Source organism: Mytilus californianus, unplaced genomic scaffold (assembly GCF_021869535.1).
Source record: "Mytilus californianus isolate M0D057914Y unplaced genomic scaffold, xbMytCali1.0.p SCAF_2, whole genome shotgun sequence".
NCBI lineage: Eukaryota > Metazoa > Mollusca > Bivalvia > Mytilida > Mytilidae > Mytilus > Mytilus californianus.
Genome location: NW_026262668.1, coordinates 4,409,659 through 4,481,747, shown reverse-complemented (window position 1 = coordinate 4,481,747; position 72,089 = coordinate 4,409,659). Strand labels below are relative to the sequence as shown.

Sequence of the window (72,089 nt, the reverse complement as noted above, 5' to 3'; positions counted from 1 at the left end):
ACATATCAGGAGACAGAAACATTCTTTAATTTTCAATCATTTACAAAATTGTATAACAGCAAATTTAGATAAAAGAAATCCGTATTGTCATGTTGCTATTTAGATACTGGCCATTTGGATAGTAATACCCTCGGAGACTAAGAGTACACCAGCCGAGATGTCAAACCAATAGAAGTAATAATATTCACGGTACTAATTCACTGAACCAGATGAGCATTTCAACAAAAAATGCCTCTTAAGTGATGCTCGAGGCCTAAATATTCGATAAGTCAAAATTTACCAATACGTTGCAGACCTGATCAAACCTAAAAGAACCTAAAGTAAAGCCAAATCCGTACAAGGATTCAGAGCGTTGCATGAATGCATATGTTCATTTATTGTAGATGGTTCCAAAATCTTATAACAGCAAATTTGAATACTTGGCTTCTAGGCAGGTGATACCCTCGGGGACTAGCAGTCCACCAGCAGAGGTATCAACCAAATGGTAGTTATAACATAAACGGTACAAATTTTACTACACCATATGAGAATTTCAACAATAAATGTCTCTTCAGTAAAGGTCGACATCAGATTCCAAAAATTCAATCCGTGATAACGAATTATTATTGGCGATAACGAGACATATAATTCATAATAACGATATTAATCCGTGACCACGATTTCTTAAATTTGTGATCTCAAATTCAAAATAGACTTTATGAGGTCTTAATTAGGCTGCCATCGATCTGCTTCCTAACTAAAAAATGTTTTAAACAATAATTGGTGCTTTGATTTATAATTATATGTGGAATACCTATTTCCGTTGGTTTCGTTGGTATATGTGAGTTATAAATTTTCTAAAGGAGTATATGCAGACTTTGGAAAACCCACGAAATTAAATATCCACGAAAATAAATTATTCCATAGCATTGTGTAAATATGTTTTCATGGAGAATAAGGTTCAAAGTAATTTGTTTATGAATGTCGAGTTCAGACATATGAGGCTTTAAGCTGTTGGTACTTTTCAAATAAAGAATCAAATGGTATGTGTTGACATGGCTGAATCATCTTTGCTAGCAAACAATTAACTCTTGCCATTTAAAACATCAATAGGGTTTGGAAAATAGAGAGAGAAAGAATAGTTGGATGTCCAGGTAGAGTTCATAAGTGGGACTCTGTAAGTAATAAATGGAATTATAGTTGGAATTATTCTGATTTGTGGAAAGTATCAATGGTTCTAACAGGAGCCGCATTTTTTCACAAGGTAAGTAAAGTCTTTCGTAGAGCAATGCATAATATCATGCTGTTTTTCATTTGTTTTTTAAATTTAAATGTTTTTAATCATGAGTACACGGCAAGCAAAAACGAGGTAGATTAACGTGATTTTTTTTATTAATTACAGACGTTAATATCGATATTCAGTCTCTCTTAATCGATACTAGCAAATATTGTCCCTAATTTCGTAGACATATTAATGCATTTCATTTCTTCGAATTGCAGGTAAACTAGATTTATTGAAAACAATAAATTACAAAGTTTTGAGGAATTGATACTTGTATCAAATAGTTATATGAATTTATGAAGTACAAATGGAAATTGAACTATTGAGTAGTTAAGTTGAAATACTTCGTAAATGTTATAAAGATATTTATTTGATTTTATGCAACAATCTAGATTTTAATGAATCATATGATAACTAACTAGAAGTTGGGTATGTGACTAAGAAACCCCTTTAATAGCAGATTTATTGCTGTATTGCTATGAATCTCAGTTTATGACCAAACTCAGGAAAGACAAGTCATTGTTCCATTTGGTTGACACATTCAACAATACCTACCGTTATCTTGAAGATAATTTTTCTTTAGATAATCAAAGTACTCAAAATATACTACCGAAATTTACTTTAAATACATCTAACATAAAAAGCAGTAGTTGTCCTTTTCTAGATTTAAACATTTCTATTTCTAAAGGGAAACTCCATACTAGAATTTACGACAAAAGAGACAATTTTTCATTCCCTATTGTTAATTTTCCTTTTTTAGACGGCGAAGTTCCTTTGGCTCCATCATTCGTGTTTATATACCCCAACTCGTTCGTTATACCCGTGTGTGTAGTGATGTCATAGATTTTAACGAACGTAATCAATGCATCACTGGTAAATTATTAAGTCAGAGATTTCGTTCCCATAAATTACTTAAAACATTTACTAAATTTCTTTCAAAGATACAAAGATTTGATTAGTTCATTTGGCTGTACCTGTAGAAAACTTGTTAAAAACAGTATTTCACATTCTAAATTTTACATCACGAATTGGTTGATCTATACGATGTGTCTGTGTCTAAACCAACTAATGACATTTTTACCACGTCTTAGATTGTGGTTTAACATCAATGTCGTCTGTCCGCTAAGTACCGAACGTGACCTATTCCAGAATAAGACTGTTATACCGAGCAGGGATAGAGTCGATTACTTTAAAAAGTAATTAATTAAAATTACAATCATTTTGCTAATTTAATGTAATTGATTACATTACTTTAATTTAATTGATTACATTACTTTAATTTAATTGATTACATTACAATTACACTTAAATTCAAATGTAATCGATTACATTAGATTACTTTTCTTTAAAATAATCATGATTACCTAAGATTACTAATGATTACATTGAGAAAAACGATAAAGAATAGAGAATAATGGGGTGCAAAGGAATAAAGAATAACTGTGATTGTTAAAGAATTAGGTAATGAAAATCTGATTACAGAAATGAATCATGTACAAAATAATGAAATCATGTAATAACAAATTAATTTAATAATAAAATGATTTTCATTGGAATTTTACAGAATAAGCGTTATTTTTAAAGATAAAGAAAAATTACCCCAAATGTTAAAGAATACAGAAGTGAAGGACCCTATCCAGACCCTCTTACATAAAAAAGCTAATCTAATTGAAGAATTGAGTTTTTAATATTTTTAATAGAAACATGTTGTTTATATAAATGAGGAGTGTAATATTTGTATTGTGTTGAGGACATAACTTTATTTGACAGAATAACTTGAATGTAAATGTTTCTGTGCTTTCTGTGTTAAAGAATTAACATTGTTTTTTATATATTTGTTACTCAAAACATATTTTTAATTAGAAGTAAAAGAGATTAACAAAAAGTGACTATTTAATGATCTAGTAGCCTTTTGTCCGTAGGGACATAATTGACACTTGTGTGTGTTTTTACAGGTGTTAATCACTACTTCAAAATTGATTTGTTTTGATTGGAATAATCAATAATCAATAGATTTGTATGCAGTTTTTTTTTTTTATTATATAGTCATGATTATAAAATTTATGTTTCTATACAAAAATATTAAAAAACACATGATAAAAAAATTTTGGATTTTTTTTTTAAATTGTAAAACAAATGTTGGTTATAAATTCTATTATCATTTCCAGTCGAAAATCAAAGTCAATATAAAGAACAATATTTGCATTTAACCTTAACAGCTACCCAAGGGAACAACAAAGTATTTAAAAGCAGACATCTTATATCACAAAGACTAAATCTTAAAACTTTTGGAAAGGTAAATTCATGTAGTTAACTGTTAAAAAAGCCATACATTAACACTCTACATCCCCTTAAGCTAGAGTATACTGAAACTCAAAATTATTAAATAGAAAATAGGACCAATCATATTGAACCATGATCAATCATAGTGAACAATAGTTAGATGATTTATAAAATGTATGCTTGTATATAAAAAACATTTTTTATATATAAAATTTGTAATCAGCAAGTAATCATATGAATGTAATCGAAAAGTAATCAAAAAGTAATCGTGATTACAGCTGTTTTTTTGCATTGTAATCAATTATATTACGATTACTTGTAATCAGAACATGTATGATTACTGATTACATGTGATAACTCTGCAAAATGTAATCGATTACAGCTGATTACAATTACTGATTACGATTACCCCATGTCATGTAAACTCATCGAACCTTTAAACAAACTTATTAGTAAAGATTATCATGTTAATGTTGTAATAAGATCTTTAAATATTGTTTACATTAACACAAATATCGATTTTGGCATCAAATTTAAACATAACTTAATTTGTATTCTTTTCGAATGATTTTTTGGATGTATAAATACACATCCACGTTTATTTTCTATATAGAGATTGCTTTATCTATAAATAACATGAGACATATTTATCCTAACTATCCTACTGCCTGTCGATACTTTTATTTTGGCATTGCACAAATCATGTCTTCTTTGACTGTCCATGGCATTAAAACACTAAATCCCTGGGATATGTTTAACTGATTTTAGTCTCCGATGCATGATTTTTTATTATTAATTGTTTTTGGCTTTTAACTATCTTTCAGTAACTGCGAGTACTCTCAAATCGTACTTTCGTGTTTATTTGATCTGTTGACACAATTTGTAATGCATTTTGGTTATTCAATTTTTACTTTTTTTGTGTTATATCTCGTCTCATTATTTTTAATATGTACCACCTTTGTATTTAGCATGACGATAAATTTTCACTTCTGTACTCGTACTATGAACAACAAATGTATTTGTAAAAAATGTTTCCGAACTCCTAAAAACAAAACTATTATATCTAAATTTACCTGTGTACGTTATTTTATTTAACGCCATTTTGTCCCAGGTTATAGTTGTCTTTTTGACATTGTTTAACTTCCCCCTTTTTTTATTAATATTATATTTATATTGTGTCATAGATCAAATGTATTCGTTCAGTGTATGTTTACTTGTTTTTGTTAATATGTCTTTTTGATCGAGTTATGCCATTTGAATTGATATTTTATAGTGTGTCTTTCTATGTTATGATGTTACACTACTGTTTCAGGTTAGGGTGAAGGTTGGCGCCTGTTAAAACTTTTAACCCCACCTTATTCTATAGGTGCCTGTCCCAAGTCAGGAGCCTGTAATTGAGTGGTTGTCTTTGTTGCTGTTTCTCATATTTGTTTTTCGTTTATTGTGTTGCATAGTTTGTGCTTATGTTTTATCGTTACATCACTGTCCTAGGTTAGGGGGAGGCTTTGGCGCCAAAAAAAACTAGTTCAAACCCGCTGTTTTTTTTGCACCTGTCCTAAGTCAGGAACCTGTCGTTCAGTGGTTGATGTGGTTCATAAGTGTTTCTCGTTTTTTATATAGATTAGACCGTTGGTTTTCCTGTTTGAATTGTTTTACACTAGTCATGTTGGGACCCTTTATAGCTTGTTGTTCGGTGTGAGCCAAGGCTACGTGTTGAAGGCCGTACTTTGACCTATAATTGTTAACTTTTTACACATTGCGACTTGGGTGGAGTGTTGTCTCATTGGCACTCATACCACATCTTCTTATTTCTTTGATAAAGATTAAACTTGTTAATAAAAACAAATACTTAGATGCAGAGGGAGTAAACTGTTATTTTTCGAAATTGGCTTTCGTGATCTCTTTGTTATGTGTTTATTAAGATTCTCCATAAAAAGAATCATATTTGAGTTGCAATCGGTATTTTTCAATATATCTTTGTATATTACTAACTCTTAAATGTTGTATAATGGAAAATTAATTAGTTCATTCTCCAGTTTTGACGATGACGCGAATTGCTCAAATGCAAATTTGATTATACCCAAATAGGGAATTATTTTAACGACTTTGAAGTAAAAATCATCCCAGTGGGGTCCGGGTTTATTATGAGAACAAAACTTATGTAATTTGATCTAAAATTCATTAAAATACTAGGCTATATATTATATTTTGATATACAGTTGAAAGGTTCATAAAGGTTAAGACTGTTTAAGGAATATTAACAAAATATTCTGACGTACCCAAACTAATGATACGCTACGAATATTTTCTCAATACTTCCTGTATAGGTTTTTGTAATATTTTGTACCAAAAAATATTCTTATATATTACTTATTAACCTTGTATGTGTTCCTTTTGAACATATTACCTTTTTAAATGACGCTTCTTTAATAACCCGTTACTCGACTTAAGTCAAAGTAGGGTTTAGTGTTGACCAAATTTATTAAACTCCCGTTATTTCCCCCTAACGGTGGATGACGAAGTGATATCTTCATACAGAAGAACAGTCTCTAACCGAATTAAAGCTTGCCTTATTACTTAAAAATAATCCTACGAATAGACTCGAACGGTGAAGTAAACTCAATGTCCTTAATGTAATTGTTGGTATATCTGAATAATTTGGAAAACACAAGGATGTAGTATACGTTTCTTAAATTCCTCAAATAATTTTTGTTATTGTTGGAATTAAATATGGACAGGTCATTGTACCACCTAATTATTTAGTATGGGTCGTCTACAGTTATATGAAGGTGATTATGTTGATCTATTAAGTCTGCCACATATCAGTATCGTGACTTACATCTAGGCACTACCCATTTTCTGCCCCTTCTTCTGTGATTGTGACATCACCAATTGTGACTTGAGCATCATGACATGTGCGACAAGAGGAGCAGGATCTCGTTACCTTTTCCGGAACATCTTGTATCACCCCAGTTTTTCGCTGTGGATTGTATTGGGGCCGTGCAGATTTGCGTACCTTCGCTGGGGATCTTATTCGGACGGCGTATATTTGCGTACATTCGTCGGATATCGTACAAATGCCGTGTGTATTTGAGTTCTGAGAAATTAGAACCTGATAATTAGAAAGTTGAAATCATCACGCCTGTAATAGATTCTTGTTTGACGTCGTCCATCTGTGTCAATATCGAGGAAAAGGTCAAGATATAAAGCAGACCTTCTATTTTATAGTAGTATCATTAATCTAAATATCAAAATTAGATGTCGTATGATTTCCTTTGAGACAACTATCCACTGGATTTCAAATGAAATAGCTTTAAGCAATTGAAGGCCACCGTCCGGTTTACAACAATGAGAAAAACCCATACCGTATAGTCGGCTATAAAAGGCCACAATATGAAAAATGTGAAACAAATCAAACGAGAAAACTAACGGCCTAATTGATGCAAAAACAAATATGACAGACATGAAACAACAACAACCACTGAATTGTAGGCTCCTGGCTTGGGACATCTATATATGTGGGTTATTGAGTGACAGGAATATATTCAAAAGTGAAATTAAGGAACTAAGCAAGATGTTTTCTTTTTTTGTCTGCGAGAATGTTTTGAAAGAATTCTGCTTCATAAGAGTACAAAAACAGATCGACCTGTAGGGATGTACAATAAGTAGATATTGGAATACCGACTGCCTGTTAAAATATCTATCCACCAAACTCAACAAATATGTTGTCGATAAAAAAATCCAGCATTTTGAGTATATCGTCCTCAGACACCGTTATGAAAAAAATCGACCTAAGCAAATGAAAATGAAGATATGTAAATTTCGTTCTACTTTAACATATTAAATAACTAATAATAAACAGCTGCGCCATGAGCGCATGATACGCCCGTCGTCTTGTGTGTGAATTTTTATGCAATAAGCATAAATAGTTTCTGACATACGGCGTGACATGCGAAAACCCCCTTTTTTTTTTTACAAAAAACTCAATATCTCTAAAATAAAATTTTGAATCAAAACCAAAAAGTATACAGATCTTCAGATTAATATAACTAAGAAGTGTGTAAAATTTTAAGCAATAATCATAAATCGTTTTTGAGATACGGCGCGACATGTTAAAACCCCCCTTTAAAAAAAAAAATCAATATCTCAAAAATAAAATTTTGAATCAAAACCAAAAAGTATACAGATCTTAAGATTAATATAACTAAGAAGTGTGTAAAATTTTAAGCAATAATCATAAATCGTTTTTGAGATACGGCGCGACATGTGAAAAACCCCTCCCCCTTTTTTTTACAAAATACTCAATAACTCAAAAATAAAATTTTGAATCATCACCAAAAAGTATACAGATCTTAAGGTTAATATAACTAAGAAGTGTGTAAAGTTTTAAGCAATAATCATAAATTGTTTTTGAGATACGGCGCGACATGTGAAAAAAACACACACCTGTTTTAGTTACTAAGTCCCGTAACTCAAAAAGTTTTAATCTTATTTTCACCAAAAAGTATACAGATCGTTTGACCATCATAAGAAACAACTATGTTAAGTTTCATAAAATTTGGATAAGTCATTCTCAAGTTACGGTGCGACATGTTTACGCCGGACAGACAGACGGACAGACAGACAGACGGACAGACAGATTGACGGACAGACAGACGGACAGACAGACAGACGGACGGACGCCGGACATTTGTATACCATAATACGTCCCGTCAAAAATTTGACGGGCGTATAAAAATCAATAGGTAAACTTTATGCATTTCTAAATGACACCTACAGTTTTTTTCACTCTCTCCCTTTTCAGTATTTGATTGTGGCTGTTAATTAGCTGTATTTCTTTGGAAAACAAAACATCTTTTCTGATGACTGAAGATGTAACTGTTAATTTTTATGCATTACAGTTTTATGCCTATGTGTACAGTTATGTGATGCAATCAGCTATTCGTGAATTGGTGGATAAAAATTTCAACTGCGAAGATATTGCAATGAATTTTCTCGTTTCACATATCACACAGAAACCTCCTATTCAGGTGAGATGTGTTCGTGTGTGTGTTAGTGATTGTGTGTTTGTGTGTGTGTTAGTGATTGTGTGTTTGTGTGTGTGTGTGTGTGTTGCAACAATACAGCAAAAATAAAACAGGTAAAGAACATACTTCATTTGAATAAGAAGGAGTATCTAAAACAAACATTTTCTTCTCATTAATCTTTGGTTGATTGTTATGACTCATACGTACACTGTGAGAGATGTTGTAAAATGATGCAAGGCTATGCTATATATATATCTCATTAATGTCGGAAGTAATTCTAATCTCCAATACTTAAACGTTATTGAATTATATAATAGAATTAATTAAAGGAAAAAAACAACCAGTTTTGAACATATAAACACGTTCCTTGCTATATATGATCGAAACAAGCTTAGGTCTAAAAAGAAGAGCATCCAAAACATGGACGGTCGATCTTTTTGGAGTTATATCCGGTACATGGTAATAATGATGTTAACAGTTTTATTGCTTAATAATAAATTGATTGTTACGACTCATACGTACACTGTGAGAGATGTTGTAAAATGATGCATCTCATTAATTCCGAAATGGTAGTACATTTAGTAAACTTTGATTTCAGTACACCAGATTCCAGGTTTATATATATTCGACATCCTCGTTAATATATAACTATAACTCACTGTAAAATTGTATCTATTGTACTTTTAAAAACGATGTAATAAACAATGACCACCACGCATATATCATGAAAGAATTAGCGGGAAGAATAGTTTGAGTGATGTTCAATTGTCGTATAAATCCACCAAGAATATACAAATCACAATAAAAAATCAGATGAATGAATTTCCAGCTTGTTATGGATCGACTTCAGTCGTTCATCATTATTAAAAACCGTGCTAAAGTGTGAAAAGAATTAATGCAAAACGTTTTTCAATTTCTTATCTATGATAATTCTAGTTCAGGATGGTTATATATTTTAAGCAATGTTTATTATTCAATGGAAACAATACATCTTTTACATCTTAATAATCTTTGGTCTACACAAAACTCCATATAAAGAACGATACATAGCTGGGTCATCAAAATGTTCGACTAAACATCTTTCTAAAGAACTGACTACTATTATTTCTACAGTTAAAGATGGGCTTCAAAAATATTGTTATGAGATATATTCTACCAGTGCTGTTAACCAGATGTGGATTCTCAAAAATTCGAAAGATCTACTGCTTAATCTTCGATCACAATCTTTGCAATTTTGCAGCAACATAAAGACTTTTGATTTTTCTACGCTTTACACTACTATTCCCCATGCTCAGTTGAAAGATCGACTTCACCATCTCATTAAACAGAGCTTTTTCTATAAAGATGGGAATCGTAGATACAAATTTCTTGTTTTGGGTTACAATAATTCATATTTTGTGAAAAACCACACTGAATCTACCAGAGAATATACTGAAGATGATATTATCAAAATGCTGGACTTTTTGATCGACAATATATTTGTTGAGTTTGGAGGATTTAAATTTCAACAGACAGTCGGTATTCCAATGGGAACTAATAGTGCACCCCTACTGGCCGATTTGTTTTTGTACTCGTATGAAGCAGAATTTATTCAGAACCTTCTAAAAGACAAAAAGAATAAGCACCTTGCAAAATTCTTTAATTTTACTTTCCGATATATTGATGATGTTCTATCATTGAATAACCCATATTTCAGCCAATACTTACATCTCATATATCCCAGTGAACTTGAAATTAAGGATACTACTGAAACTAGAAGGACTGCTTCATACCTTGACCTTTTCCTCAATATTGACACAGATGGACGACTTCAAACGAAAATCTATGATAAACGGGACGATTTCAACTTCCTAATTATCAATTTCCCATTTCTCAGCAGTAACATACCCTCTGCCCCTTCGTATGTTGTTTACATATCTCAATTGATACGTTATTGTAGTGCTTGTTTACACTATACGGACGTCATATACAGGAGTGTGCTCCTTACGCAGAAACTGCTCCAACAAAGTTATGAGGAGGACAGATTAAAAATGACACTCCGTAAATTTTACGGACACCATCACGAATTGGTTGATCCATACGATGTGTCTTTGTCCAAACTAACTAAGGACATTTTTACCACGTGTTAGATTGTGGTTTGTCATTACGTCGTCTGATCTTTTAATTACCGAACGTGACTTATTCCCGATTGTGACTGTTTTGCTGCGTGTGAAACCGCATTGCAATAAGACGTGTCACGGTACCTTTCTATCCCAAATTCATGTATTTAATTTTGATGTTATATTTGTTATTCTCGTCGGATTCTGTCAAATGTCTTAACTTCTTTTTTGTTATATTCGTGTGTTATGGTAAAGATAATTAATCACCCCCTTCATTTATTAGATTTTAGTTTGGTTCAACGAAATTTATACGATAGATTTGGTTTACAGTTTGATTCAGAAGAAACACCGACAAAGCTAGATAATACCATTATTTATCTAATTACTACCACAATTTGATATTAATAAGTATTGTAATTTTCATTGTTATTATTAAATATAATGTCAGTATTACAAATCTAATCTTGAATCAATCCTAATCTTATCTTATTTTTTGGAAATATTTTTACAAATTCAAATGTGACGTCACTTTGTGTGGTTTTTTTTTTAGAATTTCAAATGTGACGTCACTTTGTGCGTTGAGGCTTTGGCTAACTCGGCTGTGTATTTGTATGTGTTGGATTAAGTTGTTTCATGTAATGTATCCGTTTTTATTCTGCAGTTAGTCCCCACTTCGGTTTTATCATGTATATCTATTATATAGTCATTTTATAAAATTTACTGTTTGCAAAATTATAAATTATTCTAAATAATAAGGATTTTCTTGTCCCAGGCAGAAAACCCTGGCCGTATTAGGCGCAACTTTTTGGAAGTTTTGGTCCTCGGTGCTCTTCAGCTTTGTACTTGTTTTGGCTTTCAAACTTTTTTCATCTGAGCGTCACTGGTTGGTCTTGTGTGGACGAGACGCACGTCTGGTGTATTGAATTTTAAGCCTAGTACCTTTTGTTAGCTATTATTCGTGTGTTTCTTTGTCCTATATGTTCTCCCATTTATTTGTATTGTGGTCCTGTCATGTGATGTTGTAGTTTTGGTGTTGAGTTTGACGTTGCCATAAAAGCGGGAGGTTTGGCATGCCACAAAACCAGGATATAATACGATGATACACTGCCCTCAAATATAATGTATCAATTTTAATGTCATATTTATTTTACATTATATTATTCACATCATTTAAGAAACTAAAACAATGCTTTTTCTTCTTTTTAGGTGCAATGTGAAATGAAGCCTTGTCACAGCTGCAAAAAACATAAATCATTATCAATCGGTCGAAATCACCAGGAAAAAAGACATCAATGTTTGAACAATTTTTTCAAAGTGTATGGTTATATGCCTTTAATTGATACCCAATACTCGGTGAAAATACTCCAATAAATATTTAACTGGACTAGTAATGTACATTTCTTGTGCAAGTTTAAGAATACTTCAATAATATATCTCTTACCATATAAGTGGAAAACTAAAAACACACACGGACAAAGTAATTCCTTGAAGTTCTAAGTGCTGTATTTGTGATGCCAAATTGTGGAGATTGACTGGAGAGTGATGAGTCAACGCTGTTACTTTTAGTAATTTACAGATGGACAATCTTATATGGAGAAAAATCCATATTTTTATAAGCGTTGTTCGTTTTCTTTATTTCAAAAAAGTAATTTAAGAAATATACATTTAAATGCTTCGGGTCATGAAACTCAATACTGTGGTAAAAGAAGTATGCTATATATGTAACAGTAAATTCTGTCCGGTAGTAAAATTTGTGCGCCGGACTTTTTTCCCTAGGTAATCAAGTCTGTGACCATAATTTTACTAGGAATGCAAGTCCCTGGATAAATTTTCCATAATTAGTCCATAGGTAGTAAAATATGTCTGGCAATTATTTTCCTAAGAAAATTTTTATATATCCGTATTCTCATTTTTTCTAAAAGGCCCTTTAAAATTGTATTTCTTTAGACACTTTTTTAATTGATCAATATTAAAATTAATAAAGGAATATTTGTAATTATGTACATCATAAACGTCTTTGATATCTGTTTTCTCATGGAAAAAAGTATGTTTAATTATTAAAAAAAACACCCATATTTTATTGAAATAGTGAAATATTACTGTACAACTAAAACATTTAACAATTAAAAATTCCATCGTTTACATTTAAATGATTTCTTTTGTTACACATTTGCCTGGTAAAATAAAGGACACGGACGTTTTTACCTAGGAATATTGATGACATACACATAAATTCCTAGAAAAACTAGGCTGGGGACATAAATTACTGACATAGGACTAAATATACTAGTAAATTCTGTAACCATTCACTTTCATTTAAGACCACATGTAGAAAATATACCATCTTAAATACAAGATACAACACGCTATCTTAAGAAGATGGAATCCTTGAACCCTCTCCCACCTGAAAAAATCCTTGTCTAGCTTGACGTTACCTGTCTCTATACTAACATCCCCCCATGAAGATGGTATTGAAGCCTGTAGGGAAGTCTGGAACCCTTGCAGCACCTTACAACTACCAACTGCATGTTAAGTCCAACTTCTAACTTTGGTATTGAAATGCAATAACTTCACTTTCAATGGTGAGCACTATCTCAATGTTGATGGAACAGCAATGAGAACAAAGATGGTTCCGTCTTATGCTAATATTTTTTATGGGCAAATTAGAACAGCAAAGTCTCAATTATTCTCTTTATCAAACTCTCTCTTGGTTTTGATTCATCGCCGATATTGACATGAAGTGGGATAATACTGAACAATAATTCAATGTGTTCATTCAACATGCCAACGACGCCCATACCTGACATGAATTCACTTATGAAATCTGTGACTCTGTGATAACATTTCTTGACACTGATACGAAAGTGAAGGATTAAACCATATTTACAGATCTGTATTGCAAGCCCACAGACAAACATCAATATCTTCCTCTCCTGAGTTGTCATTCTAAACATTGCACCAAGAGCATTCCCTACAGCCAGGCCATCCGAATAAAGCTGATTTGCTCCACCAATTATACTGCAAAAAGGCGATTTAATACAAGAACTTTGCGGTATCCTAAAAAATCGGGGCTACAGAAGAAAAGACATTGATAGATGTTTCTCTCATGCTGACAACATAGCCGAGATAAACTTTTACAATATAAAGAAAAAAGGGCCAACAAAGGAGTAACGTTTGTGCTGACTCATCATCTTAGATTTGACAAGTTATCACACCTTATTCTGTCCGCGAAAATCGGAAAAAATCGAAAACATCCTAACCTATCCAAGATCTTCCCTGAGCCACCTATACTGGCTTTCCGTAGGCCCAAAAGCCTTTTAAACTTGCTGGTGAGAGCTGATTTATCCTGTCAATCAGGTTCTTCGACAGTGTGCCCTGTAAGTGTTGTGGGAACAAACGATGCCTGACTTGCAAACAAATACTGAATACCCAGACTTTTAGCAGTCACTTCACTGGTACGGAATACACCATATTTTGCAATGTTAATTGCAAGAGTACAAATGATGTGTATCTTCTAAACCATGCCACAGAAATTTTGTTTTACTATGCAAATTAACAACATTATCTTGAAAACCGCTACAGAAAGAGAAAATCTGACAAGGACAGAAATGTTTAGATTTGATTTTGATTTGATTTTTGGTGTTTTAACGCCACTTTTAAGCACCGCTTTTGGGCTATTTCGTGGCGGCCAGTTTTTATTGGTGGAGGAAGCCGGAGTGCCCGGAGAAAACCACTGACCTTCGATAGGAAAACTGACAATCCTAGTCAATTAAGATTGGAGTGGAGTGTACCCGCACGAGCGGGGTTCGAACTCACAACTTCAGTGTTGACTGGCAAGTGATTACAGTAGTAACTACTTAGACCACTCGGCCACCGAGGCCCCGAAATGTTTAGAGTAATGAGATCTACCTTCTGTTGATTTATACCAAAACTGTTAGTCTCCTGCTTATATGAGTTATTGCCCTGAAAGGACGGTTTTAACATTTTTTCACTAATGCCTAATATTCTGAAAGCTATAACAGATAGAGAGAAACTTCAAATTGATAAAAAGATCAGCAAGGCAAGATTCGAAAGAGAGACAACTTGGAAGTCGAAGTTAAACAAACAGAGAAACGATTTTATGATTACATGTGGATCTTGGTTTTGGATAATCATAACCGGAATCAAAACAATAGCCATGAAAGCTAGACACAGAAGGAAATATCAGAAATAAAGTCATCAATACATATTATAAGTCGAGAACGTCGAAACTTAATCCAGTGCGTTTCTCTAAGACAATTACTGCTGGTTCGTTCCAATATGCATGCATGTTCTCGCAATAGAAACTATACACCAACTTCCTTCCCCGTGTTGACATCCTCCACATACTAAGCGAGAAACTAGCTATTAACAATTTCCTTAACCTCCACCAGAACAGCTAATACTGACTGGACACTACTATACCATATATATATACGCGGATATGATTTTTGACATCTTCCTGGAACTTTTACTTAAGCCAACAGTGTAACTCATTAGATGTTTTCGTTTTTATTATTATTAACATCCTAATTCTTAGATTAAGATGATGATGTAATATGGATGCTTAATGTCCAGCGGAAAATTAATATGCATATTCAGGACGAAAACATGTTAATGTAATATAAATATTAACCCTGCTTTGTACTAAACCGACACGCTGACCCGGATGTTTAACGTGCTAGTTCACAAGGTGAAGATGATGTCACCTTACCCGGACAGATTATTCTGACTCCGAGCCGACCAGTCTTTGCTCTTACTCCTAAATGCCTCGTGCTTAGCGACCTCCCGCACTCGAGGCAAACACGCTACCACGAGACCACCGAGGCAGTCTCTTGGATTAAGAATACATATAATAATCAGAACGACTGAGAAATCATTTGTATTTTGGCATTACAGTAGCAAAATATTAAGTTGATGATAACGTTTAAACTTTAACATATAAATAAACTTAATGATTTTTTTTGGATATATTACAAACTCGCCTCATATGGAGCAAATATGTCCCAATTGACACGATATTCCAGAGCTTGCACTTCATATCATGATTTCCTTGATAGAGGCTTGCTACTTACACTGATGAGTCTTCTGTAGACGAAACGCGCGTCTGGCGTATTAAATTATAATCCTGGACCTCAGTGTATATATCATGTATATGGACATGTATATATATTGCACATTGCTAGTATGAATACAAATCTGTGTGCCAATGTGCCTATATATATATATATAGGTGCCAAACTTAATAATTTAATACAAATGGACAGGAAATAGGAAAAGCAATTACAAGGACTTAAAAATATTATACCTGCTAACAGAGTCCCTGTGCATTTGCACCATTTGACATCTTCTGAAATGGTTGAATATAAATTGAGTAATGTTCAATATTATTTTGATTTAATTTCGAACATCTATTAATTGTTCTTTGCACATTCTGCTAGTGGTCTTGCTGACTTGCTGTACTATGAGTCACACAGATACTATTTCAGTACAATCGACCTGTTTATTACATTGTAATTATTTAAAGATATATGGTCACTTTCTATTCGATTGTTAAAAATAGATACTAGTATCTGGGGAAAATCCATATTTTAATTTTATAAATAGAAATATTCCAATTCATGATTTATAAATAGAAATATTGGATTTCATTTACTTTTGGTTCGATGGCAGACATTTTTATGTGTATGAATTAATCGATTAGTTTTAATGGCATTTGGTGCGGTGAGTATTGTTTCAAAGAATATGAAGTTGTACAATCTTTAAAAAAAAAAAGACAATTATGTGGCCACAACATATTCCCTGTGTCATGATATATCTCAAGTTTATTATTGTGGTCCGAACGTGTATCCCTCATACCATATGCTTGTTGTTAAATCTGTATAAATCAAGAGTCGAAATAAAAGAACGACCTACGATTAAATGATATCGTAAGTAATTAAAATAACACTCTTTGACTCGATGAAAAGTTTAACTTTCTGTAAAGACAACTGAGAACTCGCACTTACAAGTTAATTATGCATTGTAGAGAGTGTGTATGAGGGTCTGGATGGGGTTTACAGAATAGAGAATATTGGGTAAAAAGTGCAGAATAAAGGACAAAAAAAAAAGAAAAGAAAAATAGGACTAACAGATAGGGAATAGAGAACAATGGGGTGCTTAAATATTAAGAATAGAAAAATAATAGAGCAGAACATTCGTTCATTCATTCATTAGTGTTTAACGCCACTTTCAACACTATTGTGCTATTTCGGGGCGGTCAGGTTTTTATTGGTGGAAGAAGCCGGAGTGCCCGGAAAGAACCACCGACCTTCTGATGGGAAACTGACAACCCTAGTCAATTAAGATTTTTTTAAGATAAGATGAGATATTTTATTGGTTTAAAATCCAAATTTACAGGATTATTACCAAAGACAATAAATATTTGCTATACATAAACATACAAACACCTATCTGTCCACATTAATAAACATTGTATACTATATACATATGTATATCTATTGTTAAAAAAGTATTGTTACATTAATAATATATATCAATTTATATTTCCGCTGAAGAGGTGGTACTGTAAAAAGTTATTTATTACTCAATAAAGCATTTCTAGAATTGTACATGTCACTAATGAATTTTACTATAATTCTAATTATATCATTCTCACCACACGTATACAAAAATTAAATTTAAATCTTGTTTCATTAGTCATATTTAAAAAAGAGGGAACTATTTCATCAATTTTAGAAAATAATTTTTCTCTAATTAGGTCTTTCCACTTTTCTGTGGAAAGACCTATTGTTTTTGTTCTGATTATTATTATTTTCTTCCGCCAAATTTTGTTCTCGCGTAAAATTTTTGTTTGGCAAGATGTGGCTTAGATATTTCTTATATAGTATCATACAGTTTATGCGCTTTTTATTTTCACCCATTCTAAGCCGAACAATTTTCTTTGTAGGAGTTATCTCCCCGAACACTGTTTTCCTTGTGACTGCATCTCCTCCGTAACCGTAAAAGAAAGCGACAAATTTATTTTATAAAATTGCTCGTTATATCCTTTGCATGATTTGTCCTATTTTGACCGAAGCGATATGAATATTCCATATGAGAGTTATTTCCCCTTATGCATTTGATATAAGTGATATGCATTTCTATCTTGTAAACCATAAGTGATAGAGACCTAGGATCTTTTGATTTGAGGTCCTTGATCCAAAAATAAGAAAATTAGGTCAAGGTCAGAGGTCAAGGTCATATTTTAAATTTTGATTTTGGCTTATTTTCAATTCTTTTCAAAAACCGTATAAGATATCGACAACATATTTTTATTAAATTGTAAGTTGCGACATGTCGTAACACATAAATTTTGGTTAAAAGGGTACACTAACATTAAATTGGAGTTTTCTCCCCTCTTTTATTAAAAGTTAAGCATATAGTGATATAACTCATTAACCATATATAACTAAGACCTATAGTCTTTTGATTTGAAGCCCTTGGTTTATGACCTTGAAATTGAGCTCAAGGTCATAGGTAAAATTGACGTTCTAGATTTTGACCTTTGCTTTTACCGCATATGTATACCCGATAAAGCCAATGGACTTTTTGCATTACGTGGCAAGCCACTTGACTATGAAAAAGCCAACCGGAAGTGACCTGGTGTAAACCGGAAGTAGCTATTTTTTGTACTTATTTAATGTAAAAGTATATTGAACCATATATTTTTGGAATCAGTATCAAGTGAACTATCAAATAAAACCGGAAGTGACATTTTTCAAACCGGAAGTAACAATTTATCTCCCTTATTTAGAAAAAAATGTATAGAAACCATATATTTTTGGAATCAGTGTCAATAAGCTATCATTTGACGCTGGATATGATATATCTAACTGAGTTTTTTAAATATTTCAATATCAAAATTGATCTTTGTGGGTGGAAAGACCTTCAATTGTTCTCTGAACAATTGGTTTTTAATTGTATTTAGTTTTGTATATTTTATAGAGCAATGAAATTCATCTTCTTCTTCTAAAAGACACAAGGGACAAATTCTTTCTTCTAAGGGAGTTTTAGTAGGTCTACCTTGTTCAATTTTGAAAATACTTATGGGAATCAGTAAAGTACAAAATTTGTACTATTGCCTAAACATATCTGTATTTCTGCTAACCCTAAGATTGTTTTGTTATATTTAAACAAGCAATGTTAAAGTCAGTCTGTTTCCCCTGTTTAAACCAGTCAAAAACTTGTTGAAAAATAGAATTATTTGCCTTCCTATACATGTATGCCTACCCTAATTAGTATATTTCAATGCTACATGTTTTGAAAATAATTATAAACATTCATTGTTTAGGCTAGATATAAACGCTTTAAAATATGTATAAAACATACGCAAAATCGGAATTGGGACCAATAGTCGACAATGTCAACATCAACTGCTATATGTGGGTCACTCGTCACTCGATTCAAAGATCGCGTTTAATGATGCACATTAGTGTCAAAAACAGGAGAAATTTGGCGGTCAAACAAGGTAATCAGAGAATTGCAATTCGAAAAGAATATAATAATATGGAACAGTTCTGGTAAAACACGGATCCACATTTTTATCTATGGAAGCCTGTTTGAAAACAACCAGGCAACACAAATTTTGGGCATGTGTTTTATTTTGCAGATTATGTCTTAATTCTTAAGAGGTTAGAAAGAGTTTATGCTTTGTATAAATTACATTACAAAAATACAAGACGTACGTTAATTTGAGCAGATACCACAGTGACTGTTTTTTTTTTTTCATTTTGTTAGCTGCTAAATTGTTACAAATGTGTTCAATATGACAGTCAGTGTGTAATTGTGTATCATTACTTTTGTTTTATTTTGCTATATTATTATCACAACACACAGTTTTTACTAGGTTAAGATGATATCGAATGAAGAAAACAATTGTGCTTTGATGAAAAGATATGAATGTATACACTGAAATATTTAAAGTTTTATATAAAAAAAAATAGTGCTAAGTGTAATAACCCCAATAACATCAATTTTTTCAGGTGTACATTTTTTTCACACCAACAGTTCTTTGAGAATGGAAAGCATTCCAGAAATAGATGCGTCACCCACTGTGGACAGCGAAGATAAAAACAAACATGTTTGTCTAAAAGGTTCGTAATACGCACAAAAGTATTTTATTTAGACGGCATGATATGTTACTGCAAAAAATCCCATTTAATATTTATTAAAAAATCATACGTTGCATAAGATTAGCAAAATATGAATGAATATCGCCGTAAAATAACAAAATGCATTTCCGAATGCGCATCGAATTTATTATTGAACCTTGATATCTGCATTACTGCTCCTGACTTGGTGCCATTATTGGTGGATTTTGTAAATCCCCCCATAAAAAACACAAGTCAGATTTTTAGTGTTTTATACTAAAACTATATTGTTTTGGTGTTATTTTGATACTTTAGAATGTTATATATGAAACAGAGTTACAAATTATGATAAAATCAATTTTAATCATCCAACTTTACAGATGTTCCTTATATACTTTTTTTGTCCTTATTGGTATAATTTTAAGTTTATCGCCGTTCGTGTTTGACACTTTTGTGATATGCAATATTTGGTTTCGCGTACAAATTGAGAGAATAAAGTACGATAAACAGTAAAAGTAAAAAATATTTAATGAAATGCGCATCTGGTACATCAAATTGGTTATGGTATTTTTGATTTCGTTTAATGATGTAAATCTAAAAAATTAAACTTTTCTTTTGTATAAGCATATGCATATAGATATATAATTTAAAGAAGAAAACATGTTTAGAATTTATACAGTTAATTGCGATGTGAAATTAAGTTTGCGAAGAACTTTTAAATTGAATAAATTAGAATGATATCGAAAATTAAAGATGCTCTCATGCATAGAAATGCAACGGTGTGAAAAAACAGTTTTAAAGTTATCTCTAAAGTTGGGGTGACATTATCTTTTATCTCCCCAAAGGTGACCACAACATAAGGATAGACAATAGCATTTATCAGTTTAGTTGATCAAATAGATGAATCGAAAATCTCAATTCAAACCTTCTTTGTATTCTTTGTTCTTTATTTAGTTGAAATTAGTTTTGCAAATACTACTAGAGTCTTATTTTCGGAACACTTTAATTCATTTAGCTCCCACACCATAAGCCAAAAAATGATGAATTTGTCAAGGAGAGGCGAAAGATATCAAAGGGATAATCAAACTCATAAGTCGAAAAAGAACTGACAATGCAATGACAGAAAAGAAACGAAAAACGATTCAAAACAACAGTATACAAATGGGTAGTTATTTCTAAAGATCATTGGTGTATTAACTAAACTTGCGTTTGTAGATAAATCACGTGCGTTGTCAAATTATTTTGCTTAAGATGGAAAGACTAGATAAAAACCTGTTGTCTACCTTTCTCCATTAGTATGTCATGTCTCCAATTTGTATAAAAAAATAATCATAAAAAGGGGGAAAATCCGACGCAAAAAGATGCAAAAAGACAAACACCGCCGGTTCATTGAAAAAAAACAAAACAATTTAATCAATACAAAACAATCTGTATGAACGCAGGTGCTTTGGAAGGGCTATCAGTTCCTGCTCAACTATATGGACCCCTCATAGTGCTGATGGCAATTGAAAATTGTCGATTAGTCGTCTTTGGTGTCTTTTGGGGATTATGTTTCTGTTTTTTACTAAAGTAATGAAACTTCTTAAAAGTACAAGACATACAATGCTGAAAAATTATATGATATATTTTATTATATTTCATAAAGAACAAAAGGAACAGCATAATTTGGATCGTTCTCAAACTCACCCAAAACACCTTGTACAAAGTGAGTAGTCATTTTTGTTTTGTTTAAAATTTGCTAGATTCAATGGTTCCACAAAGAATTGGAATATAACAAAAATATGAATAGATGATGATAAAGATCGTAAAACATGTACTTGGTTATCATGTTACAATGGAAGTGTAAAGTGTATAAGGACATGGAAGGAGATCAATGAGGGAAATAAATATTTTGCCGTTGTTTTAAAATGCAAATATCTATATATAATTATCAAGCCAAAGAAAAAAATTGTAGTGTAATGGAAAAGGAAGGAAAGTTTACGTCTGTTTTGAATTTTCTTTAACTGTTTTAAATGCAGTTAATGTTCTTGCTTTTCATATTAGTATTAAAGTAGTATATTGATATATTTTTTTAAATATGTTTTGGGCCCGTCTTTTACCCTAAAATCCTGGAATAAGCACTCTATAGAAGTGAAAAGAAGTCTAACGGATTTTTTTAATTATTAAAAAATGAAAATATGTAGCGTAATATAAGTTGTGATAACAAGATAACAATTGATTGGTCAGTGTTTAACGCCACTTTTAGTACTGTTGGCTACTTCGTGGCAGCCAGTTTTTATAGGTGGAGGAAGACAGAGTGTCCGGAGAGAACCACCGACCTTCGGTAGGAAAACTAAATCCTAATCCTAGATTGGAGCTGAACGCACCTGCCACGTGCGGGCCTCGAACTCAAAAATTAAGTGTTGACAGGCTAGTGACACAGTAGTTGGACTACTTAGACCACTCGGCCACCGAGTTCCCAACAAGATAACAAATCACTCCAGATAAATTGTTTTGTGTTATTTAATTCCACACACTATTTCATAACATATGTTAGGATCAGTTTATACAATTTGCGTACCTTGTTGATAATATCAAAAACATGAAAAAGGCGAAGTTATATCTTGTTTTTCTCCTGTTTGTAGTGAGTATATAGAAATTTTGTATGTATTCTGCAATTTAAAATTTGTAAGACTTTTCAAAGATCTTGACTACCAATGACGGTCTCGCTCGTTCGGAATTTGTACTAATACACCCATCACACTAGGACCAGGATCCCGCTACGACCTTAGAATTAATGAAAAAGTTTGGAAGTCGTAGTAAGATCGTGGTGGTCGTGGTAAGGTCGTAGTTAGGACGTGCCAAGCTCTTCATGATCGTAGATGTCCACAACCAACTTTGAACATGCTCAAAACATCCGCAGTGCAGTCGTGGCCAAAACTAGTCGTAGCGTAGGAAGGTTGTAGTAAGGACGTAGTAAGATCGGGATGGGCAAAGAAGCATCGTATAGGAAACGTGGTGCTATCGGATGGGCCAATGGAAAAGATTTCGCTGCGACCTTACTACGATTTCACTGCGACTTTCCCGATTTCACTACGTCAGTATTAGGCTTCTACTACGATATTGGTACGATTATACTACGATGAAGAAGTCAATAGTACGCTGCTACTACGCACTTGCCGTCCTTAGTACGACCCTACTACGATACAACTACGTCCTAGCCACAATAATTGCACGACCTCATTCTATTGATATAAAAAAAAACACCAAATAACTTTTGATACCTTTGGCGGCATGTTTTCTCTGGAAACTGGTGTGTACAATGGGAAAGTCAAGATATTTATAGGGACAAAGAGCGCAGTGACAACGTAGTGGAGTCGTGGTTCGATCGTAGTAGACTCGTATTGAGATCGTAATGCGATCGCGAAGGTCTTGGTAGAAGCGTACAGATATCTTGTAAGTCGTGGTAAGGTCTTGTTAGACGTAGCAAGAGCGTGACAAGATCGTAACTAGAACGTGTTACTATCGTAACAGGATCTTATCAGGATCATAGCGAGGTCGTGGAATGAACGTGAAAACTATGAAATATTGAATATTCAAGCCGATCATACCACGATCTCACCGCGATCTTTTTTTTTTATTGATCGTAGTGGTCTTGGTCTTGGTCTAGTGTGACGGGGTCTTAACATGACTAGTAAATATTGCATAGTCGTAAATTTTTTTTTGTCTTTCTTCAAGAAACCGACATTGGTTGCACGAGGATCGCGAACAAGACAGCGTTTGAATTTCTACGTAAACAGTTATTTAAACATAACTGTTCAATCATAAACAAAAAAAAATTAAAGATATCGGAAGACAATAGTTTATACTTTGCGGATAACGTATACATGTATAAGAATTTTCCACACTTTTATTTAAATATTGATATTATTGAATGCAGGATAAAAATCTGGTAATGATAATAGGTGGGCGATGTAAATTAGCATGTAAATGAATAGTTCTTACTGAATATTTTCTGAGTATTAATAATGGTTTTTTACAAAGCAGGTGAGGAACACGAAGGATCATTGTCAGGATATGGATGGTCTCACGATCCAAGTGAGGTCGTACAATGTTCAAATATCTCCGAAGGTAAAACACTTGCGAACGTTGGCTCAACAGAAGACCGACAAGCATCTGTAAATACTTCTGGTAAGTTGTGTTCCAACATTGGTTCTATAAGTAGCTTGTATGCAAATGGAGACCTATAATTTGTCCCTAATCAATCCAACATTATGCAATAGAAAGTGTAACATGATATAAAGGCGATAATCTCAAAGCTTCCTCACTTGCCTTTTTTCTAATGTTGAATTTCACGAAATGTGTAGGTGGTGCAGTAAGAGCTCTATCCCCCGTCAGGGTACTCGATAATGTGAGTTTTTGTGTTGCTCTATCTTTTTGTGTTTTTTGTTTGTATTTATTGTGTGGTGCAAATGAAAAAGAGACTGCAAACTCATTTTGGATCCGATATCATCATCGCGGAAGTAAATGGAAAGTCGAATATAGTGACATTCAGGAAAACAGCATCATCTATACTAAACGAGTTTTACAGAAGACCATCATTTAAGATGAATAACTGTCGATGATAGAAACAGCAGCTAAGCTAATCAAAGCAGATATTATGAGTCTAAGTGATTCAAAATCTATATATCCGTTTTCTGTTGATATGAACTCACAGAAAACACTGCCTTTGTCCCAGATTCGTTAAGGACATTTCTAAGAGCGTTATTTATTCAAAACGACTCTGTTGTTAAAGTTGCATCTGTTGGTCAAGCTATAATTTAGGCAACTCGACCAAGAACACTTATTGAACCGCTACAACTCGCCCTCAGTGTACACATACAAATACATCATCACTTTAGATCAAGGTTTCTGTTTGACACTTTGAACACTCTTAGATTTGCTTCTTCTTACACAGAGGTTCAAAGATTTGAACTAAATGATGCTGCTGCTTCTCATGACAGAACGGACACACGGATTGGGAATGACACTTTCGTTCAGTATAGACCATAATCTGCGAACTTTGGATGGTCATGGAATATGTCATGGTATGGGCATGATTGCAGCTGTAACTCTAGGAATTAGACTTGACAAAGCTGTCCCAAGGCAATCTCCAACACTAAAGGAAGTCTCAGAGTTAGCGAAAAGATCAACATAGATTATTATAAGATGCAACCTAGACAATCGTTACAGGCAGAGTTCCAAACCATGGATTATGAGCCGAATATGGTCGACACCACGTGGAAGTTGGATCTCATGTCAAAAGTATGCTGGCCTTTGACATACAATCGACCTAGTTGGTCAGCCATTATGCACAAAGTGATGGACGGTGATTACTCAGGAAAATCATCTGTTGTTTTTTGCCAATGAAAGACATGAATCCGTGTAATTTCACATGTATAAATGTTACTCTTAACTTCATAAGCAAGCACGCAAAAGCTCAACATTGTTCACCTTTTTTGACATTTGATCAACCCCTCTATTTGAAGGCAATGAACATAGTTAAAAATGAACCATTGAATAGTCTTTTAAAGTCAGTTATGTTACGAATTGGAGGCTTTCATTTAGAAATGAATTTCCATTTAAGAGGAAGGAACAGGTCATTACCTTAAGTGCCAAATCGGCTATCAACGTTGATGATGATGTAATTACTGTTTATTCACATCTTCTGTTTCAGCGCTTTGCTTTCTTGCTGCATCAAATGGCATATATGAAGATCAGTTCGAAATATTTACTTATGAACTATGTAGTCATTCCAGTTCAATGTTTGATCCAAATGGGCTCATGCGAACAGCACAAAAGTCTAGTCTTGCAGATGCTATTTGGGGAAAGGGCGATTGTTGCGCGATTGAAATGAACAAAAACGACAAAACTCAGTATGTTATTGATGGTGGCTCTCTTCTCCATCGTATACACTGGCAAAGCGGACTTTTTTTCGGTGAAATTTGCCAGAGGTACGTTGACAGCGTAGAAAGGAAATACAGAACTGCTATGGTTGTATTTGATGGATATGTCTCGGGTTCAGATACTAAAGATGTCACTCACCAGCAACGCACAAAAGGAATCATAGGCACAAAAGTTTCATTCACGGATAGAGCTTTCAAATCTAGAAAAAAAAAAAACTTTTATCAAACATCGAAAACAAGAAAAACTTCATTAATCCCTTGAGTACAAAGATGGTAGCAAAGGGAATTGAAACTAAACACGCAGATGCCGATGCTGATGTATTGATAGCCCTTACTGCAATCGAGTCATAGAAAACAAAACCAACTATTTTGCTTGGAGAGGACACTGATCTTCTTGTACTTCTTCTTTATCATGCGGACACTACATCAAATTCGCTGATATTCAAATTTGGCAATGTGTCAAAAATCAACACACAACATATGAAAATATGAGATACCGGTATTTTGAAGACTAAGTCTTTCTTAGTGAGGAGCTATGTACACTGATACCTTTAATTCATGCTATCAGTGGTTGCGACACAACTTCAAGAATGTTTGGAGTCAATAAAGCAGCGACCCTGAAGAAATTCGGAGAACACGACTTTGTTAAGGCTCAGGCACAGTTATTATGCAATGCAAACACAAAGGATGTTGTAATTTCTGCTGGTGAAAACATTATTTCCTTTCTCTATAAATGGTGCTCCATATGAAGGACTGAACGTTCTCCGCTACAGAAAGTTTGCCGCCAGAGTTTTGACAAACAAAACGTGCGTTCAAATACACACTTTGCAGCCAACATCAAATGCGGCTTCATTTCATAGCCAGAGGGCTTATCTTTAAGAATATATGAATTTTTGAATATATTAATTTGATAATTGGTATATAGTTTTATCATGACAAGTTACAGATCAAGTTCGAATTTTGTTCCGGTCTGATGATTTTGTGCAGATTTATGGTCCTTGGACTTAGAAAATTCACTCAAATAATCAATTTTCCACATTTTTGTTCTTCATGCTTGAAGAAATTGACTTGATATCTTCATCTTTTTAATAAGCTTTGAATTTTCAAATATTTTGGCCTCGAGCATCACTGAAGAGACATTTATTGTCGAAATGCGCATCTGGTGCAGAAAAATTGGTACCGTTTATGTTATTGTTATATAGTTTACACCATGACAAGTTATAGATCAAGTTAGCATTTTGTTCCAGTATAATGAATTTTTAACCGGTAGGGGACTCTGTATTGGCAGGCAATACTGAATGAATGCTTGTTGTTTTTAAGAAAAAAAATAAATTCCCAGTTTTCAGCGATTTTTTTTATTAAAAACTAACATTTTCACCCAAAATTTCCACCTCATTTTGAAGATTATCATATTTTTATAAATTCATTGTCGTAATAAGATCTATTGCCTTAATTCAAAATTATGTACGTTGCTATTTTCGTTAGTCACGGGATATTTCCAGTTTTCAACGATTTTTCATCAAAATCCAAGGTTTTCACCAAAAATTAACAATTTCCCTTCTTCCAAAGTTTCTCGTTTTTTTATTTGTTCAACGGTACACAAAAATCAGCTAGAAAAACTTGAAGTACATTCTGTTGCAATTAGTTTGAGGTTTGGTCATATTTTGGCTAGAATGACTGGACTATTAGGTAATTTGGTGTTAACTTGTCTCATTGCAAGCTATACGTAATGCGTGTTACTCATGTAAAATTTATCCCCAATTTTACTATCACACAATATAATTATTAACAGGAGAACACCCTGGTCGAATATTATCTGAACCGTCTTTAAACCCAGAAACCTTTTTTGTGCAAGGAAATTCAGATAACTCGGCATTACGAACACAGAATGCAGATAGATACCCTACTGCTTTATCAGAGGACACAGGAACTATAACCAACACATATGGTAATGTATACCAACATTTATAAAGTATATGTACATGTATTTTATTTATGCACATTCAATATTTAAAAAAAAATATACGATTTTGGAATCATTTTCCTGTTTTTGGATCATCTAAATGTTAAATGGGCTATAACTAAAGGTTAAGTCGGCAAAAAAAAAAAAACAGTGGTTCGGTAATGGCATGCCTTTATCAAACATTCTTATTGTAATTTATGCGGTTATTAGTTTTGTTATTGTACAGAAACTATGGTCGCACAATCGACAATGTTGGCCAAAGACAATTGTCGCTGTTCTGCTAAGATCTTTAGTGTTAATGTGCTCTTTAATATATATTGTATAATACTTTCTTAGCCGCTAAACGTTTTGTTTGGAGAATATATTTTTCATAAAATAATGTCTTGTTTAAGAAAATGAAACAAAAACAACAATCACTAAACTTTTTTATCTAAATTGTTGTTTACTACATTATTTTTAGATTGAACCGGGATTAAATGTGAGCGCAGTGGGCATGAAGCACAAACTGAAGTGAAAGAATATTAAAATAAAATATGTAAATTTAAATATAACATTCTTGATATTTGACAGTGAAGTATAGAATTTGTAGATTTGAATTATATTTTTTTTTTAAATTCCAGGCGTTAAAAAAGAAGCTTTCTTAACCCTAAGTTGCTTGTAGTGAAATGTAATGTTCAATGGAAAAGACAAAAATGAAATATTCTGTAATATTGATGGTAATGAGTCAAAAAAGTTTCAGATTAATTAATGAAAGAAATTTTAATATTTGTAATTTCATTCCTCAAAATCATATTGAGTTATTCATTTCATTAAATGAATTCTTCCCTTTTTCAATCAGTGTTAGTACAGTTGATTTATACTGCTAGCACACGGTTATGAAAATCATAGATTTGATTAATGTCTTACAGGATGTAATACAGAGAAAATTAGCAAGAAAACATGGAAAGGTTTGTCATATGATTGATATGCAGAAATTTATATAAATATTTACAAAATACAAAAAAAAAATGTTTGTAACTGAAACGATTGTAGGCGAAAGTTCAATCAATGAAATTTTATAATTTAACCATTTCACACGAATTCAAGTCATAGGTATTATTTCTTATAAATCAATAATGACTTAATCATCAGAAATAATCCTTAACATTTCAATCTCATTGGTACTTTTGGATTAGGTAACAGTTATTGTACTCTCCTTTGATGACTTTGAATTGTCATTCTAAGATTAAAAAAAGACAAAATACTTCTTCCGGTAATGAACAAGAATCGAAAGATTATTTTTAATTTAATTTAATTTATTTTTTTGTTTTATTTCGTTTATAGAAACACACTTTTTGTTTCAGTTGTCTTCTGAAACAAATCAAGAAATTCAGGAAAAACACCAATTTAGACAATTGCATATTGTTTTAAGCATAAACCAAACCATTGTTGAAAGCGGTTATTGAAACAGTGATTTTGCATTTATGTAAAGAGAGACGAAAAGCACCAAAGGGACATTCGACATAAGTCGAAGACATTCTGACTACGCCCTTACTCGAAACAAAAACAAAAACGACAAAAAAGACTAACACTAGTCCAAGAAACACAACATATCAAACAAAAGACCGAGCAACACGAACCATTGCATAAACCGGGGTTGATCTCAGGTGCTCCGGAAGATGTAACATATATATTGTTGACATTTAATCTCGAGGAATTTGCAACAGCACCAAAGAAAATTCGACAAGTTTGACTATACCATATATTAAATAAAGTCATTAAAAGTATTTCAAGATCAATTCTGATAGAGGTAGACAAATCATGATCAACATACAGTTTGAAAGGCTTTTAAAAATGTCTTTATCTTACTATAGTTTTGCTCAATGTTGAAAGTTGTACGTAGACCTATATTTGATTACATCGTCGTCATTCGATCTCTGGTGGAAAGTTGTCTTATTGGCAATCATATCATATTTCATTATTTTTGTCGTCGCAATCTCTCGTCCTGTTTTCCTCGATTGTGACCTCACCAAATGAAATTTTACACTGAATCTGTACATTATCGTGAACAACACGACAGGTATCACATGTGGTGCAGGATATACGTCCCCTTTCAGAGCACCTGATATCATCCACGGTTTTGGCGAGGTTTGTGTTGCTCAGTCTTTAGTTTTTATGTTGTGTTTTGCAGACTGTTGTTCGTCTTTTTTTTCGTCATGATTTTGTTGGTCTCTTCTCGACTTATGTGTTTGAATTTCCTTTTTGTATCATCTACCTCCTTTTTAAGCACTTCCAATGTTAAAGGATGTTGTAGATTTCATGCACTTAGAGGTTTTGTTAAAAGATCTTTTAATCGTTAAGATGTAGCTTTTTTGACGAATCCATTAGAAGTCGTTACAATTTGAGCATTTTTAGGTTTGATCAGTTTTATTTCTTTTTCCAGCAATTAAAATATTTGTTCTTGACGTAGAACAAACATTTATAACTAGCAATAAATGGCTACAGTTCTCAGAGGCAATTGGATATGATATGAGTGTTGAAAGGTAGCGAATCTAAACAGTTCTACAAACTGTTAAATGAATGGTTGAACGTTGTAAAAGAAACTAAACGGAATCCTATTCCATATCTAAAATGGGCATTAGAAGAAGTAGATGAGAAAGATCTAGTCACAAAATTGACACAGAAGTTTGGCTCAAGTAAATGGCATAAGTATATGTTTTGTTGTCTGCTTCTTCGATTAGGTGATAAAGCAATGGCATAGCGGTATCCATGCCCGAAAGGTAAACTTTTAAACATTAAAAAAATCCGAAAACCGAAAACTTTAACATTTTGGTTATTCATCTATATACATATACTAAAAAATAAACATTTTTCAGATGTTTTTTTCATTATCTGTATTTAAAATTTGTTACATTTCAGGGATATTAAATATTGATCGTGCTCATTCTGGTGTGAAAAAGTCCACGGTAGACACATTGGCTGGACATAATATTTCGGACAGGAAATCCACTTACTTGTTTTTAGTATGAATTGAAAATAGAGGAAATTTTTTTTTGTTTTCTAACGTTTTTTTTTGCGGAATGGAAGTGTTCGCCTTTTTTTTTTGCCAGTTCATTTTCATTGTAAGATACTATAAATTTTTCGTTCGCTTTAAACTTGACGGCTGTCGTTGAATTTGTGAGCTAAACAACAAACACCAGAAAGACGTGGCATCAAATAGCTGGAAACCGGCCACTGTTAATTAATTTATATAAATAGTATTTGTACCAACACAAAGCTGTGTTAAATTCATTTTTGTTTTTCACGTTACATCTAATCTTCTGACGTTTTATTCAAAAGAAGAATATTAAAACCGAAAAGGTAAAATGGATTTTCTTGACTCATTAGTCAATTTATTGAAATTTTAATATTTAACCGGATTTACCAAAAAAAAAGAGAATTATTAGGTTTAACAGTTACAGTATGGCATCCCGTTCAGAGGTAGAACTGTACTATTTGTAAAGTGACCAACACCGCGCACAACATCATTTTAATTTCATGAAAGAACCATTCGAGTAAAAATCCAACATATATAATAGAACGGCCACGGAGGTCTCGTGGTAGCATGCCCGAAATAAGTGTGAGATAACGTCGGTGAGACTGGGTCAAACCAAGCACTTGAAAATTTGTATGTGCTGCTTAGGCCGCCAAACCATTGACATTTTTTAGTAAGAACAAGGACTGGTCGACTCGGAGTCAACATCATGTGTCTAGGGTGGTGTGATTTGTGTGCAAGCAGACTATTACTAAAAAGTACTCGGTAAACTCAAACATTAAAAAATAATATTGTCGATTTAGTATAATGCAGGGTCTATATTCATATTGCATTCAAATGTTCTCGTCCTAAAATGCATGTAATATTTGCCACTGTACGTTAAACCAATAGTAATTAAAACAAATAGAAATCCTCGAACCAACGTAATAAAACCTGGTATCTTAAAAGCAGATGCAGCTGCGTGAATAATACCACAACCAATAATTTTGACTACCTACAAAAATTAAATGGTAAATAAGGCTGCATATTTGATCTTATTTGTACATTTATTTGTAGCACATGATATCGACGATGACGACATGGAACAGTTACAGAGTCAACTGACTTCTAGGGATTTTAGCATTACAGGTAGCATGTATTTTAGTGAGGAATTTATTCTTATACAAACATTTTTATGCATCTGTCCTAAGTCAGGAGCCTGTTGTTCAGTGGTTGTCGTTTGTTTGTGTGGTTCATAGGTGGTTCTTGTTTCTCGTTTTTTATATAGATTATACCGTTGGTTTTCCTATTTGAATTGTTTTACACTGGGGCCCTTTATAGTTTGCTGTTCGGTGTGAGCCAAGGCTCTGTGTTGAAGACCGTACTTTGACCTATAATGGTTTACTTTTATAAATTTTGACTTGGATGGAGAGTTGTCTCATTGGCACTCATACCACATCTTCTTATTTATATTAAATACAGTTTGGTACAGATCTGGCTTAAAGAACATGAGCTAATGCAAAGATAAATTAAGCCACCCTAAAATTCGCTTAGAGTAACGTAAACTACCAATAATTTACAAGATTACTTACATGAAATATCACCAAGAAGACATTTTCTGTACATTTATTATTTATACAATGTTTAAAGCGTCCGCAAAAAAAAGGTTTTCTATCATCAGGAATGGCATTCCTTTGGAAGATTTATCACAAAGCTTTAGAAAAGTTTGGCTATAAATGCTCGTCAACTTCGTTACGTTATTGATTTGGTCGGCCAACTGTTTGGATTAGAACCATACTGAGTCTTATGAAGACGAAAGGCACGGTGAACAAAATTATAGTATTGGTATTTTGTATTACTTTTTACAGTCAGCTAAGGGTATTTTACTAAGTCTATAATCCGTACTGGGTTTTTATACGAACATATCACTTGTATTGCATCTGCAGTGCCTTTCTGGATTTACCTTCATCAGACACGCCCAAACTTAAAAATGTGAAACTCATGTTATAAGTTATAAGGGTACGCGTCCTGAACATCGAACTTCATTAACGCGTTTCTTCTGTTTAGTGTTTAATAACTGTTGTTTGTCTCTATGTCATTTTTCTTTGAATATGGTGTTTTAAGTTTTTCGATCATTTGATTGCGCCATTGTATCTTTTCGCACATTTTCATATTTTGCAGCGACTTCAATACTAGTGTAAAACCGCGGAGGGTTTTACTATTTTGCGTCCGTCATTATTTAAAAAAAAATAATAAAATGGTGTACCATATTTGTTTGGGAAAGGACGATTTGTATATATAATTCTTACATGTAGAGAACTGATATTTTCAGAACTATCCTAATCAAACGAATGAATATCCAATCCATGACATACATAACATCACTACACCCTCTTGAATGGAACAATGGAACAGCATTTTAATTATTGTTCTTCATTTCAATGTATTGATTTTTATTCCTCATTATAGTACAAATCTCGCCCTGTCATGTTACATAACATTTATAATATTATTTATTAATTATTATTAATAGTGTTAAAGGACTTATTTTCATTATTGTTTCGTACTGATATACTTTTCAGTAGTGACAGTTTGCAGTTATATACGGTATCAGCAGTCAGCACTTCTGTGTTGGCATGACATATCATTGATATGATCATGTTTATAAATTAACTGTATACAAAACTTTAAATTGTTCGAAATACTAATAATTGCTACCCCAGGAACAGATTACCTTAGTAGTATTTGGGAAAATCTTTCGGGATTTTGGGTCCTTAAGGCTCTCTACTTCGTACTTATTTTGGCGTTTTAAACTTTTAATTCAAGCGTCACTGATGAGTCTTTCCGAAACGCGCGTCTGGCGTACAACATTATAAACCTGGTATCTTTGATAAATATTTGGATATAAAGTTGTTTTCCTTCTGACTCCTCCCCCCTCCCCCCCCCCCCCCCCCCCGGAAAAAAGAAGAAAACAAAATAAAAGAAAGAACCCCAAAAAAAAAAACAAATTAAAAAATTAAAAACAAAAGAAGATTGAAATGTAAATACAGAAGAAGAAGTCTATTGTTTCCTTAAAGCTAATATGGGATTAGAATCTTGAATACAACATGTTCAGTATAATCACACCATGCATTTCTACAACAGTCCATTTTCCTTTATATGAAGTCAAAAATACCATTGACAAAACAATTACATTTCCAAGTAAAAGTTAAACTATTAAGCATAGTTAAATTTATGAACGTTTCCCATGTTGGACGCATCTATCCAATCTCAACTTGAGATCAAGGATACAACAGATACATTTAAGTCTGCCTCATATCATATCTAGAAATTGACAATGAGGGTCGGTCGAAAACAAAACTTTACGACCAAAGAGATGATTTCAGCTTCCCAATTGTAAATTTTCCATTCATGTAGCAACATTCCAGCAGCGCCTGCATACGGAGTATATATTTCCCAGTTGATACAATATTCCAGGGCTTGTATTTCCTATCATGATTTCCTAGATAGAGGGTCGCTGCTCATAAGGAAGCTATTAAACCAAGAGTTTCAAGTGGTGAAGTTGAAATCATCCCTTCATTAATTTTACGGACGCCATCAAGAGTTGATTGACCGTTATGGAATATCTGTTTCACAGATAACCACGGATATAATAGAAAAACAAGGGACATGGGTTATCCATCCATGACACAAAATCAGTACATGCACTGCAAAAAAAAAAAAAAAAACATACACAAAAACCAAAGGAACAACGCTTTTATTGCTGTTTTTCATCTCAAAGTCACAGTAAGGCCTTCAACACGGAACAAAAAAACTTTTAGCCCCTAGCACCGGCTGGAGCGGAATTCTTTGCAAAAATAATTTGGATAGACTATAAAAGAGTTAACACCTCCAAATCGGGCCCGGTAAATAACATACTGGAAAGTAGTACATATCTAAAACAGAATAGTTCCTACGCATAGGTGTAAATATAAAAATATGTAGAATAGATTTTAGTAATTAAGGTATCAGATGAAAGGTGAAGGACTGGTGATCCTTGTAGAACACATATTGACTGATAATTTTGAATAACACAAAAATGTATGAATGAATTCTAAAATTGAGGGCGTATATTGCCTGTTTCACAGATATGAAGTACCTGGTTTGGTGTATCCAAAATTCCGATAACCAGTACAGTCTGATGTATAAATAACGGTATATTGATCCCGACCCCCCATAAAATATTTGGAAGTGAAAAAAAATTAACGTGGATAGGAATGAGGGCCAAGAATAGGTGATATGCGTCTTGTTAACTTTTTAGTTCACAAAATGGCTTAAAATTGAGAGACTAATGTGGCACACATAAGAGAAGAGAGGCAAAGGATTCCAAAGGGATATTCAAACTCATAAGTAGAAAATAAACTGACAACGCCATGGCTAAAAAAGAAAAATGACAAACAGACAAACAACAGTACACAAAACAAAACATAGAAAACCAAAGATTGAGTAACACGAACCCCGCCAAAAACTGGGGGTGACCTCAGGTGCTCCGGAAGAGTAAGCAGATCCTGCTCCACATGTGGCACCCGTCGTGTGCTCATGTTAGTACAAACTCAGTTTATTTTCGATTTATGAATGTCCCTTTGGTATCTTTCTTCTCTCTTTTTCCAAAGTATATTTTATACTGAAATGCGAGACATGCCATTTTAACGGTTTTTGTTAATTTCTTTTTTACACCAAATGGAAAGAAATGATATCAATTAGATTAAATTGAGATTACATCACTGTTATGATTCTAGATTGAGATTTATTGGTTGTTTTTTATTGACTTTTGTTACTTTACCTGCACTTCTATCCGATTGTAAATAAACGTTTTGTTTCTTAATATTTTCTGCTGCATTACTTCTTCAGTAAAGCCACACACAAATGACAGTCAGATTAATATCCAAGCTGCAACATTGGTAATGGGTGATGGCAACAATGTATTGATGAGAGGTGAAGGAGGTAATGTATTCAACAAATTGAAATCATGGACTATTTACCAAAGATGCTTACAGTGTACAAACATGGTTGGCTAATTGTCTGTCAAAACCATTTCTACTATCACAAATTTAATATTAAATCCTAGATTTTTAATACTTAATACCATACCTCAATACTGATTTTTAATTAAGGCGACAGTCATTTACCGATGTTCAAATCTCGTAAATCGATCAAAAAGAGATGACAAGTCAAAGTAACAATAAAAAACCGGGGAGGAGAAGGGGGGGGGGGGGGTATGCATGCATCAGCATTAAAGACAGTTTGTTGATTCTATCGATTCTATCTATAATTGAGCATATAATGTGAACAGCCAGCCATACTTGAATTTCCCTTAAAATGTTTTGTTGGAAAGAGATTTTACTCGAGCAACAAATATTCAGACCATACTTGAAAAAAAATATTCTATCGGAGAATTGTCGATAAATATTATCTAGAATATTGTTTTGAGAATTGAATTCATTTTTTGGTTCCGAAACGTTATCTAAATTGAATTATTTTCCATTATCTACGACTGTCGTAGGTCTGTTGTCTTTGATGGGTTGCTATAGTAAGCTCACAAATTGCTTATAATTGAAAAATTGTTTGAAATAATGTATTTTTTTTACCTATGCTCTTTCAGAGGCAAGGACAGCATATGATTTTGACAGACAAATGACAAAGCAAGATTCGAAAGAAAGCCTGAGTAATGATTATCCAAGTAATAATCTTTTATTTTCTTTGATATTTTATTCAAAATTATTTCCAAACAAATCATGTTTCTTAGTTAATTACATTATTCATAATGCTTGATAAGAAAATAAGTTAACGAAATACAATAAGTAACCCAATACATTATCCTGAAACTTACTAATTTAAGAAGCAAACATACTGGATAATCGTAGCTTTGATGTATTTTCCACGGAAATAAATTTTTATAGTATTTGAGTTGGCTGAAGTCTAATTGGAAACAACAATAGTTGGACGAGAATAAGGGCATCATTCAATAAAAAGAATTGTCTGATTATTTTCCAAAGAAATTCTTTAATGTTTTAAACCAAAGAGTTGTATGTAAAAACGTCGTATGTAGCTGGTATGAATAGTATCAAAGAATATATTGCACAAAAAAGAATTCCCAATATCAGACCAGGACCGAATTATAGGACTACTGGGCTAGCGATACCTTTGATGACTAACAAACAGTCAATCAGCCTAGGTAGTGACCCTGCCATATTCTGTATGTGCTTGTCCAAAATCAGGAGCCTGTAATTTAGTGGTTGTCGTCTGTAAGGGTTGTTGCATATAACAATGAGTCTTTTGTAGTCTGGCGTACAAAATTGTAATCCTGGCATGTATGAGGAGTTTATTTACAACCACTAGGTCGATGCCATTGCTGGTAGATGTTTCCTCCCCGAGAGTATTACCATCCCAGTAGTCAGCACCAAAGTGTAATCATTGAAAAGGCAAAATTTGGCAAAACCTTTTGGAATTTGGGTCCTCAATGCTTCTTAAATTCGTTCTTTATTTGACCTTTTTAAGTTTTTTGATTCGAGCGTCAATATGAGTCTTTTGTAGACAAAACGCGCATCTGGCGTACAAAAAATTGTAATCCTGGTATCTATGATGAGTTCATATTTGGTTTTTGTTTTTGACATGCATTAGACCGTTAGTTTTCTCATTTGGATTGTTTTACATTTGCAATGTCGTGCCGTTTATAGATTGCTATGCGGTATGGTTTTGCTCATTGTTGAAACGGTGATCTATAGTTGCTATTTCTACGTCATTTGGTCTCTGATGGAGAATTGTTTCAATCATACCATATCATCTTATTTTTAATATAAACATTTTAGCTTCAGACTTTTCAGATGATGTTAAGATCAAAATTACCGTTTAGGACCAACATTAGTGTGGTATCTAGAATGATTTTTACAACCACCAGATCGACAAAATTGCTGGTTGACGTTAAATTCCAGATGGTATCAAAATCCTTGCCGTCAGAATTCGTGACTTGATAGCATCTTTCGATCGTTTTCTACAGATTTACATAAATAAATTTTCAAAATAATGTTATCATTCGAAATACTTAGGATTTATCAACTTTTTGTAATGTTTGGTTTTCAGTTCTCTTATCTTATTTTGTTTTGGTTTGTTTCGATCGCCATTGATAAGTATTATGTAAACGGTACATGTGTATGGCGTACTAAAACTTAAGACCAAAGTTGAAGTAAAATCCGCGGACTTGACAGGCTAATGATCAATTTACCACTAGACTACTAAGCTGCCTAAGCCTTAATGTAAAATGTTTTATAAGTTAAAATTTACCATTTTATTACTCAATGACAATGCGTTATCTAGAATCAAATCTTTTATTCTCCTAGAAAATTTATCATCAAACGTAGTTGATGGCCCAGGGGAGACAATAGGAGCTTTCTGTCCTTTGGTTGACGATTCAAGTGAGACAAGTGGAGCTCACGCTCGCATGTTTGATGGTATGTCACAATCTTGATATTAGTAGTTCACAGCCAATTATATTAAAATGCATTGTATCATTCACATCTTCTTGCATTTTATGGAAAATATATTGTATGTAATTACAATTTTTGCATAATTTATAACAAGTTTTAACATTATTTACTTTGGTCAAAACCCCTGATCCAGAAAATAATGGTTGTGCCTAAGAATTCAATATATACCTTTCAACATGTTTTCAGAACCTTTTGGATCGTAGGTTGCGGTCATGGTTTTTTTCTAAGCTTTAATATCCGAAGAATGTACAATTTCATCACGTCGTTTTAAAATGTGCTCACGTTGGAACCTCTAATTTACTCATATTTTGAGATTTGTTTTAACTAGTACTAAGGCTTTTGAAATAGATCTATTTAAGAACCAAATTGTGGCATTTATGATATTTTATGATACAGTTGAAATTTAAGGCTTTATTTGCCAAAAGTGTCTAAAAAATAAAGTACTTTCTGGAAATCTATTGTCGCATAGATTTAACATCAACTTTTGTACGTGTTTTTTTTATCAAATAAGGTAAAATGTAAATAATATAGATATTTGAATTATTCTTAAAGTAATCACACAACTTGTCCTAAGAGTAACGGCGACACAGTGCATTGTAAAACTTTATTCAATTCTGCAAGCGGTACAATAAAATATGAATTGAATTTTTTTATTGATATAAAATCATTTGTCAATATAAACTGCAGTCATATGCACACATCAAAGTATTAAAATACCAGTTTTCTGTGTTTTCAATCTATCTTATGGAATAAGACCAATATTTTTCTGTGCAAGATGGTGCCAGCTTATTGATTTTTTCCCACATTATATATAACCAAAAAAAATTGATAGAAATATATTGATGCATTGGTGTTTATCATAAACAATTAGATGTTTGATAACCTATTGATCATGTATGATATATTTCATATTTCTGTTTTGAAGGCAGGCAAGTAGTATATCCAGTAGCAGCACAATCTGCAGTTGTTGGTAAAACGTATGTTATCAATGTCACAATTGGTGAAAAGTACAGACCCGATCATATGATATGGAGATGGAAACAGAATAAAGAAGATGCTTATACAAAATGTTTATCAAATTCTTCAAAATACAACATAGGAACTGTGGAGAATCCTTCGTTAACAATCAATGATGTACAAAAAACTGATCGGGGTTATTATATGTGCCAAGCTGTCAATGCTACAGGATCTGTCAATAGCAATGATATATTTTTGAAAATATATGGAGGTAATGTGCTAAAAAAAGTTTCATTATTGATATATATATTACGACAATACCTGCATAGGTTTATCTACAGCAAATAAGATAGCGCGATCGTTATTAGAAAAGAATTTATGGACATTATAACTTCTACAGAAGTATGTTTCATATAGTAAATAGAATAAGGCTTTATTGGTATATAGATATAAGAAGATGTGGTATGAGTGCCAATGAGACAACTCTCCATCCAAGTCACAATTTGTAAAAGTAAACCATTATAGGTCAAAGTACGGCCTTTAATAGTCCGTTATGTAAACAATAATTGTCATTATCAAGGCTTGATCATTTAAGCTGTACGTGTGTCCTTTTCGATTTTGATTTTGAATATCATTAACCGGGCTGTACGAAGTTATGAATTGAACAAAGTCGTAAATTTTACAAGTAAAATCTTACATTATACCCACTCAATGAGTTCGTCTGATTTTTGGGATGATGAAACAACTACTTCCTGTTAAAATGTTCAATATGTTGACAAAATTGGAATTTTTCTCTCAGAACCTACTGGACAGAATTGTTCCATATTTGAGCCCTTGACAGTGATTAGTTGTTGCATTTGAGAGCTTATTAAATCAGTCAGACGGACAAATACTTTCTATTTTTGCTGAAATTTTGAATTGAATTTTCAATATGTTGAATAAAAACAAATACTGTGTCACGTTTTGTCTCAACGACTATGTTTGGTGAGCAGCATGACAGCGATGAGTTGTAACATGATAGTGCTTTTCAACACCTGTTGTTTTGAGAATCGTAAAGGGAACTGGGTTGCTAATAAGTCCACATACCTCTTAATGTGTTATAGACATCGTAATGTTTAAGATACAATACATTTTGCCGTTTTTTATGTTTTAGAAATTCCAAAATCCATTATCAAGGTTGAAGAAAATGTTATATTCGGAACAACAGTTATTCTTGAATGTGAGATTACATCTTTACCAGATGTAACGTCATTGACATGGCTCAAAAATGGGGATGAAATAAGAATAAATGCGAATGCCACCAAATATAGTGGAGGAACAATTCATCAACCGTCATTGACAATAAGCAATGTTGATGATACTGATAAAGCGGTGTACAATTGTGAGGTGACAAACTTAGTTGGAACAGGGACGAGTAACTCAGTTGCTTTGAATATTATAGGTATTAGGTCTAAGGATATTTCTTAAAAACACAATGATGCAAACAATAATCAACACACATGATATAACGTGAATGCTCAATAGATTAAATATAGTGGTTGTACATGAAAAGTTAACAAAGCGTTCAAGAAATGATGAATAAACCTTGGAGAAATGAAAATAAGTCAATGAAAGACTAACAACAACATAGCGAAACAAAAAAGGTAAAAAATACAAGCAACAGTCGACAAAATACTTAATTAAAGTGATGAATTGCGTTGAGTGATGTCGTAAACTTGGATAAGAGAACGGGGTTGTTGCCATAGCAAATGCAACCTATCCGCGGTCAACTTAGATACAAATATTCAATAACTGTCAACCAAATCATAATGGAATTCGTTACATTTTTGTAGTGACAACTTAACTTTATACTAATTATACTTGTTCAACAGCAACCCTCTATTCAGAAAAGCATGACAGGACACTTTTTCCGTTTAATATCGTGAATTCTTCAGCCTGCTTCAAATTGGAGCAGAAATGGAAAAATTCACAATTGAAGCCATCGGTAAATCTTTACACCTTAACCGTCCTTCATTGTCAAACTGTAAATCTAAGTAAAGATAAAAAGAAGTCTTTTCTGTATCTAGTTCATATAGTACTATTTACTTAAGTTCAATTGGATAGATGCCATCAATATATTCTCCTAACTGTAGTTTACATTATTCTTTGAGAGAACACCATCTCTTGAAATGTCTGATAACATTGAAGCTTGGAGCACAGTAGGTTGATATTGTTGACTGGTCTGTTGAAAAACATGTCTACTTAACGTAACAAATTATGGTGATAGTATTACATTGCAATTGATATGTCTTAAATATGCAAAGCTTTTAACAACCGTGGAACAACTGAAGCATCTTTTAGACATTTAAAAATATATTAAGCATACATAGGTTTTTGTACCAAACTTAGTATAATAATGTTTGAATTAGTTTGTTTCATGTGAATGATATTTACCATATTAATTGACAAACATTTAATTTAAGATAAACCAACAGTGAGAATCGACGGCGCTGCTTTAGTCTTGACGGGAAGGACCACAACAATTAGTTGTAATATTAATGTTTCATCCTCTGCACCAGTTACTAAATTGACTTGGCTCAAAGATGCTCGAAAAATACAACTGGCATCACACAGTTCTAAATATACTGGTGGTAGCATCCAAACACCCTCTCTTACAATACATAATATTGATGAACAAGACAAAGCTTCATATAGCTGCAAAGCTAAAAACATTGTTGGAACAGGACAAAGTAGAGTTGTGCAGTTAGATGTTGCAGGTAATTCTGTAAACTTTTATGATGGTTATCTCTCTATACTCGCTATAAAAACTGTATATGATAACCATTAACAGTGGAAGATACTTGTTTCTGGAATAATCTTAATCAGTTACTCTCAAGACTAAATGCTTGAAAAACCAAAGGTGCATCACATATGACGACATAACCAATCATGTTCAAAATAAAGCATGTAAATAAAGGCAACAGTAGTATACCGCTGTTCGAAATTCATAAATCGATTGAGAAAAAAAAAAACAAATCCGGGTTACAAACTAAAACTGAGGGAAACACATCAAATATAAGAGGAGAACTACGACACAACAGAAACACAACCTTAAAATGTAACACACACAGAATCGAACTATAATATAACAATGGCCATTTTCCTGACTCGGTACAGGACATTTTAAGAAAAAAATGATGGGCTGAACCTGGTATTGTGGCTAGCCAAACTTCCCGCTTTTATGGCAATGTTTAATATATAAAACTATCTAAAACAATTTTGGAGGAAGTTGCAACATTACATTAAGTAAAATTACAACATGCATGAAATTTACATTCAAAACCGTATGATTCAAACCATGAAAATATCGAAACCAACGTCTGCTGGCCATGGGTGTATGTCATCTGAACTGATATCTTAGTATCTTTAATGAGTTTTTTTAAGATACGCAAGTATCATAGCGACGGGTTCAGTTAGATGATACTCTAAATGACTGATAGTTTACATGCCGAGATGCCATCTAAATGTTGGCTATAGAAACAGTTACTGTGTTCCCAATAACGGTGTCATTAAACTTTCACGATGTTTATAATCTTAAAAACAATGATCAAATATTTTATATATAATAAATACTAAAATATATTTTTGGCCGAACAACTTATTTCCGGATAATGTTTCTTTGGAAGTTAACAAGGTATATCGATGAAAGATAAAAGATAGGCGAAAACCAATCGAAAATTAAAATTCAAGGTCACAGCTGCTTATAATAGACGAAACAAATTGTAAAATTATGGGCACTTGGTTGTTTAAAAAAAAAAACTTGAATAAGTGGTTGACTGTAGTACAAGGGAGAAAGTTTATCAATTTTAAGGCCAGTAGGTGAAAGGTTAAGGTCACGAGTGCTTAAAATATCTTCACAAGTACTATTTGTTTTAATAACCATGAGTAGTCTCTGTACTATGGCTTAATAAAAAAACAAATTGCTCGAAAAAAGGTTTCTATATATCACAGCTCTGTAGGAAACATTGATTAATATACGCGATAATTATGTATTGAAATTTCAACAGAATCTTTTTTTCTAGATAAAATCATTTGAAATATAACTTATAAACACGACAGGTGTCACATGTAGAGCAGGAACTACTTACCCTTCTTGAGTACCTGAGATCACCCCTTGTTTTGGTGGGGTTCGTGTTTCTCAGTCTGTGGTTTTCTATGTTGTGTTTTGTGTACTGTTGTTTGTCTGTTTCTTTTTTAGTCATGGCTTTGTCAGTTTATTTTCGACCTATGAGATTGAATGTTCCTTTGATATCCTTCGCCTCTCTTTTATACAAATGTCATATAATCCTTGTTTTAAGTTGGTTGGATTTCGAAGTCTCATAAAGTATAACTTTATACAATCAAATACATTTGACAATGTACTCATTTAAATTTTGAATTTATGTTCTTTAAAGTTTATATTTTCATGTTACAAAGTTCTTCGTCATGGTTTTTACAGTGATGAAGTAATAGTTATTTCGGTATTTTTTTAAATTATACATTATCTTAGTAGTTAATGAGCGTTCTTGATGGGTAGGATCAAGAGAATCGCTTCGGACTCATGAGATTGATAATGTGTTGTTTCCATTTTTTTATCTCACACATACACAGAGACAATTTTGAGCCCAAACAATGCCAAAAAATCATGAATGAAGGCCAAATAAGCTTAATTTCCAAAAACGTTTAAATAAAATTTAGCCAGACACTTTTGACCTTTGTTTACTTACCAAAAATGTTTATGAAAAAGAAATTGCTGTATTAAACCTGGCCTATAAATTTTATGACATCACAACTTTTCATTGATGTATTTACCGGGTCGCAGATGTCCAAAAACATATCTTCTCGATATTGAACACACAAACATAAATATTCTAATGATCAATTTACTTGTAGTCAATATTTATTTTCAGTTAAACCAGTTATATTACTTTCGGCATCAAAATATACCGTTAAAGCTGCTGGATTCGTTACACTAAGATGTGAAATCAAATGCCATCCAAAACCCAAAAGAGTAGAGTGGTATAGATTGATCGGGGAAGAGAAAACACTTATATCAGAATTGTTAAAGTATTCAGGGGGAACAGTCAACGTCCCGTCACTAACCATAACAAATATTGGCTGCAATGATACAGGTTCTTATGTTATGTATGCGCAAAACGACTTTGGGGATAGTTGGAGTGACACAGTGACAGTTGAAGGAGGTAAACCTTGTTTAATGTGTAAACTTATCACCTAAGTGTATGAAAGAGAGTGATATGAATAAACATAGATGTGGGCAATGAACTTATTCCTCAGAAAAAAAAGAAACAAGCAAAGACATCAAGAGTTCAACATAAGTAATTCAATAATAGACAAGTGTCTTTACCATATGTAAATCTTTCCGAAAATTTAGATAATTTAGGAATATACATTGTAAACCTATTTATTTTTGTATACAATTTTTTTCGCGTTTCACGATTGTCAAGTCAGTTTTGTTGAGATTTACTCTCGCGATTAACATTCTCCCTAACGTGTATTTTATATTAACCATACAGAATCTTCACCTCTATTGTCAATGACTTCAATGTAATCGAATGGGAACTGAATTCACGCACAAAATTGTTGTGTCGTATCATTTGACGGTCACGTAAAAGATGTTTGTCAGCAATATTATAAATACAAAGATACGAGTTGTAAATTTAGACAATGCTTTGGTTTAATTAAATACAGCTTCAACAAGTCGCTGATCCTGTTAAAATGTCACACATAAAGCCAGTGTCTATGCGCTAGTTAGGTTATTTAAGCAGTTGAAAGGTGAAAAATCAAACAAGTGTAATCTTTAACGGTTGGGTAAGAAGATGAATGATCGTCAATCAATAAGAAGCCGATTATGTACACACCTACAGGGTATGATTTACCTCACAATTATATGGCCTAATATATTCGCTTACATCATGCCATCTGTGTTTTCATTACGATTTTTCCTGTAAGTAAACACGTTGTCATTTATACATCTAGAGTAACAAATGCCATAGTATATATTCAACATATGCCAACATTTTGTCATACAGTTTTATACCTATATTTCAAAATGTTGGCATATGTTGAATGAACCCTTGCATTAGATACATGTCTACTCATTTTTAAAGTCTAATTAGCGACTAATTAGCGACGATTTTTTTTCGCGATTCTCTATTGCTCACGAAAACAATCTACTCGATTCGCAAAAATAAGTTTGTTTACATGATTTACATGGAACTGCAAAATTTTTTATAAAAACACAAACTTATAAAGAGCCCCTAATATCCCACAAAAAATCAGACATTTGACATTAACAACCATATTTATATATGCCGGGGTTAAATTTTGTTCGTGTCCATTAATGATTCAATATCTATTTTGATGTAGACTAGTAACAGTGATACTGTAAGTTATAGTATAAGACAAACCTCCTAAGTCCATAATTTGACGTTTTTGATTTAAAATGAGATTAACAATTTGTAATTATTCAAAAGGTGTCTATCATATATTTATACCACATTATTATGGTTTTACATAATTTCTGCAGTTCAATACCATTATTTAATTGTTTTGTTATAAATGACTGATAGCTTTCAACTGAAATCAGACTTAATAACCATTATTCAAAAACATACCTCTATGTTATAGAAACACCTGAGATCAAGCTTTCTACAGCCTCTTCAGTGCTGTCAAGAAAATCAATCACCATTATGTGTCATCTTAAATCAGACATAACATCTCTGAATTGGTTTAAAGATGACTGTGCACTTATGTTGGATTGTAAACACTATATCGGCGGAAATCTTGATTCGCCGCATTTGACCATTACAGCCGTTTCCAAATTAGACGAAGGGAGATACACTTGTAAAGCAAGCAATCGGTTTGGAACAATAAGCAGTGAACATATTTCTTTTACGGTTATATTTGGTGAGTAACTCAAACATGTTCGCCAAATACTTATGATGTTGCTATTTCCATGTCATTAACCTATCAAATGGAAAAAAAAACGTTAGTGTGCCATTGTTATCAGTTTACATTCTTTCTTCTTCACACCTTTCCAAAATAACGAATGTTCGAATTTACTGCGTTATGGCTGTTCACATCTAGCTGATTTATATATAATGGTGAGTAGAAGTTCGTTCCGGACGATTTATTTTTTGTGGAATTATTACACAGACCTCGATATTTAAGTAATTTTATAATTATTAGACTTTTTCGTTGTGCATGTATATATTGCGTTGACGACATATTTGGTTTTTTAAATTTATTAAAAGGGATATATTCAAGGCAATTTTTCTGTATGTTCTAGTTATTGCATATACTTGAAGGGGCATTAGCTGTTAAATTCATGTTCACCGATTTGACTAAAATTCTCATATTTGATTTATAACATACTAAAACGTATATCCAAATTATAAAAAAGTCTAAAAAAAAACGATTTACGATGTATGGACTCGATAATATGTTTCAGCATTTCGTAATATTTTAGTTTAGACGCCATCTAATTAACCATCAAGGTGACCTCCGAAGACGGTCATATAACCCGATATAAACATAAATATATAGCAATTGGATTTTTCTAGGTCTGCTTGATTTCATATTATGGGTTGACAAATATGTTAATCATCGTTTTTACCTGTATAAGAATGATTTTTTTGTGGATCGTATCCGTCAACTGAATGGTTTACCCTTGTTTCACTTTCAATGTTGACATTCTTTTCCTTTTAATAACTGAACACGCCTAATTCATGCGTAACCCATCTCTAGCTAAGGGGTTAAATAGAAGGTCACATAAATACGGATTCAATGAGGTCGAATTATTCACTTGCAAGTGCATAATTCATCAGCTATGTTTCTTAGCTTATTTTGACAAAAGTGAACCAAACTGGCTGCTTAAGGCGAATTATTTTTTCATTATTTTACTTTCATTGATGATTGAACAAACAATATCATATTTTATTTTTTTTTATATCTCGTAGCTAATGCCCCTTCAACCAAAACACATTTTATTATGGTTTTTTTTCTTCAGCCAGGTTTCAAAAATAGCTCAACAAACTGTATTGATATGTTGGTTATTGTGTCAGGGAGCTTCAGTCTAATTGATATTTCCAAGTGTCTTTCATTTCTATTACATTCCGTCGTTGTTCTGTGTCCTTTTAATGTTTGCATATGTTGTACAGTATTTCATTTGATGGTTTTAGTCGTTGTGGGATTATTTAACGTTATGGTTTACTTTTCTTTGAAGTATCAGTATCAAAAGGTTAACACATAAAATATGATATTATGTAACAGGACAGTTGTAAATTTTATAAAAATAAAAACAATGTCATGTTATTATTTACCCTGGATGTACCAAACAAATGATGGAATTGTAAAACGAGAATTTTCTGCAAATGAATTTAAAAACAAAATAACGTTCTAATTTACAATATTTATAGACACACCTCAGTTGAATATTCATGAAGGACAAATTTCAACCGAAGCTGGTACAAGTGTAAAATTGAGTTGTGATATTATTAGTGAGCCCTCCATTACAAAAGTCACCTGGTATAAATCAGAAAATTACAAATCAAATAAGGTTTCTTCATCAGAAAGATACGACGGTGGTACAGTTGAACAGCCATCTCTCACTATTGTTAATGCAAAAGTAAACGACAGTGGTGTATATTTCGTCGAAGCAGAAAATGTAGCCGGAAAAGAACGTAGCAAGGATATACAATTAGAGGTCAAAGGAGGTAAATTAAATTAGAACCTATCAGGGGCATAGCTAGAATAAAATGATGTGCACGCCGTTCTACCGCCGAGCGGATCGAGGCGAAAATTTATTGGAACATTTTATGCAGAAAATGATATTTTTTTGGTTTTCGGTCATAGGGGGGTTAAAAGTTGTGCTACATAGGACTTATAGACAATTCATGAATGCAAAACTATTCAGAATTCTTTTGAATAAGGTAAATCATGGTAATTTGAATACATAAGCAACACATTTTTGTGAGACAGAATTTACTCAAAATTGTCCAAAATCTGCTCTTCGTTTCTTAGCAGAAACGAACTTCTCCATTGCTATGTCAATATTGACACTGAAATCCGGATGAATATGCAATTAATGCTAGCGATGATGACCTATCGTTATTCATGGTTGATCGTACATGTGTTTTCAACCGACGTAGTACACTGAACGATCTCTCCGCGGTAGCACTTGTCAACAGCATTGTCAACATAATACTCAAAATACTTAAGGATACAACACTGGGCTTACCGGAGGGTGGTAATGGTGGTACCTTCATGACGAATAACGGTAAAAAATCTTGCCAAATGACGTTAACGGTAATTTTTGGTGCATGACGATGAAATGAAGACTTTCTTCACGACGATAAAAAAATCGACAGATTTTGACGAATCACGTTAATGTTTTTTCCAAAAATAACGGTAACGATAATTATTTGAAAGCTCTGACGAATCACGATAAGGATATGTTGACGAATCACGGTAAAATTTTAACCAATTTGACGCTAACGGTAGCCGAAAATGACCGTTTGACGCCTGACGGTAAAGGGCATTCATACCCTCTTACCGCATCGAGTGTCTCACACAGCGAAGTTGGCATCTGATCGCGAGGTGTTATACACCAGGGTGTTTGCCATCGAGCGACCTCCCGATTGAATTCGTCTAAATTACATGCCAGGTCAGTCTCAGTCGTATGTCTCAAACAATGTTGCGATTTGTTCGTTGGTTATATTTCCAACAACACGAGGAAGCAGATACTGCGCAGAGAAGCGATTTTCTGATGATATCTGCATAAAGTTAGTCAACATACCCCCCACCGCCCTTTTGAGGGTTTAAATTACGGTTTGCTGGAAATCAGACGATGAGGTTTTTTTAACCGGGGTATGAAGAACTACGATAAATTCGGGTTCATACGTTGTAATTTAGACAATCGATAGTATAGTAATAATTTGGGTCTGTGCTTTTCCAAATTGACTGTTTTTCAGGGTATGGATTTTCATAAACACTATTTATTTTTTTACCGGTATACTTTTGACTCAGACATGATTTCTACTATTGAATTGGACACAATTTTAAAGTCATTTCCACATACCCCATCAAATCCAAAGAATTACCCCTGGCATATGCTATTCCATGATTTTGGGAAACGTTTTACACACTTAAAGTGGCTTGGAAGAATTAAAATCAACATAGCTCGCCGGGAAGTCAAAATTATTTACATCTTTCCAGTTGGATGTTAGTAATTGCATCTTAACTTCTGTCATCTGCAAATTGAAATCGTGCAGACTTGACATGTCCGGTACGAAGGGGTGTTGGCTTTGGAGGTGACGGTCGAAACTGAGCTGGAGCTTGCAGTTGCATTTTCAAGGTCATGATTTATTCTCTCAGACTCTGGCAAGGATTGATGGCAAATGGGTTCTTCTGAAGAACTTTTCGTTTCTATTGAAAGGGGTTTAGTTAAAAAAAAACTGTCAATAGTTTTCCATTTAGCCTTTTCACCTTTTCCGCTACGTTTCGACGTCATGTCGTGTTCAACGCCGGAAATTTTATGTGCACTTTTTTCAGCATGCCGATGTGCACGCAACTGCGTGTTGGCTTATAGGGAGCTACGCGCCTGCCTATATTTGACAACAAGTTTGTTGATACTTGTTTCTCAAAAGTTTTAAGTAAAGAATTTATCTATTACTTCTTTCGAGGCTTTCTGGTTTTTTCTTCTTAAATTTTGAGGTGATGCACTTCCTTAAACTATCCAAATTATTGATTATAAGATTACATATAAGAGAATACATATTACATCTAACTCAGCGTGTCCGTATCTTACAAAGCATGGTGTCGTCTTTTAACATTAGCCCATGGAATAGAATATATGCTTACTCCCGACTGTTAAATCCATGTCGAAACTGTATCCTATTGATTTTACGGGGTGTAGAAGTTCGTAAAAGATGCGCTCTTTGTTTGTTACAAAATCTTGTAACAACAGATTTATAAGAGATAAGTACGTTTAAAGCAACATTTGTAAACCTATCTTGCAATCACTCTTTTTTGAAATTCAGTCCAAAATCCCTCAATTCATGCCGGTCGACCTTTATTTAATTGATAATTTAATTCATGAGAATATTGTTCAACTTGAATTAAGAAAACAACATCAAATGATAACTTATAAATCCTTTTATTTCCTTTCAGCTCCACCTGTGATTTCTATACCATTGAACATTGAAGCATGCGAGGATCAGTCTGTAACACTTACCTGTATATTAAAGTCAGAACCTCATGTCCAGTCTTTAGTTTGGTATAAAGAAGTTGACGGAAAAGAAAGAGCTATAGATGTTAATGGGATGAACTATCATGGTGGAAATTTGAGCATCGCCGAATTGACCATACTGCACGCTGACAAAATGGACACCGGATGTTACATGTGTCGCGCGTCAAATTCGGTTGGAACAACTTCCAGTGGAAAGTGCTTCCTGCAGGTTCTATGTAAGTAACAAATTAATTGTTTTCATTACTGTTGCATTTGACTTGAATTGGTTAAGTCAATATATCAAGGGGCCTCGATGGCCGATTGGTCTAAGTAGTCGAACAATGTCAACACTGAAGTTGTGAGTTCGAATCCCGCATGGGGCAGGTATACTCGACTCCAATTTTAATTGACTAGGATTTTCAGTTTTCCTACCTGAGGTCGGTGGTTCTCTATAGGTACTCCAGCTTCCTCCACCAATACAAACTGACCGCCACGAAATAGCACAATAGTGTTGAAAGTGGCGTTAGGCACCAATGAATCAATCAATATACCAAAGCAGTATGTAATTGTTAGTCTGTATTAGACAATGTGCTATTACTTGTCTTTATTTACTTTTGTCTTTCTTTTAAAGCCAAACGATTCGTATGCTTTGAATATATTTCTTTGTGTTAAATATTTAATGATTGATTGATTGGTTGTTGGTTGCTTAACGTCCAGTGGCAAATATTTCATGCATATTCAGGACGAGAACAAATTAACAATAAACACAATAGGTAGGTTCTGTTATAGGGGCGTCGGGGATTAAGGTCGGAGAAATTTAGACTGCCACGGGAAATGAGGGTATATTGGATAGGGACAGAAATTTAGCCTTGCAACAGGTCACCTACGGACCCCTCAAAGAGTTGTTGCAAGGGTTCTTAACGTGCAAAGAGCGTGGCACTCTCTTTACACGAGGCATCGGATTTAACGTCCCCATTCTGACCGGACGTGGCTGCAAATTTGTACATCCCGCACAGCCAAACGGACGCCCCACTTTAGCAAGGGTTTTACTGCTGGTCGGAGGAAGACCAATAGTGACCATACTTCTATTCCCCAGTCACCCTTGGGGATAAATATTTAATGATATAAGGATAGCATATCCCTGAATGAAACCCACACCTATCTTTTACTTCGTACTATGAGAAATTGAATGGCATTTGACTTTTATTCTTTTTTCCCTATTAAAAATAAAAGCAAAGTGCTTCTAAATATTTCATAGCGCTGTAATTGCAGTTTGTTATTGGTGTGCAACGTATAGACACTGAAGTCAAAATTTACTAAGATAATTGACAGTCGCAGTTTTGAAGTGAGCTTTTTTCCCAGCCTTAATAACTTTGAAAACTGCTTAACTTGAACAGAACATAAGCGGGGTCGTGAGAAATACATGTTTGATTGAAACCGTTGTTACATTTGACTTTCTGTTGTGATTTTATAAGTACGTTAAAAAATAAATGTATACGTGTGCCATATTTTTATTTTTTAACGTACTTAAAAAATAAAAATATGGCACACGTATACATTTATTTTATGTGGCTGTCCAAGTAAATATGCATATTATTTGCAAAGCTTAGATATTCTCCAGAGTTAGAATATGCTAAAACGATTATTTTAATCATAGTGTCAGACATAATTATATATATAGTAAATATGATAATAATGATCATAATATGGACAAGAAACAAAGCTTGCCTGGTAACGTAACACAGGACCTTACATAATACACATATCAATAAAAAAAAAACACAAATTTATTTATAATTAAAATCCATTTGAAAATAAAACAAGAAAATTGATAACAGGTAGGTAATCTACATCAATTAGTTTGAAAGGGGAGAGGACGATAACAATAGGCCAATCAATAGCCCACAAATCGATGAAATATTATCCCATTGCCAAAGAAAAATTGAGAAACAGAAAACTGAACTACTATTATATATTTAGACAAACCAGTTGTAATAGTCCAATTAGAAACGAATGCTTGTGATGGTCAATTGGTCAATATAGATTGTAATATAGACGCCAAACCAGACATTGATAGTTTGCAATGGTATAGAATAATCGATGGACAATTAGTTGAGTTGCTACAGACGAGTAAACGTTATACAGGAGGAAACACACGACATCCAGCCCTAAGCATTATTAATATAGGCAAAGACGATGAAGGAAGCTATATATGTAAAGCTACGAACAGTGTCGGAGAGGGTTTAAGTGATGAATGCCAATTAAAAGTCTTCTGTGAGTAATTTTGATCAGATAAATTTTATTTTACAGTAAATGACACGTGGCACGTCCAATGCGCTTATATTATTAGTTAACGTCGGAAGAAACAGAAATGATGAATATGAACAATGAAAACAGACAACAATATAGAAAAGAGCTAACATTATAAATGTTCTAAAAAATGAAAATAACACTTTGTTAATGTAATGCGTCAAGAATACTTAAAGTCAAATATTTGAAAGCCAAGGATGTATAAATAGATAAAGAAGTGAGAAATGAAAACAACACGTTATACATTCAACGCGTCCAAAGCGTTTCTCTGGATTTACCTCCATCAGGGTCGATCAAAGCTGAATTTTTGAAAGCCAAAAATGTATAAAAACCGAAACAATTGAAGAGCTATATAACCAAATAGTACCTAAAAAAATAGCCAACTCCATCTGTGGTCAACTTTGCCTGAGGGAGTTGAAACCTTAGTTTCTTTATAATTTCAACATTTCTAAGCGAACAAGTTTCTCAATTTTCTCTCTTTCTCTCAATAAAACACATTAAATAAGAGACAATAGATACCAAAGGAATATTCAAATTCATTACAAACTGACAATACCATGGCAAAAAAAAGCCCCCAAAAAAGACAAAGAACAGTACACAAAACAGCTGATAGAAATCTAACGACTGAGCAACACGAACCCCACCTAACAAAAACATGAGTGATCTCTGGTGCTCCGGAAGGGTAAGCAGATCATGTTCAACATATGACACCCGTCTTGTCACTCCTATAAAAGATGTGGATAAATCATATCAGTTGATTAGACATCACACAATAGCAGATTGGTACTCGACTCTCATTTTATCATATTTAAGACAACACCAAATTCGTGGCAGATGAGTTTTTCGATATGCAGAAATACGTTAATTAAAAAATAAATTTAACCATCTTCCGTAGCAATTATCTCGCTAAATATATATATAAAACAATATGTATTTGTACAGATACTTCGAATAACACAGTTTGACAATACTGATAATAATAAAAATTTTAATTTACCTATCGTTTTAAAAGGAAAGAAATCAGTTGAATGGTAAAAAATGTATATGATCTGTACTTTGTGTCGTTTTGTTGCTAGGGATGTATAAATACCCTGTCACTTCCGAACTGTGAGATGTTTTTCTGTTTTGTATAGATCTGATGAAATAAGCCTTTTTCAAATGGTTTTTATAGTTTGTTCTTATGTTGTGTGCTGTAACACCACTGTCCAAGGCTAGGGGAAGGGTTGAGCTCTCACAAACATGTTTAACCCCGCCACATTTTTTTATATGCCTGTCCCAAGTTAGGAACCTGTGGTTCAGTGTTTTGTCATTGGTTCATGTCTGTCATATTTGTTTTTCTTAAATTGTTTTGTTATAAATTAGGCCGTTTGTTTTCTCAATTGAATTGTTTCATATTTTTCATGTCGGGGCATATGAACTTTAGTGGATAGTTGTCTCATCGACAATCATACCACATCTCCTTATTTTATATGATGTTAATTTATGTAGCAAATCTCCACACGCAATTCACATATATATAACTAAATGGATAGCATTTTCTTTCAAAGTCATAGAGGGGTTAAACGTAACAATAACATTAAAAAAACAGTCCACACAAAGAGAACATGGAGAAATTACCTTAAGAAAAAAAGGTTTCATAACTACTGACAACTGTATAGAGATTGATATCAACGCTTGCTTTCAATTTAAAAAAAATGCAAATGCAGGCTTTATCATCTTGCGATATGTTATTTCAAAAATATAATGATAAATTCGTCAAAAGTTTGTTTATGTTTACAAGCTTGATCTTTTTAACAACATAAATATATTTGAATGAGATTATGGATACAAATTTCATATTAACATGTTACAACAAATAATTACGAACACAAAATAGTATTATAAATGCATGTCTAAAGTATCTCTTTGAATTCTACATATACAAACATCTATCTTGTTCCTAACTATATTGCTATATATGTTGCTGATGTTCAGATTGTCAAGCTTCCTTACAAATAGAGCTTGCCAGTGTGCTAAAAATGTTTGAAATGGATAAATAAAGGCAACAGTTGTAATCCGCTGTTTAATCCACCATTTTCTACATAAGAAAATGCCTGTACCAAGTCAGGAATATGACAGTTGTTTTCCATCCGTTTGATGTGTTTGAGTTTTTTGCCAACTGTTAAGGGACTTTCCGTTTTGAACTTTCCTTGGAGGTCGGTATTTTTGTTGTTTTACTTCAATAGTCATAAATCGATTTAACTGAAACAAATCCGGGTCACAAACCAAAACCGAGGGAAACACATCAACTATAAGAGGAAAACAAAGGAACAACATAACAACTCAACTGCTACAAAAACAAACACCAACATACATAGAAACGTACTATTTGATAACAACTGCCATATTCCTGACTTGGTTCAGCCTACAGGACATTTTAAGAAAAAAATGGTGTGTTGAACCTGGTTTTATGGCTAGCCAAACCTCCCGCTTATATGGCAATGTTGAAAATACCGCTAAAATGACAAATTACGTGACAGGAATACATTACAACTAAACGCAAGAACACTCAGGACAGAGACATACATAAATAAATAATATAATAGTACATTATGCTATATGAATAAATTTCAAAATCATATGTTGCTTGTCAATTAGGTAAGCCAAGAGTTTTGATTGAAAAATCCGCAATATCCTGTTCAACTGGACAAAACATATCATTAGAATGTAGAATACAAGCAGACCCTGCGGTTAAACATATCATCTGGTCAAAAGGAGAAGGATATACTAAAAACAGATGGAACGTTTTAAAGAAAACAGAAAATGAAACAATGGAAGGGAGCATTAAACCTTCATTTACAATTCGAAATGTACAAATGTCAGACAGTGGGCATTATGTTTGTGAAGCAACAAATATCGCTGGTACAACATATAGTGAACCAATAACACTAGACGTAACCTCTGAAATGCCAGGTATGTACACGCTTTAGCATTAGCTTTATAGTATCCCATTAAGTGTGTTTCTTTTCTAGAACAACTCACTTAACGGATTTCGGTAGCTTACCCAGTCTTCTGTAACGTTATTGGTATATAATAAGGAAATTAGGTATAGAAATGAGAAGATGTTGTATAATTGCCAATGAGACAACTCTCCACCAGAGACCAAATGACATAGAAGTAAACAAAGTTGGTCACCGTATGTGTAATTATGAATATACCTTCATACAAAACTCTCAAAGCGAAAAATGGGAAACTTAAAGTCACGTACAGCGTTTATATTCATGGCTAAGTAGGCTACTGATAGTCAACTGGTCAATACATATAGCGTTATTGACACCAAAAAAAAAACAGGACATTGTAAATATGGTGCAACATAAACGTCACATATTTTATATTTATGTTTTGAGTACCGAACAAAATGGAAGAGCTTCATTGAGCGAAAAACAATGCTACATGAACAACATCTAACTGCGAATATTTCGTATTGTGAGTTTAGTAATATAAAGTGTGTGCTTATTTTCAGTGAAGGATTCAATGAACTTTGACACCATTTATTATGTATTACGAGTTGTTTTGATCATCATGATACCAAAGCATTATACTGAATATTGATGTCTTAACATTATTCCAATTGTTTGATACGCAAAATTCTATCATATATTTCTAAAATGCTATATTTTGTTCAAAAATATTTTTTAGATTCCAATATAATTCTTCTAGCATATACAACAGACGCCTGTACTGTAAGGACATTTAAAGAAAACATTCTGGAAGTCCCAAGTGAAAAGAATAATATTCATGTCGGTGAATTTATCTTTGAGGAAGGAGTTGACAAAAATTTTCTAGACACTGTAGATAGAGCAGTTCAATCCTCAAAAATAGTATTTCTTCTGCTGTCAAACAATTTTGTCTGTAAAGCATGGCCGGATGTATCAAATATGTCAAACCTTTCCGACTGTCTATATTCAAGAAAATCACTCATAGTACCGGTATATTTAGAACAGTTCATCAATCTTCCAATGGGACTAAGATCATTGCAATGCTTGTATTTTTATAGAGGAGATAATGCTTACAAGAAGGCATTAGGGAAATTGTTGCAGGGATCGTTTTAGAGCATACTATCACGTTTTTCAAAAGCATTGTTTTTTTTTCTTCTAGAGACTTTTCCCTCTTTTTATATATTAAACAATGTCATGTTTCAAATTTGTTGCCTCACACTTGTTTTGATTTAATAAACCTTTTTGTGTATATAGGATATACTGCGATTAGGCTTAAGATATTATCGCTAATATAAAACAATTTGACTACTATATTCAATCATTTCGGAAAAACGAATTTCATGAATAGTGAAACATTTATTGTTATCAAAGTATCCAAAGGGCAAGTAATCTTATATCGGTACTTGTGTCTTTTCGTTTTCAAATTGGCGATTACATTTTGCGTATTGTTTTTGTATACCACAGTTCTAGTTATGGAAGGTTTGAGCGCTCTTTTTAGATATTCAAGTTGTAGTCTAGTTCAGCCCGTCAATTTTCTCGTTTGAATCATAACACATTTTGTAATCTCAATGCCTTTTATAGCGACCTATACAGTATTAGGTTTGCTCAAGTTTAGAAGCCTTTCGGTGACTTGAAATTGTTTAAATCGTTGTCTTTTGGTCTTTCGAAGAATTGTCTAACTGACAATCACACCACATCTCCTTATCATGTTTGAAGGTAAAACACAAAGAACTTAAATTTCACTTTATGAGTACAAAACGAAACAATATTAACTTAATAAAGTAAGGATACGATTAGTTGTAGGTATTGTAATTGATCTTTTTAAAAAAGTTTGAAGGCGGTTCCTTATCATATCCAGAAATGTATATCCGTACAAAAATGTCATTTACCCTTAAACATGTTAAAAACGTTCCAATAAAACATTCGTTTAATTCTGGTAGTGCAGGATTTATTTGAAATAGAGCTAATTACATTTTCCTACCATGTAATTTATAAAAAGGACAACAATGATTACATTACTTAGATGACAGTACATAAGATCACACTAAACGCTTACGCTGGACTCATCCGAAAAAATAAACTTCGAAACAAAGGTAAACAACCATCAACATATGATCCAGAGAGCCAGCTGACTTCGAACAGGTATTTAATGTGATGGAGTTATCCCATCTTAATGGCCGATCAAAACCACGTGTCGTAAGGATAAAACATTCCATAAAAATAAAGGTCCTACACACAGCACATCGGATGATCACTAATCAAGGAAATAAGGTACGGCACATTTGGAGAGTAGGATCAAAATATGCTAGCTCCTTTACGAAACTAGCTAAGGTAATTACAGCACTTGGTTAAATATGATCGTTTAAAAAATAAACACAACACTCTTCGAAAGAGAGGTGAAAATACCAAAGGGACATTCAAACTCATAAGTCGAAAATAAACTGACAACGCCATAAAAAACAAGAAAAAGACCAAAAGACAAACAACAGTATACAAAACACAAGATAGAAAAATAAAGACTAAGCAACACGAACCCCATCCAAAACCGGGGGTGATCTCAGGTGCTCCGGAAGGGTAGGCAGAACCTGATCTTCATAGGCTGCCGTCGTGTTGCTCATGTAAGTACAAACCCGGTGATGAGTCTAATTCGGAGAAAAAGAGGACGGGATAGTGGTTAAGACGATTGGAAAATATCCGTCGTCATTTGTGAAACAGATATTCCATAACGGTGAACCAACTCGTGATGGCGTCCGTAAAATTTTCGAACGGACGATTTCAACTTCACCACTTAGAACTCTTGGTTTAATAACTTCATTGTGAGCAGTAAGCCCTGGAATACCGCATCAACTGGGAAATATGTACACTTGAGAAGCTGTAATCATATCTTGCGTCGTAAATTTCTTTTCTCAACCGACCCTCATTATCAATTTCGAGATGTAAGTCAAGATATGAGGCAGACTAAATTAATTGTAACCGGTTTATCCCTTATTTCAAGTTAGATAGGATAGATGCGTTAAACATAGTCACCAAACTTGAATTATTTAGTGACAGGACATCATCTATATAGCGGAAATTGAAGTTAAAGGACAATGCTATCTTCTTTTCGTTCTTCCTGAGAAGCTCCTGTATGAAATCAGCTTCATATGAATAAAAGAACAAATCGGCAAGAAGAGGAGCACTCTCGTTAATGTGTGATAAAGTCCTCAGATGAAATTAACCTGAAATATGCACTATTTATGAGAATCCAGTTAGTGTTTTATGCAAATGTATTTTTGATATACGATAGTCTATTTTTAAACGAAGCCACAGAAATGGTTTTCTCTCTGTTTACTCAGTTGTTGCAGTAATTCAACATTAATAACAGGCATTAATTTAGCATGCAAGACTCATCTACCTAAAATACACCTGTGACCTAAATCTTTTGTTCCAACGCTCCATTATTTCTGAAAAAGAGAGCTTTTTTATTCTTCATTTTCATTCATGCGGATGTTAAGCCCTTTTGATATTTCTCTGGTTACTTTCTCTTAAATAGTGTTTTACCATTGACATATTTCTAAAGGACGTAACGCGACAACGGATGAAGATGCAAACTTGCTAAAACGGCTGATGCTGGATTTGTGTACGGCTTGGAATAATTACGCGCAACAACAACGCAAACAATAACAACGCAGTAAAGCAATGAACACGGCGGTCGTTAATGCAAGAAATTATCTTAAAAAATCCGTCATTTTCTTTTGAAGTGGACTGGTCATTGTAGTTGACATTTTAGCAATTCAAATGGATAAAATTATCATTGCCTCACCTTTTCTTCTTTACCTGTTACAATTTTGTCTGCGTAAACTTTTATTATGTTACAATGCTTGTGTATAGTGTATAAGGGAAGGAATGGTAACTTAGAAGTTAAAATAATTTAAGGAATTACAAAATTAATTGTATTTGTCGATTAAGAATTATAGTTATGATTTGCTTTTTCTGTCCTCCTTCTATACTTTAAATGTACAGTAAATTAAAACCATACTAAATATTACACATGTGTACTTTCACGGTACTACAATCTGTCGATACCTATAGTTTGGCATTGCACAAGGGCATGTTTTTCTCTGACTGTTAATGACGTCTTTACACTAAATCCATTGGATGTTGGATGTGCACTGATTGATATTTTATTCTTAGATACATGATTGTTTTCATTAGTTGTTATTGGCTTTGAACTAGCTGCCAGTAACTGCAAGTACTCTCAGATCTGTACTTAGCGTCTTTTTTATTTTGGAAGGTGTAAGTACCTATCCACGTCCACTTTGTGTTTTGTTGTACTGTTACACCACTGTTCCAGGTTAGGGAAGAGTTGAGCGCTCAAAAACATGTTTAACCCCGCCACATTCTTTATGTGCCTGTCCCAAGTCAGGAGCCTGTAGTTCAGTAGTTGTCGTTGGTTCATGTCTGTCATATTTGTTTTTCGTAAACTGTATTGTTGTTAATTAGGCTGTTAGTTTTCTCAATTGAATTGTTTCATATTTTTTATGTCATGACCTTTTATAGCCGACCATACGGTATGGGTTTTTCTCATTGTTGAAGGCCGTACTGTTGCCTTTAACTACTAACATCCACTTCATTTGATCTTTGGTGGATAGTTGTCTCATTGGCAATCATACCACATATCCATATTTTTATATAAGTCGTAAACTATATGAAAATGATAAAGAATACAAATATTTTTATACTTGATATATCAAGATTTTTTTTTTAATTCCTTATCTTAAAAAGTTTGCCTATAAAATATAAGTACATCCTGTATATCTACAACAGTTACATGTAATTTGCATTTCTTTTTACACCACGTGTACACAAATTTAATTGACCATCAAACTGGACACTGATTTGACACAAAGCATTAAGTTTGTATTGAATGCAATGGAACAATATATAAATAACACATAGCTGAGAGGATGATAGAGCAGATTGTTACCCCGAGAAAACATTGTCAACTGAGGCGAAGCCAAGGTTGACCTTTTCTTTTCGAGGGGTGACAATCTGCTCTTTCACCCTCTCAGATATGTGTTATTTAATTTATTATACTGAATGTTCTGTTATTACTGTCTACTAAATTTCAAATTCATAGTAATAAACTATGACGTCTTGTACATAACAACCATCCGTATTTAATAAAGCGCACACTTGATCAAGCGTCTCCGTGAAGGGTAACAGAGTATTTGCCATGGAATAGAGTAAATTGTTTCCCTCGTATTAACCAATCAAAATCCGGCATTTTGACATGAAGTATAATAATAAATATTATTATACTTCACGTTAAAGAGACAAGGTTTAAGTTCTACGTGTTTGCCTCATAACTTTTTTTTAGACTGCTAAAATAAAAGATACTTCTTGCTTTACTTTTGTTGTTTTTCTAATTCAATTTAATTTTTTTTTAATTTAATTACTTTCAATTCAAAATTTTGGAAAGACAATAATGGCATTCAGTATAATAAATTAAATAACACATAGCTGAGATGGTAATATAGCAGATTGTTACCCCTCGAATAACCATTGTCAACCTTTACTTCGCCTCGGTTGACAATGTTTTCTACTTTCTACAATAATACTGTTTTAGGAACAAATAGTTCAATGAGCTGTAATGTGTAATGATCAAACTTACGTGTTTCTTCTGATAAAAATGTTCTAAATTTTATACATATTATACGAATGGGAAGATTATTTTTATCGGGATGAAGAAAATAAAACAAGACGACCTTAAGAAATTTGGCGAGGTTTATAAACTATTTTCGACAGAAACGCGTTACATAATCGTTTGATTGTCTGTTGTTATATGTCCGGTGGTGAATAGTACAGTTATATTAGCAATGCACACCGACGACGTTAATATTGAAGTGTTTTCCTGAAACTAAGAAACATTCATTAAATGTAAAGAAATACAAGACAAAATCCAGAAATGTGTGGAAACATGATCATTTTCTTAAAACTTCCATTATAAATATATTGTCGGTTTGCAAGGTATACCATTGAAGACCTATCTAAAAATTGGATTCTGCCGCGTACAATGGTATTTATAGAGTTTATAAATCATTATGCTGTTATAAGTGGTCTACGTATCAAAGGGAAAAGTCTTTCTATAATATGTAAGCTTTAATACTGGTTCTCTGTAACAATTTAAACTCTTATATATAGGGAGTGTGGCACGCATGGTCATGGATTTTCTTCAAACTTCACACACTTACTAGTCTTTATGAAACAAACAAAAAATGGCAAAATTTTGGTTGCTAAGCATATCGGTTGCCATAGCAACCGATGACCAGTTTTACCTCTTCTGAATATCTATGATTTTAAGCTGAAAAAGGCTATTTTCAACATAATTTTTCATAATAAATAATTAAGAGAATGAATATTGTTTTATGATTTTATTAAATATATGCATTTTATTAATGTAATTTAATAACTGATATTTTCATATTCCATTTCAATCATAATCACATATACCCCCTTTTTATGTGGTTTGCATTAGGTAAAAAATACCCTTTTGAGGTCATTTGTGAATTCTCACCATAATTGTTTGCGGACACCTGAGTTAAAGTCAACCATGAATTCGTAAATATCATAGTCTTATCTTATCAATGATGTGAAAAAGTAATGGAGAAGTATGTCTCAATATTTTGTTACCATGGATACAAAATGCTTAATTTTCATTTTTTTAGAAATTTTTTTTTTGAAAATTTTGAAAAAAAATGTTTTAAAACCTAATTCTGCAGTCAGAAAAAAATAAATAAATATACAATATGTAGAAATTATAGTAATCTTCAAAATTTTAAACATATTCATATATAACGGTATTATAGTTTTAACTGTGTTGCTATGGAAACAATTTCATTTTGATACACAAGTTTAAAACAATTTTGAAAAAAGTTTCAGTTAGTTTCTTAAATGTGCACAAAAGTAGGAAAACTAAAACACTTATTAAGTTTCAATGTATACACAAATGTGTATATATAAATGATTTTGCGAGTATAGTATTTCGATAATGGTGTTACCACTTGAAGGAAACAAACACAATTTCTCTATTCTGGATAAAAGTGCTGATTATAAAGACATTTCACTCTGTTTTCATGATCATGAAAAATATACAAGAAAAACAATTACTCAATCTAGAAAAAAACAAATAAAATCATGTAAAAAATTACATATTTAATTGTACAATATTTGCCATTGAATGTGTTGCCATGGAAACAAGTAGTTCATTTGCAAAAATACGGATAAGTACTAATTTTTATAAATGTGTTTTAATGAACTTCGATACATATAACAATGAATGTATACAGTTTTGCTTACATAAGCAGGTTTTCTTGTATTTGAGAAATATTAATAATATTCTCGGCATTATTAGTGATAGTGTTGCCATAGAAACAACAAATTACATGTATATGCATAAACTTGGAAAACGCTTAAAAATAGACCAAATCTCTCATACAAAAACTCTCTTCTGTCAGTTTTCAATTTAATGCAGTGTCAAAGAATGATGGCTTTTACAAGTCAGTTCATCAACTAGTATTCAAATTCTGTAGTGAAGATTAAAGATCAAAGTGCCACTTGGTGTTGACAGTTTGGGATTTTAGTTACTAGCTCCTAACTATTTATACATAATATTAAGAAGATACAATCAGAACATTGACAGTTCAAGAAAGGCCAAGCTTAAAATTGTTTGTGTGAGGCACAGAAATAAAAACTTATCACAAATGAAAATAATCAATATCGTTGAGGGGGTGGGGGAGGGTAAGATTTTGTAAAAATGAAATGATCGATTAGTTATGGTTTGCTTTGTGTCCAGTGTCAAATATCTCATGCTTATTTCAGAAGAGAACAAAATCAATAAATTTAATAGGAACATTGTTGGTCCAGTGCTAGTCTACTGACCCAAAATTAATTAAAGGCAATAATTTGATACACTTCAACATAATAAAAAATAGAACAAAAAGAGTCAGACGTTGGTCCTCTAAGTAAATGATAATTGACCATCTAACCTTTCTTTCTATAAAGGAAAAAATACCTATAATATGAGCTGTTTATTTTTCTTATTCATTATTAAACTCGATGTTGAAATGGCAAAGCATGTATAGCTATACGTTTTGAATATTATTGTATTATTGGATGATGAGTATCTACATGAAGATCATTTTTGAGGTGAAGTTGAAAAAAATAGACAATTTCAAAAAGGTCCGGCAATATGTGTAGGCTGGGATGACGCCGGACAATTTGAAATATCACTGGAAATCGGGATCAATTGGACAAGGACAGAAATTTCAATAGGTCAACTTGGTTGCCCTAAAAGAATTAACACAAGGGTTCTTTAGCAAACAAAGAGCGTAACCAACAAGGGCGGGTACTGTCGGCCTTTGAACCGATGGTCCCTGCTATCCATCCGACACATTTCATGTTTGCCGTTCTGGCCGGGGAGGAATTTTCGAGATTTTCCAAAAAGATTCGTTTACCTACGAGGACCCGCGGAAAATCTGTCAGATAGTGGCTGCGGGTCTTAAAACTGGCAGTGAAGGGAAATATACCATCTGGACAATTTTCATATAACGGGTCCCACTGACTGCCTAAACTGATGGCCCGCTACATTTATGCTTCAGTGATTCCATATGTAATCAACCAAATATTTCCAATAAATAAGGAGGGGACGGGCCCTCAGGGCCCCTGGATCCGCCTATGGTAGCACTATCTTAACATTAGTATTAGGCATTGGATTATTGAAATTTGAGAAAATAACAATTATCTTAAGTTTATGGATTTTTAGCAGCAAATTAAAAAATATTGACCATAAATTATGATAACTCTTTACCGTGAAAGGGTAACTTTAAAAGAATTATACACATGTACATATAATTTGATTTTCACTGAACATGCTGAAAGCCCATTACAGAAAGATGTTTCTCAAAATTAGTATATTGTCTTTCTTTTAACAAAAAAAGAATTAGATTCTACTTTGAAATAGGACTCAATGTTTATAACATATAATACATGTGACTTTTTGTCCTTGACTTTTTGTCTGTGACTTTCTGTCCTATATTCTGACCGTTATCATGACCAGGAATAATGACTTTATACCTATTTATATGTAATAGGCTTTGCATCAAATTTATAGAAACACTTAGATTGAACAATTAATTTTATCAAATAAGAAAATATAAAATGCTTTTCAAACATATTAGCAAAGGATAAATGTATTGACTTTCGAGAACATTTGGCATACCTCAAGTTAAGTCGTTGAATATGTTTACTTATATTTTATTAAAATATTTTAAACTACCAAGATATCGTGCATGCAGGGGCTCGGGCATACCTCAAGTAGTCCGCGAAATGTTTATTTTTTTATGAAAATATTTAAAACTACCAAGATATCCTACACAAGGCTCGGGCATGCCTTAAGTTGTACGTGGAAATAATTATTTACTGTTATGAAAATATTAAAAAACAATTATATTGGATTTATCAACTTACATGTATTTTTGGCCTACTTCACACCTTTTGAATGTTACTTTATATTTGTGATCAAACATGTCAAATTATAACCAGTAACACACAACATAATTTACAACACAGTAAAATACAATATACTACTCAATACCATAAAAAGTTTAAATAACCTGGTGCCCGTCACAGTACCCTAAACTGTTTTTCCCATTTTTTTTAATTATTTGATAAAGACTTTACCATTCAATCTTAATGGTTTTTTTTATATAAATTTTAAGCAAATCCTATAAGATATGAATAGGTATTAGGTAGTACAACGATCAGGACACAGTCAACGTTGGTCAGTTCAAGTTTTTTTTTACCCCAAAACATATATTTTCCCCATTTTTTTTAATGATATAAAATAACACAGAAATTTTCATCGGTTAGGTCATTGCTGTTGTTGGTCAGGTCATTGTCAACGTTAGAAGGGTCACGTTTTCGGAATTTTTCGGAATTTTTAAATATTTTTTTCTATATTTTTTCATATAGTTATATATTAAATGATCAAATTTTATTATATTTCAAATTTAACATAAATCCTTTAAGAAATAAAAAAGTAATGAGCATTTTCATTTGGTCCTGTCATTGTCAGCGTTGGTCAGGTCACGTTTTATGAAGATTTAAAAGTTTTCTATATTTTTTCTTATATTTATGTATTAAATGGACTAAATTTATAGCAATTCAAATTTGACAAAATTTTTAAGAAATAAAAAAGTTATTAGCATTTTCGTTTTGGTCCAGTCATTAGTGTAACCCGTCAAAGGGAGATAATTCGTATTGTGAGGATTATTGCACAATGACCATTTTTTTAGAAATTAATTTCAGATGTTTCTAAGTAGATTCCCCATAACTTTTTTTGATTTTTGATAAAAACAAGGCTGAAATTAATTGTTTTTGTGTTTCTTTTTAATAGATGTAGCTGCATAATTTCACAACAATACACCAAATATTGTATTTTTCTCAAAATTCCCAACTTTCTCCGCTGTTACCATGGTAACCAACCAATATATATATCGGTTGGCATTATTTTTCTGACTAGGCTAATAGGATATACATATCAGCCAATTTTCAGAAAGATCGGTGACTATGTGTGCCGAAAAAGTTAAAGTGGTTACAGAGAATGAGTATTAAGTAAAACATCTTAATCAACATTTGTTTGAATTATGGCCAAATGCTTTTGTTAAGGTGCTAGTAAGATTAAGGGTAAAATCAAGAATCTTATTTGAAAGTTTATAACTCATTGCCGTCATTACATGTTACATGAGATTTGTAATTCTATTATAATTTGAATCATTTTCTTTTTCTTTATTGAATCGTGGTAAATAAGACGATGTTGGTTCATTGAAATAAGCAAAGCTACAGACAAAATGTGGGGTATGCATAAATTGACAATTCCCAAACAAGTTTATATTTGTTTGTTTAATTTAATGCAATAATCTGGTTTGAATGTTATTTTTGAGCACACCAGTATGGGTTATATAATCTTGACTTCATTATTCATGTTATTACTTATTTGAAAATCAAACAATTGTACCATATCATTTATAGTGCCTATAATACTGTTTAGTGAATAGATTGTCAGCTTGATTTGCAAATTCTTCCTGCGGATTATTGGGTACAACTCGGGGGAAATGAAATGGAAACCATGAAAGAAAAAATAAAGAAAATCATTAAAAATTGTAGATTCTAAAGATCATTTTCAATATTTAAGGTGTATTTTAAGTTAGCGAAAGTCCAAAAAAACTGTCCATTCCTTAAAAAGATGGACAGTTGTTTGGACTTTCTGTATTACATAAGACCCATCAGTGGCACCCAAAGCCAAACATTTTGAAGGCCAAACTAAATAGGAAGTTTTAGAGATTTGAAAACAAAAAAATCCAAAAGTTGTGCTAAATGCATTTTATTTTATGTTTGCGAATAAATTATGAATACAGTAGTTGTATGCTACATTTGTTTTGGTATCTACTCCTATAGACTGTGTTTCCTACATAAACTGCCATGACTTCCGTAGATCTGAAATATATAGTTGAAATGTCATAATGTGCTTCTTTCGATTTTGATGGAACCAAATATTTTAATCCGAAAGTATCAACATTGAACCTATGTCCTTTTGGTGTCTTCCGACTGTTTTATGATAAAAACAGGATTTTTATGCCACTACACATTCTAAACGTGCTGAAGTAGCTTTTAATAAAGTTTGAAAGTGTTTTGCAAATTCGTGTTTTAGGGAAATTTTCTATACTTGATTATTTCGGTACTGACATGATTTATAACATACTTTTCTTAAATTGTGAGTTAATAACGAAATTATTAAAAAACTAAGGCTTCATCTCACTTAAGCATGGTTGACCGTATATGCATTTGGCTATTATTTTAGCTCCTCAAATGTGTTGGTTTTTCTTACATCTTTGGCTTACAAGTATTCGGCTTTGAGTGTGTATCAAAAATTGAGTATCTCAAAAAAAAAAAAGAAAAAAAAGCGCGTTGTACGCAGAAAATTATAAAGTGTCGCTTTCCTTTTTTTCTAGGTTGACGTACCGTTAAGGAATGCCCTTTTTCACAGATTATCTCGAATATGATCTATTTGTCTTCGCCAAAGTCCTGTACTTTTCATCGATTGCGGTCCTTGTGACAAGGAACACGACAGGGGGCAGGATCTGATTACTCTGTTTGGTCACCTTAGAATACTACCAGTTTTGGTGGGGCTATTGTTGCTCAGTCATAAGTGTGCTGTGTAGTATTTTGTAGATCGTAGACTTTTTTTTGTCTGTTTGTTCTTTTTCTTTTTGATCATGATATTGTATGTGTTTTGTTAACATACACTTTTATTTGTTCATTTTCTATCTTCTACCTTTTTTCCAAAACTTCTCAATATTATAGTTTAAAAATTTAAGTAAAGATTCAGTTAACTTTTGTTTTTTATAAATCGAACGATGATTTGAATACAGATAAAACAGAAAAAAGGCGTAGCTTATGTTTGTTTTATAGACTACCCCTTTTCTGAATTTGCCTTTGAGTTAGCTATTTTTTTTTACACATTTTATTATACCAATGGACATATGGTTCATAGAATGTTATCCACAAACCCCACTTTTGTGACAGTTGCAGTGTCCCAAACATCATTTTTAATATATTACTAATTGTATTTATTTAAAAAGGTCTTCTTAACATTCTTAACCGTCATATTGTATTTGTGTTCTCGTCTTTCCCTCTCCTTGAATCATACCATCATTAATCTTGTTATAATTATGTTTTTGTTTACATAACCCCCTTTTCACAGTATCAGGGATTAGGAATTTCGGAACCCTGGCTTTTCTGCAACCAAATTCTCGACATGTTTTTGTGTCCATTATCCAAAACTACTGTTCAATTAGATTAACTAACAAAACAATCTTAAAACACAGGGACAATTCGAAGCCGAGCGTGGCCCACATACACCCTTGGTGTGTCTAGCTTTAAGATGTGTCTAGTGATCTCGCCTGGCAACCACGTTTGCCAATATGAGTAAGAATAAAGCATAGGGCTAAAAAAATATTTCTGTCTATTATCTTAAAATCCGCTTAAGATAGAGAAATTCTGACAAGCCAGAAATGTTCAGAATGTGTAGGTTCAGCTCGTGCCTAGGCAGTATTGATATTGATGTTATTCCAAACTTGTAATGTCAAAGTAAGTTAAACTGACTGATATCGATATGTGATATCACAAAATGTCAACAATTCGTGCATAAGCTAACAATATTAATTATATTGAGATATGGAAATACAAAAGCCATATATCAGTAAAGTGATCTCTATATTCAGTTAAAATGTCGGTTTTAAGTTAAATGCATTAATTGAAATGAAAAAAGGTTGCACTTGAAATAGATAAAACAAAAGAGATGTCATTTCAAGTATCGTCCCTCAATAAATATTCGGTTAACGCCTTAGCCTGAGATCATTATAAAAAGATGATTTCGTGACTGAAATGAAGGATTTATTTATCTGTTTATTTATTTATTCATTTATTCATTCCTTGCATTGACTTATGACTGCATTAAATTTCCGCTTTCTTAAATCTAGTACTATAGAATGCAAAGCGTAACCAAAACCGCAAAAAATGTGTACATCAAAAAATTAATGCTATATCGCTGAAAATTAAAGATGTAGTGAATGATGAAAAATGTGCGACGATATTGTCAATTCGGAGTAGAAATTATGAAATACCATTGTCCTTAGATTCTGAAACTGCAAATGAAACCTTTTGATAATGTTTCATTTAATGTATTATATTGTATATTTCCCAGTTTCAGAAATATCCTTTTATATTTTCTGGTTGTCATAGCACATAGAAGTTTCATTATTTTTCTCGGCAAATTTGAACATGAATTATACTATTTAATGTCCATCTCCTATCATTATTATTTTTTTTTGTAAAATCAAGCAATGATTTTTTTTCAATATAACCAGTTTAACTCTATTTGAATTAAATTTGCATAATGTGTGTATTAGTTTTAAACCTTTGTGGTACCCCTGCACAATTTCAATTCAGATGTCATCGCATGTAAGACAGTAAAGTACGCGGAAGTATATTGAACGGAAGTATATGGAACGACAATTTCGATATCTTGATCTTTTAAGGAAATAGTAATAGGTTCATTTCAAGTGTCAGAAATAATTATTGTTAGAAAATGATATAAAGATAAGGAGATGTGGTAAATTAAGTCGACAGTAGTTTACCGATGTTCTAATCAAGGTAATAAACTAAAGGGAATCGAGACCGGATGCATCGATAAGGTTATTGTCACCTGAACTAAAAGTACCATAGACTGGTACCCGGCCATTATTGATAAGCTTGAATATTTTGAAGGAATATTTCACAGAGGGGACCAACTTAAATTACCTCCACCATGAGAATCCTTACTCAGTCAAAATGTCACAACAGGGAATCTGACATAATCGGTAAAATTACAGATCAGCCGACTATATTGGTATCGATCTAACGATCTCAGCCGCAAAAACTTGTGTAGTGTCGACTTTAGTCGTTCTTCATCATAACTCTTTTGGAGCGGTTTTGTGTAAGGAACACATCCCTGTCAATGAAGTCCGTATTGTGCGAACATACACGACCGTTAGTTATCAGAATAGATACGTAAACGCCATACGATTGAACAGAGGGTTTGATACTGCTGACAACTGGAAAGTTTCTTAAAGATTATAGTTTTAAGTCGTCAATCTGTTTTAACATCGGAAAAAAGATCAAGATATATAGCAGACCTTCTACTTATTACGTTATTATCCCAAATGTCAAGTACACTATGATATATGAGATGTAAGCACTGTAGTGCAATTCATACCGTATATGTTTTTTGCAAAACAAATTGTTTTGAGTAATAAATGACATTGAAGGTCGTACAGTGATTTATAGTTGCACGTCATTTAGGCTCAGACGATATAGGCAATCTCAAAGTTCTTTAGTTTTTCAGAGGGCATCAGGGGAGATAAGTATTGTACTAACTGATTTTACTCTCTTTAAATAAAGTATTTATTATTTTTGTTATTATCTTTAATGTTCCTTTCAGATACATTGACGGTGTCCTCTCACACAATAACCTACATAACAATGATACACAGTACTTGTATTTTCTTTACAAAACCGATTTATTGACTTCTTTGTCTAATTATTTCCTGTGATATTTGATAGCTGCATTATGTCGACTGAAAGTGATATTTGAGGTCATAGTGTTTGTAAAGCTTTCCCCATACATTTTAGACACATTAAACTCTTAAAAAAACTAAAAGATTTAGACAACAACGAATATCTAGTAATGTGTCAAATAACTTACCGAAAGGGGCCACGAAAATGGGTACACATTAGGGAAAGGTTGCCTCAAAGTTGTCTCAAGAATTTATAAACCATAACTGTATTACAAAATATAAGAAAATACACCTCAAGCAAGTGAAAATTCGTTTACTGCCCCTATAATTCCCAAAGGAAAAACTCTGTCGCAAGGGTGCAAAAGAGATAATGTGTATATATATTTCTTCTTTACATTGCCGTTTTGAGATCACCAGAATGCCACCAATCCTTAATGAAAACCACTTATGATAATTTTAACACCGAAAGAATGTTGAATTTTAATTTAAGTGAACTGAATTTTTAGAGGTGCATTTTTAAACTTGAATGTTTAGAGGTGCATTTTAAAACTTGAATCTTGTAGCATAACTATTTTATTGTATGTACAAACAATTAGTGTAAACAGATTCATATTCAATGACAATTTGTCCTGTTGATCATCCACTGCACTTTGCTTTAAACCAGGCGATAATTTATTCATACTATACTTGATTTCCTTCTCAGAAAATAAAAAGTCCTCCGGTTTTAATAATGAGGAAGTTATGACTTTGATGAATTTAACTGTATTATACTTATTTTGTTATGAAGGAGAAGCTATATGTAGGACTTAATCGAACAAAGTTTCTACAAAATCTTTTAAAGGTAAATAGCTAATCTATAATAAAGAATAGATCTTAAATGGGTTAACCGTTAATTATTCAACGTAATCTATGTATCACTGGTACATTATTAAGTCAGGGGTTTTGTTATCATAAATAACTTTAAACCTTAACTATATTCTTTTATAAATACAAAGATTTTTTTTGAAATTTTTACTGTACATGTAGAAAACTTATTTCTAAGGGGACATTACATCCTAATGGATATGGTTATTTTGTTTCTAGAGCCCGTTAATGTGGATACGATACATATATATTAAGCCATGTCTATCCTTTGAATAAACTACGTTCTGTCGATAATTAGGTCTTTCCACTTTTCCGTGGAAAGACCTTGGGATTTTGTT

General features: G+C 32.8%; 2 protein-coding genes and 1 long non-coding RNA gene across 4 annotated transcripts in view; all 3 read left to right on the top strand.

Moving 5' to 3' along the window:
- The first annotated feature begins 16,333 nt into the window (after nucleotides 1-16,333).
- On the top strand, nucleotides 16,334-30,232 carry LOC127729127 (uncharacterized). Its single transcript, XM_052236785.1, has 7 exons — nucleotides 16,334-16,412; nucleotides 19,712-19,822; nucleotides 21,465-21,524; nucleotides 23,846-23,989; nucleotides 27,536-27,691; nucleotides 28,615-28,653; nucleotides 30,129-30,232. Exons 2-7 carry the CDS (start codon nucleotides 19,747-19,749, stop codon nucleotides 30,230-30,232), a joined length of 579 nt encoding a protein of 192 aa, XP_052092745.1. The 5' UTR covers nucleotides 16,334-16,412; nucleotides 19,712-19,746.
- A 1-nt stretch (nucleotide 30,233) lies between these two features.
- On the top strand, nucleotides 30,234-56,988 carry LOC127729111 (titin-like). Of its 2 annotated transcripts, none has more exons than XM_052236766.1 (15): nucleotides 30,234-30,381; nucleotides 31,776-31,847; nucleotides 35,589-35,681; nucleotides 36,340-36,417; nucleotides 38,075-38,185; nucleotides 39,147-39,449; nucleotides 40,332-40,619; nucleotides 41,641-41,934; nucleotides 44,107-44,397; nucleotides 45,845-46,123; nucleotides 47,788-47,931; nucleotides 50,387-50,680; nucleotides 52,425-52,718; nucleotides 55,392-55,706; nucleotides 56,433-56,988. In XM_052236766.1, exons 2-15 carry the CDS (start codon nucleotides 31,799-31,801, stop codon nucleotides 56,843-56,845), a joined length of 3,246 nt encoding a protein of 1,081 aa, XP_052092726.1. In that variant the 5' UTR covers nucleotides 30,234-30,381; nucleotides 31,776-31,798; the 3' UTR covers nucleotides 56,846-56,988. The 2 variants fall into 2 exon arrangements, with proteins under 2 accessions (XP_052092726.1, XP_052092725.1); XM_052236765.1 differs by having other exon boundaries at nucleotides 47,635-47,931.
- Nucleotides 56,989-71,625: 14,637 nt separating this feature from the next.
- LOC127729129 (uncharacterized) overlaps nucleotides 71,626-72,089 on the top strand; it is a 16,643-nt gene continuing 16,179 nt past the window's right edge. Inside the window, exon 1 of the long non-coding RNA XR_007994526.1 lies at nucleotides 71,626-71,728. This is a non-coding gene — a long non-coding RNA (uncharacterized LOC127729129). The remainder of the gene's footprint in view (nucleotides 71,729-72,089) is intronic.

Bases quoted from the DNA above. Each gene is read 5' to 3' on its own strand.
- LOC127729111 (XM_052236765.1), top strand. From the start codon at position 31,799: ATGGAACAGTTACAGAGTCAACTGACTTCTAGGGATTTTAGCATTACA. The intron at 47,932-50,386 runs GTAAATTAAATT...ATTTCCTTTCAG, and splicing joins ACAATTAGAGGTCAAAGGAG to CTCCACCTGTGATTTCTATA. The intron at 50,681-52,424 runs GTAAGTAACAAA...TTATATATTTAG, and splicing joins GTGCTTCCTGCAGGTTCTAT to ACAAACCAGTTGTAATAGTC.
- LOC127729127 (XM_052236785.1), top strand. From the start codon at position 19,747: ATGGAAAGCATTCCAGAAATAGATGCGTCACCCACTGTGGACAGCGAA. The intron at 27,692-28,614 runs GTAATGTATACC...AATGTCTTACAG, and splicing joins AACTATAACCAACACATATG to GATGTAATACAGAGAAAATT. The intron at 28,654-30,128 runs GTTTGTCATATG...TTCTTTTTCCAG, and splicing joins TAGCAAGAAAACATGGAAAG to CAATTAAAATATTTGTTCTT.